A 72,089-nucleotide genomic window follows, 5' to 3' on the forward strand; every position below is an offset into this window, starting at 1 on the left:
ACTTCACAGTCAGTTGGAATGGAGAGAAGGTGCTGGAGATGTGGCTCCCTTGTTGAGGGATGCGTGGCCCCCACACAAGCTCTAACTTAGACCATGGGCATGAATGACCTCAGAGGTGTTACACTTTTAGAAGACAACATGGCTGAGCTGCATTCCAGCAGGCCAGTTCTGTTCCCAGTCTTGCCTACGCCCTGAAAGCAACGTGTCCCTCCTTCCCCTGACACTGTGGGTGAGAGCGAGCTGGCACAGGGAGCAGTGCAGCTACCTCTACCAACAGAGAGTTCCCCATGTCCTGGGGGACTTCTCCAGTGGCTGGTCCCTATTGGCTTAAAGCCACTTTGCACCGGAAAAACCTTACAGGCCTTTCCTACATTTTTGCTGTTTTTTGCAGGGTTTCTCCCCCCCCCCCCCCATTTCAATAAAAAATCGTTTTCATCATTTTCAATGTGGAAGACTCAAAACTGCTGTTAAAGTAATACTAGGAGGTCTTATTAAACTCACCAAATAAGAAAATTCAGGGTTAAGAACTTTCAACTTGAACTGAGATTAACTCCATTGTTTGCCTCCCATTTTCTGTATGTCTCTCTCTCTCTATGTGATGTAGAGTCTAACTGGAATTTAAGGGCTCAATTTTCAGCCTGGACTTAGCCAGATCTCCATTCTTGTGCCTGCAATTTTGTGAGCACAACATGGGTCATAAAGATGCCCAACTACCCAATTTGCAGGTGCACCATAACTGAGCACACAATTATTTGCATCCAAAAACTGCAGACACAAGATGGAAGGTGAGTTTTTAAACACTGTTGCAGAACATGGATCTAATTCGGATATTTAACAGGGTTTATTAATTTCATATGTATGATGCACACATAAATATTTCCATTGGGGTTGCTTTGGGAGGGGTACAGGTCATGATGCAGCACAACCTTTTCATTTAAATACACTTTATATGTTGGAAGGCGTTAATGGCTGCCACCAAGCAGATCTGATCTAGACACACACTGGCCTTGTTAAAGCCATAGGGGTGCTAACCACCCTTCCTTCAGGCAAAATGGAAGGAGCAACTAAATGCCTCTTTATGCAGTAATAGCTGGAAACAATAGAAATTCACTACCCAAGTCAGTGTACCACATGGCAAGGCCGACCAGAGGTTAAACTGTGTGGGTTGAGAGATTTCCCTGCGACTGATTGCAAACACAGCAGCTAATGGATGGTTTAGCAAGCCATTTGTGTGAGAGAGGCAGAAAGCAGAGAAAGCCAGCTGAAAGGGAGAAAGCAGATGTAAACAAACAGGAATGCACCAAAGAATACCTGACACGGGTCATCAATTTCTCCTTCTACTGGAAAAAAAACCTGTAAGGCACCAAATACTGTTTGGGCTAAGGGGCAACAATACATTACCACCACAATGAGGTGCTACTCACCTTTTTTAGACTTGTACAATTATTTTGCCTGAGAACAGTAGCTTTTTTCGATGCTGTCACCTTGGCATGGCCTGCCCCCTGGTCCTGGAGCAGGATTATTACACTGACGAGTTCGAGTGTGTTCTCCCTGCACGCAGTGGGACCAAGCAGTCCAACAGCTCCAGCCCCCATCAGTGACCTTTTTATCTGTATTGGGCCAAACCAGCATTAGTCCAGCAACCTGCTGCCTTGGGTGTAGTGGCACAGGTGCAACTATTTGAAATTCAGGAAGTAACTATTTTGAAGGAGCACAAGATGGAACAGAATTCAGCCCACACTCTCTCAACTATGGTGGCTCTAGAAACCCAAACCAGTAAAAACTCATTTTCATCACAAAGAACCCAACAGATTGGATGCCGAAAACACACAGGGCCACTGGCACTTCTGGGTGCTCAGCAGTTTTGGAAATCCAGCCATATATGTAAGTGTCTAAAAATCAAATGCAGAGCTTCACTTTGGGCACCTGTTTTATTAAACCTTGACCACAAGGAATAAATCTATTGCATAAGAAGGGGCCATTTCTACACAGTCACTTTTCATGGCAGAACTGCATTAAAAATAGCCATTTTTGCCTCAGGCCTTGTCTACAGCGGGGGCCAGATCCTCAGCGGGTGTAAACTGGCACAGCACCATTGAAGTCATGGAGTTATGAGGATTACACCAGCTGACAATTTTTAGTCACTATTGTACACACTGGTGCAGCTAACCAACCATGACATATAACTGGATAAGATACCCTGGTGCAAATTGTACCACATCAGTGCAAATTGTGTCTACACTAGGGGGTTGCACTGGTTCAGCTCCACCCAGTGGCTAAAAACCCAGTGTAGGTGATGTAGACAATGCCTTATATAAATAGCTACGATTACCTCAGTGTTTGTATTGTTCCTTACACTTACTACATTACAGCAAATACTGAGTAATGTTTTTTAGTTATCGAAAGCCTGGGGCAAATTGTGAAGGATGAGCACTACAGGGCAGAAGAGTGTTACAGGCCAGGAAGAATGTCAAAAGAAGATTGCTTTCCTCCATTGTCCTGTGTGTTAATAGGTATCAGGGAACAGTTGGTAGCAGGGCTGGAGCAGAAGAGAGACTTTGTGACGTGAGATGGCACTTGAAATATTAGGCTGCCTGCTTATTGGCACCTACTATATACTGGACCAATCTAGTTGTAAGCCTGCATTATGTGATCATGCAACATGAGGCATACATTTGTAAGCACTGGGCTTTTGCAGAGAACCTGAGGAAACCCAGCTAGGAAAATGGAAATGGTTTTCTTGCCTGAACTTGATTCTCTGCTTTGGTTCTATGGCATTGCCAATCCACATTCTTGCTCAGTTAATTTTCTTGTTCGTGAGAGGTTTTGGATGTCTTTACAAGGCACAGTAATGGTGGCACAGTGGACGGGGATAGAGAGAATCTCTAAGTGAATCTCTTCTCCACTTAACACTTCACAGACATACTGTACAGGCTAAAACTAACTTCCATCCCTCATGCCCAGCTGAATAGGTCAGCAGAGTGTGTAAAACTGTTCTATGATATAAGAACTTACAGATAGTGTTTAATTCTGTCTGGATAAAGACCATATTTTCAAAGTATGCTCCAACATACATGCTGACAACATGTTAATTTACGTCTGCATGAATATCTACTAACCTTCATCTGCTCTTGATTTGGGGATTTGGCAGGCATCTCCCTTAAAATAGCTGGAGCATAGGCACATGCACTCTCCATCCACCAGCAACAAGGTACCACCATTTTTGCAGGGTTCGCATTTGCACACACTGTACTCTGTAATGTAGTCCTCAATGGCTCTTTCCAAATTCTGTTTCTTTATATGTGCATCTTTCATTTTTACTGGAACAAGAGTATGTATTGGAGATGGCTGTAAAGGAAAAAAACCCATACATAATACACATTATTTTCCCTATAATCATGTCTAAATACTTTCCTTACACAAATCTTTAGAAAAAAGTTATTTTAAACAAATCCTTTCTTCTGATAACATGAAGTCTCCTTACTTATAGTTTGCACCATGTGTCTGGTATAACTGTTGGACATGGGTTATTTTAATCCTGCAGCAATGGCATGCGGACCAGATAGCTCAAGATTCAGATCCCCATAGTTGCACCCAAAATACATTACAGAGCCCACTGACTTAGTCTTCATCCAAAGAATGGGTTGGAAAATGATATTGACTATAACATTCTTATATAAATAAATCAACAGTGCACCCATCACCTGGAATGCTCTGTTCATTTCTGCTCAATGTATCTCAAACTTATTTTTCTAAGAGATACATTCTAGTTCAAACAAGAATTACTTCAGGGCAGTTCTATGGCCTGGGCTGACTAGATGATCACAGTGGTCCCTTCTGGCCTTGGAATCTATCAATCCATTAAAAAGGACCAAAGCTGCCAAGATGCACTAAGATGAAGAAACTATCTACCAGTTATGGTAAGCAAAGTCATTCTTGATATTTTTCCCACCATAGGAAAGGGAACTTTTACAGGTAATTATGATATATGAATTTGTAATATACTTGGCCTAGAAGAAACTCTCCTTACCTTCTGCTGTATCACCACTGGAGCATCAATCAGTGAGGTAGCCCACTGTATATAATCCTCTACATCAACCACTTTGGCATTCCGCAGTAGCATTTCTTTTATTTTAACAGAAAAATCAATCTTCCCTCCCTCAACCAAAGAAATGATGTCATCAATAACTGCGTCATCATCATGAGTGTCTGCAGAAAGAGAGAGAGAGAGAGAATGACTGGAAGTTCAATTGCACAGATTCTAGCACAAATCAGCTCACATCTCCCCAAAGTGACTAGAAGGAAGATTCCATCCTATGAGATTGTGGTGAAATCTCATCAAACTTTGCTTATTCTCCATCATTTGAGAGAAATCTCATTTTATGAATTTTGCAATCACACCAAAATGCCAAAAAACAAGAAAAAAAATGGTGACTTCTAAAGGGTTAGCATGGCATGGATGGACAGGTGGGTACACCAGATGTCACAGAACTGAGTGTAGTACACATTATTTAATGAGTGCCATAGTATCACCTGACCTGTACAAGGAAAGGTCAAAGGTTAGACTGGTCTGGGTAGCACAGCTAAGAATTGAGTTGCATGAACAGAGCAGTGCAGAGAAGCTTGCAACACCTGCCTGTCCTGTGCTTGGCATTGAATCCTTCTCCCTCAGCCTTTTGTGAATACTATATTAGTGTAGACATTTAATTGGTTTAAAAGAAGGGGAAGAAATCAACAGCCTCTCTCTTTAAGCAAAAGAGTTTGCAGTTTTGATCACACATAAACTAACGATATACTTACAATTTGATTTCACGTTGATGCTTTCACATTTACCACCTTTTACATGACCTTTGAAATCCAACTCTTTATTTACTAGACTGACATCTAAATGATAACCAAGACATTCCTTTACATCTTCTACCGTGACTTCTGCAAATGCAATTAATTTGGAGATCATTAGGGGAAAATGCATATTTGGTTTTAAAAACAGGAAAATAAGAAAAAATGAATATGATTTTATATTTCTTGGGAGCCAAGTTTCAGGACTGTTGAAAAAAATGTGTTGCCTTCATCCTTCCGCTATCTTTCGCCCCCACTGTCTCTACCAGGTTATGAATTCAATGCAGTTTGCCTCTGGAGTTTTGACCTATTGGTGGGCTGCCCAGTGACTAGGAAAACTCTAGGTACACTCCCTCTACTTGCAACTCCTTAAAAAGTAACATTCTCCTCTTCTCCAGAGCTGCCTTTCTTTGAGGGATGATTCTTCCCCTCTTTCCTCTGGAGATTGTGTCTTTCTCTGTTGCTTCTCATTTCTTTTTTTATGTCTGTTGTATCATTGAATCCTCTCAATCTTTTCCTCCCCCCATCACCCAGTCTTACCCAAACAGTTTCCGGGATATTCCCCTTTTTACCATAAAGTTAATGTAACTTTATTAATCTGTTCCATGCACTCCCACCCCATCATGGTCACTCTTATTCTACCCTTTCTCGCCTACGCTACTCTTCTCTATTTATTGATCTTAAATAATTGAAGTCTAATCTTGTTCTACCACTGCAGTCAATGGGAGTTTTCCCTCAAGATCAGTGCCTTAGAGAGCACCTATCACCATAGTATCAAGCTGGTGAACATAAGAATATAAGTGTGTATAAAGGACTTCTCTGTCCCAACTCCTTGCTTATTGCCTCTATTCCCTGACAGGGAATTTTAATGCCATAAGTGGCATGTATTTATTTGTTTGGCTTCAGAATTCACATGAGAATTATTACTTTTTTCAGTTTATTTTAGAATGATCACTTCAATCTACCACAAAAGCCATACCTCCCAACACTGCATGTGAGGAAGGATTAAGTTTCTGCTTTCCTGTCTCAACCAGTGTGAGAAAAATTCCAATATCAACATTAAAGGCTGTAAAAACAGTTCCAACACAGCCAAATGCAGCATCTGCATTCAGTGAGGTTCTCCATTTTACTACCAATTTAGATGTACAAAGAGATCAAATGACAAGTTACCTATCATCACAAAGTGAATTTTGTGGCTCAGCTAGCATTAGGATTTGGGATCCTCTATGAACCAGACCACATGGTCACCAACCACTGTAGTTTTTAAATAAAAGGTTTTCACAGATGACAGACTTCCATTAAGATTGTTATAAAAAGATACCTTAAAGTGAATGAGCCAGATTCTGATCTTACTTATACTTGTAGAATTCTGGAGTGACAACATTGATGCCAATGAAGTGACTTTGGTGTAACTGAGGTTCATGTTTGGCTCAGGATTTTAATTCTGAAAACTAATGACCAAGGCTCCTTGTGACATTGTGCAGTCTACATGGTTTTATAAAAACATGATAATAAGTGAATATAATGTAACTGGGATAGTTTTATAAAAAATTTGATAATAAGTGACTATAATGCAAATGGGATATGCTTTGTGGAAAAGGTCTCTTATAAGGTATCATTACAAAGCTCATAATCTACTGAGTGTGATCAACCTATTTGTAGAAATGTACCACTCTTGTATCTAAAACTAGAAATATAAAATGTAACTCTGAGGGCCTATTGTAATTATGTAAAGTGTGGGCCATTAATGATGGTTTGGAATCTTGATGACTCCCATTGTCTGCAGATGGCTGTTTACCTGTGAGTCTCCCTGTATATGTGTGTGCTGGCAAGTGAGTAATGAAGTCTTGCAGTGACATGTGATCATGTCACCTGAACTGGAATCCATCTTTAACCTGGTGCTTTTCCAGTGAGGGGGGGGTGGAAACCCAGAGGGACAAAGGGTTCCCGCCTTATGCAAAAGATATATAAAGGGGTGGAAGAGAACAGAGAGAGAGAGGAGCCATCATGGAGAATCCCCTAGATAACACCTAAGCTGGAACAAAAGCTGTACCAGGGGAAAGAATTGTGCCCAGGCCTGGAAGGTGTCCAGTCTGAGAAAAACTTACTGAAGCATCTCTGAGGGTGAGATTATCTGTATTCAGTTTGATTAGGCATAGATTTGCGCATTTTATTTTATTTTGCTTGTGACTTACTTTGTTCTGTCTGTTACTACTTAGAACCACTTAAATCCTACTGTCTGTATTTAATAAAATCACTTTTTATTTAGTAACTTACTCAGAGTATGTATTAATACATGGGGGAGCAAACAACTGTGCATATCTCTCTATCAGTGTTATAGAGGGCGAACAATTTATGAGTTTACTCTGCATAAGCTTTATGCAGGGTAAAACGGATTTATCTGGGTTTAGACCCCATTGGGAGTTGGGCATCTGAGTGCTAAAGACAAGCACACTCCTGTGAGCTGGTTTCAGGTAAACTTGCAGCTTTGGGACAAGTGATTCAGACCCTGGGCCTGTGTTGGAGCCGGACAGGAGTGGCTGGCTCAGCAAGACAGGGTGCTGGAATCCTGAGCTGGCAGGGAAAACAGAAGCAGGGGTAGTCTTTGCACATCGGGTGGCAGCTCCAACCACTGTAGTTTTTAAATAAAAGGTTTTCACAGATGACAGACTTCCATTAAGATTGTTATAAAAAGATACCTTAAAGTGAATGAGCCAGATTCTGATCTTACTTATACTTGTAGAATTCTGGAGTGACTCCATTGATGCCAATGAAGTGACTTTGGTGTAACTGAGGTTCATGTTTGGCTCAGGATTTTAATTCTGAAAACTAATGACCAAGGCTCCTATCCTACAATGAGGTACACAACATGGTCATTCCCTTGCACCTGCATGGAGTCTCACTGACTTCAATCAGCCTCTGCACAAGGTTCTGTCTCCACATATCTCGTTGCAGGATTGGGGCCTATTTGTTGATCTATGAGCTATAGGCAGAGCAATAATATGCATACCTTTTAAACTCATGGCATAATTATCCAACACATACAGAAGTTCGTATTTTCCTCCCACAGTCCCAGAGACAGCATAATGTGTTCCATACATTTCTAGAAATCTAAAATATTCCCCCTTGTCATATTCAGTGGGCAGAAACTTCAAATCTTCAAGGAAAGCATCTGTTAGCCGGACATCACGACTTCGCATTTGGAATCTTCCCAGTTGTATTTTTCCTTTGACATGCATAAAGGTTTGTTTCTGTACAAAAGGCACAATCAGGCATGTTTTACTCAAAAGACAATGCAGAACTTTCAATTTCAGTACGGAATACTCTAGCATTTTGGGACATGGACAAACTTGTTTAGACAGAATAAGAAGTTCCCTAAAATGTCACCTAAAACTTAATCTGAAGAAGTAGCAAGAAGTTTGGATAATTTTAGTCCTCCCCCCCCATTTTTGCTCAACTCTCCACTTCCCAATTTCAGTAAATCAGACTCTTTGTGTTCTACTGGTGTTTTTTTTTTTTTTTAAACAGATTGTCTATAAAATACTTCCCTGACAATTTTGTAACATACTAAAATAATTCAAGCCAGTTTGCCAGATAATGGGCCCTGTTCCTCCACCCACAGAAGTCAATGGGAGATTTGCCATTGCCTACAATGAGAAAAGGATTAGGATCTTCCTTTTTTGGAAGTGCCCTGCTACTCTTAAACTGTCAGAATGAAGGAGGTAGCTCCATTTTCAAAAACACACATAATGAAATCAAATCCAGCAGATTTCCTACTATGCAAAACAGTGTAAGTCATATGAGTGCCACACTCCACTCTAACTAGATGTAATACTACATACAAATCATCATCATGACTCATACATGGCTGATGTTAGTGCGAACAGGAAAGTTCATATCACAGCCCCGATTAAGGTTGGGGTATTGTATATTTCATATGCCTAAAGATAGGAGCATAAAACATGAAACAGTCTCACTTAATGGTGAAAACAAAAGTATAAATCCAAAGCCTCATGTCAACATTAAGTGAAACAAATCCACACAAAGGCCAAGACTTTCTAAAATAGAAGCCTAAAGTTAGGCTTCCCACTTATGGGGAATATTTTCAAATGCAGGCATCAGGCTCCGAAGACCCATGTCTATCTAACTATGGTACTTATATGGCCCTCATTAAAGTAGAGCCTAAATATCTCAGAATCTTCAATGTTTTTATCCTCTCAGTGCCCCTGTGAAATAAGCCAAAACCATTACCCATATTTTACAGAAGACCACAGGAAACAGAGAGGCTAAATGATGCAGGAAGTCTGTAGCAGAGAAGGGAATGGAACCCAGGTCTCTGGATAGTTCTCTATCTACTAGACAATCTATTCTCTGATATATAAACTAACTTCTATGCCACTAAATAGCAGCTTCATTTTCAAACATTTAGCTGCCAGGAAGTTGTCAATTGTCCTATTGTTGTCAATGGGAATTTGCTGGTTGCTTAGCACTTTTGAAAAGCCAGCTACTTATTTACGAACCCAAATATGAAGTTGGGTGCTGAATTTTAGGCTCCGATTTTTAGAAATCTTGGCCAAGCTCCACTTTACCAAAGTGTATGACTGACTATGGTGCTACTTCCACCGTTGCACTAGAATGTAGATCTGACTGCCAACATGTGATATTGGGAGTAGAACTCAGAAGTTTCTGCTCGTGAAGCACTTGGAATAAGAAGATTCTTTTCAGTAGCATTCAGTAGTGTTAAGGCTTAAATATACTCAGTGAGCCAACCATTAGTGACAAATGTAAATCATGGACATTTGCAGACCTCATCCAAGGGAGGGCAGTGGTACACAAACACATCAACCAATAGATTACAGTGAAGTACTAAGAAACTTAGCCCACTAATAGCTGCACTTACTGTCAAAAACAATGCTTAAATAGCCAAATACTTTGCACCTTTAGAGATCTTTAATCAGCTGTTCTTATTCCAGTCACCACCCAGTTTTCCTATCTGTATCCCATTGCCAACCCCTTTTAAAGAGTCAGGCTCTCTTTCCCCATTGACCTATTACTGCTTTTTCTCAGTGGTATATCATTATTTTTACATTATTCACTTATTCCTGGGTAAGTGAAGAAAGCAAATAAAGGTTAATTTATAAAAAGAATTTACACTAAGTGATAGGACAGTCTCATCCACTTGTCCCCCATCATAACACAGTGAGGCTTGTTATGCCCCCTCTCATTCCTAGATCACCTAAAGAGGTTGATAAGTCTGCTACTGTCTGTCAGTTAGGGGTGGTGTTCATGCTTTTAGATCTTGAGCTCCTGGGTTCAATCCCTACCGACAACCTGACTGAGGCATCATTACACAATGGCTTCTCTTAATGGAACACCTTGCCTTTTAGTATTATTTTCATGGTGGGTCTAACCTTTTGCAAAATGTGTACTAGCCCTGCGTTTTCCATTACCTTCTTGTAACTAACTGGTTAGAAAGGGTATTTTAGGCTGAAACTTCATCCAGATTAGAATGGGTCTTACATTTATTTCTTGATATGAAATTCAAGCAGAAACAAACCCTCAGACAGGGCCAAATCTTGCGACCAGATCCTCAGCCCATTGACTCCACTTTGTAGCACTTTGGCAGTGCAAAGCTGACTTAAAGCAAGTGTAAGAGGCCATGTGCTATAGACAGAGCAATAAAATGCATAAAGGCAATCAAGCCTTTGGTGGCTTGTGTAATCCTCTGGTGGCATAAAGCTGATGTACCTGCCACCAATCCCCATCACAGGCCTTGGCATAGTGTATAGCAGGGGTAGGCAACCTATGGCACACGTGCCGAAGGCGGCACGTGAGCTGATTTTCAGCGGCACTCAGACTGCCCGGGTCCTGGCCACTGGTCTGGGGGGCTCTGCATTTTAATTTAATTTTAAATGAAGCTTCTTAAACATTTTAAAAACCTTATTTACTTTACATACAACAATAGTTTAGTTATATAATATAGACTTATAGAAAGAGACCTTCTAAAAATGTTAAAATGTATTACTGGCATACGAAACCTTTAAATTAGAGTGAAAAAATGAAGACTCGGCACACCACTTCTGAAAGGTTGCCGACCCCTGGTGTATAGCCAAGGAAAAGGGTGGCTTGCTGGATTGCTCTTGGACTCTGCTAATCCTCAACTGCTGGAATGGACTCTTAGGAGCTGTGGCAACTGGTACAACTTAGAGCAGTCCTTTGCAACCTGTTTCCATCTGAGATGTGCTGTGCAACAAATGGCTGGTCCTGAAGATCTGACCCTTGGGATATTAATCAACATGCTCCATTAAGAGCACCCAAGCTTTGCCTGCCTGGGTCTTCATTGCAATTTGTTACTTAAAGGCGGTTTCTAATTTGCACACAGTGGACTAGATCACAACTGTTCGCTGATAAAGATGGATCATTGCATGCTGATATCTTTGGTTTCTGGCAACATCAATCCATATTGAAGGCCAAGGTGGTGAAATAGGCTGCATTTGACCCATATTTCGGCTACTCCTGAAGTAAACTTTAATCTTTACATTGTCAACATTTTGCCAGTCCCCTCTGTGAGGAAAGCAACAGGCATCCTGAACAGTTTGGAAGATTAATACTTGTATAGCCCAACAGTATGCTAATTTCAGGTCCTATGAAATTACTACATCAAATGTTTTATGCCATTAAGCTTACCCTTTCTTTGGAGTACCGCAAGATATAATTTAGACTTTCATTCCTTGAATACTGGTAGCCAAGAGAGGCATTTACAGATGTGCCCTGACTGTTTTCAGTAGGTGTGTGTTTTATTGACATGGAAACCGAGAAATGTTCTTGTTTTTCGTGGAAAATCTCTTTTATCATGGTCACACGATCATAGAAGAACTCAGTTGTGAATCTTTTGTCTGCTTTTGTCTTAGGAAAAAAGAGCATAACAGATAAAAACATGTATAATCTATTTAACAAAAACACAATAGCTTGAAACTTATGTAATGAGCAGATACTAAAACTGCATGTTTTATTCTCATGTCATCACTAATGGTATGATAAAACAATCTATATAAAACAGGTGCTGAGGGGCACATAGTAGATGAGGGTCTAGAGACTGACAGGTATAATACTGAGTCAGTTTGTATAGGATTTGGACCCAGCCTTCAAGAAATAGAACAACATTAAATCAATGGGAAACAGAAAAGTTGGTTTATATGGTTGCATTGTCATTTCAAAAAAGTAAAATATTAATGAGGGCTGGTCAAAAAAAGATATCCATTGCAACTGTTTTGAGATGGGAAATTGGGTTTTTGACAAAATGAAGTTTGGTTTGTTTGTTTGGTTTGTTTTGCAAAAAGTCTCTTTTCCATGGAAACTTTCAGTTTTTTGTTGAAAAAATAAATGTCTGAAACCCAAAATATTTGGGTTTGGTTGTCGTGCTATGGTGCCTCATGGAAGCTGTAGTTTGGTTCTCCTCTATGGGCTAGGCTCCCTAGCCTGGCCACATCTCCTATTATTAGAGTTGGTAGAATTTGATTTTTTTTTTTAAATAATTTTGATGGATAATATCAATGTTTATTTTTAAGCATTTTTGTTATTTTTATCCACTTAAATTTCACAGTTACACAAAATTATGGGTTTTCATCAATTTTTATCCATTTAAATTTTCAGATTTGTGGGAAATTATGGGGAGGGTCATATCATTAGTTGATGATAACAGACATGGATTTCAAAAAGCTAATGCTTTATAACAAATGACAAATTGTCAACATCACGTCAAAATACCCAAAGTAAATAGCTTTAAATCAAACTCTAAGATTTCAAGCAGCATTTTTCTTATTTTGCCTATTCGTAAATTTGGATGATCATAAATGGAAATAATTTTTAGTCGGTTTTGTATGTACAGTGAAATGGACATTTACCAACTTTTATTGATAAAAAATCAAATCCTTCCAAGTCTACCTATGATGCACCATGGCCAGAGACCCCCATGATGAAACAGCCTCCCCTCATCATGAGGGGAGACTGTGGTGCATCATGGGAGTTGTAGTCTAATCAGGTAGTCTGCCTATATAGGAAAATGGGAGCATGAGGCATGTGAACCAGCTCACATGGGGCACCATGCCAGCATATCCAAATGGAAACATTTTGGTTTTCAGCTGAAAAATACGTCAAAACAAAATTTTCTGTCTCATAAAAGCCCATTTTCTGATCAGCTTTAATCGGTATGTGAAACAACTATTGCTGCACTTTGGTCTTGATTTCTCTATAGAACAAGAAAACTGGAAATTAAATGCTTTCAAAATATAAAGGTGAATATTTTCAAAAGTGACTAGTGATTTTGGGTGTCAGTATCAGGTGCTCAATTAAAGCTCAATACAATTTGAACCACTTTAAAGCAGCCTGTCTTTTAGAAAATGCTATATACCTCACCTATGAAAATCAGACTCCTTTAAGAGGTGTCAAGTTGGCACCCAAAAAAGTAGTCACTTGAAACCCTCCATACAGCAGTCTTTGGGCAAGTTATCATTTAGATTTTACTTTGACAACACAAGAATCTCACAGAGCTTTCATGGAGAAATCATTTGCAGAAATGTCATGACAAATTTCACACAGTTGCTTCAGAATTTACCATTGTGTTACATGGTTGGCACTGCATTTATGATATTTATTTTTTTTATCTCTGCTCGCAGTCACTGAAAATGATTTTATATGTGACAAATGCTTGTCAAACTGTGACCATTTTGTTAGATTCAACTATGATATGCATAATTTCATTTCATTTGGCTCTTTTAATGATTTTTGCCTTTTCAGGGTATGTGTAAAAGGCAAAATTATCCAGTTTCACATGTGGCATGAATGTATCATAAAACTCTAAAAAATCAAAACATATGGAACCCCGTCTCCTCCCCCAACATCTGGATCAGCTCAGCTGTTCACAAGTAAGCAAAGTTGCAGTGACTCCCCCCCCCTTTTTTTTCTTTCTGCTTCAGTGGGTGTAAAGTCTTTGCTATGTAAAACTGGGAAAGTGCCGTTACATTTAAGGGATTATAATCTTCAATTTCCTATTAGAATGCAGATAGGAATCTTTATGGAGTCTCAACCTCAGAAATGAAGCAGCATTGCCATTTCACCCTCTTCCATCTTCGGTACCCTTAGTCTATGGCTAATTCCAAATACTTGCTTTTAATGTTAAATAAAAATACTAACAGTATCATATTTTTTTGTATTAGTAGAATATACAGGTTTGGTAACAAAGAAATGTTACCACCACCAAAAATAAATATACATGCTGCATGGCAATGCTTTATGGGTCAGATTTAGCTAGCCTTACTTGTATTGACACAGAACCTTAGCGGCTGTGAAGTCAATTGGATACATAAGTTAAAATTGCTTAGGTACAGAAATTTTTCTCTAGGAAAAGTTTAATTATTAAGTAGCTTTTAATATTTTTCAGGAATTTCCTCTTGAAGCACCCTTAGATTGCCACCATGTTATTTCTTGCTTATGTAGATGCAGAAAACTAGGTAGCTATAGAATAGTAATTATTTTTAGCTATAAACTGAACTGAGGCTGAGCCACCAAAAGGATTTTAATATTAATGTGAATTAGCATCCAAATCTCCTAGAAGGCTTTGAAAATCTTCGTCTGAATCTGCAAAGGAAAGGTGATCTGGTGGTTATGGGACTCAACTGGGGCTCAGGAGAGCTAGGCTCTTTGAGAAAGTTACTTAATCTCTGTGTGCCTCAACTCCCCATCTGTAAAATAGAGATAATAATGCTCCCTTCTTCCCACCTGTCATCTCTGTCTTGACTATTTAGAGTGTAAACTCTTTGGGGGAAAGGACTGTCTCTTACTATGGACTGAGTGAATAGAGCACACTAAACTCAATGGGTATATAGGCTACATCTACACTTGGAGCTGGAGGTGTGATTCTCAGCTCGCGTACACACACTCACTCTAGCTCTCATTGAGGTAGTGCACTAAAATAGAAGAGTAACTGTGGTAGCATGGGTAGTGGTGAGTAGAAGCACGGGGTAGCCGCCCCAAGTACAAACCCACTCAGGCCCGTGGTACGTAGTCAGGAGGCTAGCCCATTCTGCTGCTCGCTACCGCCCATGCTGCTCCAGCTACACTACTTTTTTAGTGCACTACCTCAATGAGCGCTAGAGCGAGTGTGTGCTCGGGAGCTGGGAATCACAGCTCCAAGTGCAGAACCCACCTTAGTCGGGCCTCTAGGAACTACCATTAATACAAATAAGATCTTCTCTTCTGGATTCTGCCAAAATCATACTATGGAAGAATTATTAATGCCTGAATTAAGAGAGAGTTTTCACATCCTGTTGGAAAACTGAATCTCAGTCAACCACCTCCTAATTTTTACATAGAGGCTTACATCATAGTTGAGAAAAGCAACATTCCATGGCTTGCGGTAATAGGTCCTGGTATTCCCATCACGCACTCGTTCACAAAGACCATTAAAATACTCATTTTCAAATGGGCTTGCCATTGGCTGCATTCCTAGAATGTTGATTCTACAAGGAAAATAAAGACACGTTAAACTTCAAAAAGATGGTGTTAGCACCTTTAGCCTGTAGACAGCAGTATTATGACCTAGAAAAGCCAAACTACATAAAAATTACATATGACAACTGACAAAAAACTGAATCTGGAGTTCCTGTTGTTCAGCATTGATATTAAAGATCCCATAAGACTTTTCACAAGAGTGAGGGTTTGCAATATTGCCCTGAGCCAATGTACTGCCATAGTTCATCTCAGAAGTTACTGGATTCAGTGGCGCTACAAGTGTACCATGGGTTTTGTATGTTACATTTGTTTATAAAGATTGTTAAGGGTGCCCAGGAGCTTGGGATGGAAACTCTGATAATAGAAATCAAAAGACTAAATAGGCAGCAGAATGTCCTAATGGATAGGGCACCACATTAGGACTTGGGAGAGCAGCATTCTAGTCTCAGTTCTGCCACTGGGATGCTCAGTGACACTAGGCAAGTCACGTCTTGGGGCCTTAGTTTTCCCATCTGTAAAATGGGGATAATGATATGTCCTTTGTAAAGCACTTTCAAGTCTGTGGATGAAAAGTGCAAGAATGAAAAAGTGATTGGTATTATTAATAAAAATGAAACATGATGGGATCCTTTGGAATGAAAGGAACCCTATAATAAAGACCTATTTCTTCTCAAATAGCTATTCATAGCTAGCAATCTTTATGGGATCAAAATAAGGATATATTTTTCCAAATACACTTTTATCAGATTGTTTCTAATTCTCAATATTATATTGTATATTACTATATTTTGCAATATCAAGTGTGTACAGAAGCCACCCAGCCTTCAGAAGGAATATACAGCTAATGTTATCCTAAACACTGCTCAGGAAGAAATAGAGCTAGGGCACTACAGTGGCCTAGATCGGAGGAAAGGCAATTAAAATAATAGCAAACACAGGAAAGTTAACAGATTCATCTTCCAGTTTCATAGATCTGGTGAGAATGTGAGATAACAACAAGTGTACAAAGAAGATATACCTAAAATCACTCCTTCCTGTGGGATCTCATACTGGGATTTGCCTTTTCTTGTCTGTCTCCTAGATTGTAAGCTCTCTGGGGCAGAGGCTGTCACAATATTTGTGTCCTGTACAGCACTATGCACACTGTTGACCTTATCAAATAGCTATCATTCAACAGAACAATGAACACTGCTATTATACATCTAAACAATATTTTCCTTATAGAAGAGCTAACTAATTGTAATAACACTAAAAGACTTTAAGTGCCTAGCACATTTCTGGGAACTTCAAAAATAATGTTTGCTTGTTTTTCGGTTATAAAGGTCTTCATTTATCAATTTTAGACTATTTCTGAGATAGAGGTGATATGGGAGGGCTATAATTTTCAGTTGAACACTAGGTGGAGCTGCAACATGCTGATATTTTTGTCTGTTCCAGTTTATGCTGCTGATTTCCAATTCAATTTGTAGATAAATTACAGGCCCTTCCCCCCCGTCCCAAACCCCAAAACAAGAGAGAGCAACTCCCCAAACCAATAACCAAACCTAACAAGCCAACAAACCTCCGACTACCTAGAGGATGGGAAAGGAAAGGTAAATATATGCAAAGAAAAGAAGATGAAAAATGCTGCTGTAACCAATGAAGCTCTGGGGATTCGGTAGTCCATAGGATGTTAAAACAAACAAACAAACATTTTTCTTATATTCCCTGTCTGCGAGGTAGTAACGGTAGTAATGGAGGGTATAATTGCTATAGATGCAGACTTTTGATGAAAAAATATCTGGATATATTTTCTCATTTTTCTGATATTACTCTAGTATGATGATGGTGGGGAAAGATTGTTTGAGAAGCTGCTCTAAGAACAATAGTGAACTAACCCACCCTCCCCCAAACCCAGCTACCTAATATATAAAGGTTTGAGAAATTTGATGATGGATGCCTTGCTAAACCCCAGCCATTTCTAGATTGGGCAAGGGGGGAGGGCTGGAGAGGCAGAATCTCAACATGGTATCCATCCCCCTCATGCAACCTCCTGGGCACTACTTCTACAGATCTAGTTACAGAACCCAGCACCAGTGGCATGGCCATTTTGTAAGGCCCACAATGAGCAAACCTTACGTGCTCTGGAACACACTGCACGATATAGAGCAGGGGTAGTCAATTACTTTTTTGTCAAGATCCAAATTTCTTGGTCAAGGTATAGTCAAGGCTCAGACTCCAGAGAAAACAATAAAAAAAAAAGATAATAAATACATTGGTGGTGTGTGCATCCCCTGTGTGGGGAGGCTAGCCCCCTGCCCCGCCTCTTCCACCCAAGGCCCCGCCCCACCCTTTCCAGTTCCACTACTCTTGCTGGCCGGCGCACAGATGCAGGCCTGAACCCTGGCCTACCAGCGTCTGGAGGAGCCCTGGCCGGCCCACTGGTGCCTGGAGGAGCCCAGCGGAGCCCTGGCCGGCCCGCTGGAGCTGAGCCAGGACTGTGGGCCGCCCAGAGGTGCTCTGAACACTGCCCAGAGGCTGCTGCAGGAACCATTAGCAGAGGTCTGGGGAGGCTTAGCCTCCCCCAGCCTCCATTACCCACCGCCCAGGAATAAATAAATAAAAAGATTTTGGGGTCCATTCAAAAGCATCTGGTGGTCCGGATTTGGCCCGCGGTCTGCCTATTGACTACCCCGGTATAGAGCTTGTGCTTGGAGGAATATGAATATAGCCACAGCAGTGGGGCTTAGTCAAGAGGTTGCTGGAAGGTGATGGCCACCTGCTGGAGTGGGGATGGGAAGGAGGAGATTCTCTGGTCATTCTCCAGGAAGAACTGCCCAAATCTGATGATGTTGGTGCCTCCGTTTGTAAAACTTATTTAAAATACCTTCAGCTGCCTTCCCTGAAGCAAAGGTGGGTTAATATAATAGCAGCAACACGTGGCACTTACAGTGCTTTTTGCCTGATCTCAGGGCATTATTAAGCATTATTAACCCCAGATGAGTAAAAGGAAACAGAGGTTAAGAATTTTGCCCAAGGTCACAGAAGAGGCTAGTAGATCATGAATAGAATCTTGGGGCCTGATCATCTGGCCCATGTCTCCTAACTTTGTCTGGTGCCAACCAGGGTGTCTCCCTTTAGCTATGGCTTTTCATTGAATACCCTTGTCCAGCAGTCCTTCCAATCTCTGACACTTCAATGTCCGGGTCACGACATGGTGATTTTGGATCTCTCTCACAGTCACTTTCATCAGAAAAGTCTCCACAGTCATTGTCCACATTACACACAAGCCTCTTCTTTATACATCGACCTAAGCAAAGAATGAAGAACTGAACATTTCTAATCCTTTTTTAACATGGGGTTTACATCAGAAAAACAAATATTCCTTACTGGAATCTTCCTCTTAGAAGGTGTATTTTCATTTCAGCCAGAAAGAGGTAAAAACCTAATCTCTTGTTCCTCTAAGTGAGAAAAAAAGCCTTTAAATTTACCAATTATTTTTAATGGGATGGCACAGAAAATTAAATGGCAGAAGAATTTCTGACATTCATAGAGATTATCGTGATTTGATTTATTTTTAGATTATTGTTTAATGTCAAGATTTGGGGTATTTTTCTTTGAAGTATAAGAGTGTGGGAAAACATTAGTTCTTATAGGTTAGCGTCAGCAAAGTCATATTTTTGAGTTGCTTGGGAGGATGTAGCATATACTCAAAATAATTTATGTTTTTATTGTGACGTACAAACAAGGGGAGAAATTCTGACCCCATTAAAGTCATTGGGAGTTTTGCCATTAACTTCAATGAAGGGAGGATTTCACCTCAGTGGTTTTGTGCAGATTAATTGTCTCTACATGATTTAAAGATTTTAAATCAGCCCTGACATAAGAAGATGCAGTCTATTGATGTCAATTAGCTGGCCTGTAAAGTGCTAACTAATGTCTATGTAGTATTACTAAAATATGCCTTGGGAGGGTTGATTTGTCAAATCCCCCCTATGCAAAATAAAGTCATAGAGTTTTGTAATTTTACCTGTATTCTAAGAGGGTTTGAACCTAGATCTCCAGAGATAGACTGAACTGCTGAAGTCACCTGGACTTCGCCACTTAAATGTCTCTTTTCCCCACTGATTTTTCATAAAGCGTAAACAAAAAAGATTCACTCAGCTCCATTTGGAATGGATACAACATAAGAAAGGAAACTTGTGGAACTGGCAACTTTTCAGATGGAACAGAAAGAATAGTTAAGGAATTTAAACCTAAATATATAGGCCCTGATTTAGCAAACTATCCATATTCAGCAAAGTATTTAAGCATGTGTTTAACTTTAAGCACGTATTTAAATCTATTGACTTTAAATGTGATTTGAACATGTGCTTAAAATTAAGTAGATGCTTCCATGCTTTGCTGAACTAATTAGCCTGGTGTGAAAGCAACACCTACCAGAATCACATCTAAAGTCAGCTCCACAAGCGATTTCTTGCTCTTCTGGACAGGCTATGCTGGTTTTACAGCTTTGTGTGTCTCCCAATGATTCCAGGCACCGTTTCCCACGAAACTGTCCAAATTTCTGAACACTTCTAGAGCGAAACTACAAAGATATATAATAATAATTAGATCTGCTTAAAGAAAAACAAGACAAAAATTCAAATATAACTAGAAATTTTCCCCCTCAAAATTTCATCCAAGTTAGAAATTTCTTCATGAGCTGATTGGTTGAAAACCAGGAAAAATATTTTGTGGAAATGTCATCAATACGTTTCCCTTTTTGTCCCTTAATCTCAAAGTTGGAAATTTTGTCAACATTTAGAAATTGAAAACATTTTGACTCGCTCTAATAATAATAAAATAAAAAATATTTTGCACTTATGCAGCATTTTTACAGCATCTCAAAACAGGTTACAAATCACATCTTTGAAGTACTCTCCTTTTTTTCTTAAAGCACAGTGGACATTGAGGAACAGGTAGGTTAAATGACTTTCCTAATGTCACACAGCAAGTTGTTCACAGAGGCACAACAGAACTCAGATCTCATTAGAGATGGATGAAATTTTTCAGACTAAACTTTTTTTTAAACAAAAAATGCAGATTTGGGTTTGTGACGTTATAAGTGTAATATAATATCTCATTGAAAAATGACAGGTCCAGAAAGAGTTAATTAACTCAGACTGACCTGACCCATGGCTGAACTTTAGAAACTGGTTAGGAAGATATGTAAATAAATAGAGCTTTGAAATGCAAGTCTGCATTGTTAGAGGTAGAAGGGTAGGTGTTTGCTCAGGTCTTGTGATGTAAGCAAACAAGTCTTGTCTATTGCTATAGCTTTGATTCAAAGATCAAGAAAGGAATATTAACATTTAGGAAGATACTTGAGTGAAATAGTATTATTGTCTATATGTCTCTTTGAAGGTTGTGGTAACCTGTATCTGAACTGTTTAATGGATAAATTACCCTGTGCTAATTGCCAGGATGTTTGGAAGAAGGAGAGTTAAGCCTATTGTTTTCTCAGGCCAAAAGGCTGCTGGAAATGTTTAAGAACCCTGGGACACGATCCTGCTTCATCTCAGATCTGCTTTGGGTTTCAAGAGGGGGAAACCTTAAGCCATAAGGATTGAGATCCCCAGGCATTGACTGGAGTCACCCTGAACATGGACATTGGACTATAACCTATGGACTATTTCTAAAAGGACTTTTGGCAACTACAAGCTCATCTCTGCTATGTATCTAAACCTCAAGAATTGAATTCAAGTCTGTATGTATATTGATCTTTTAACCAACACTCACTCTCTTTTCTTTTTTAATAAATTTTAGCTTAATTAATAAGAATTGACTATAAGCTTGTATTTTGGGCAAGATCTAAGTTATAATTGGACCTGGGTATGTGGCTGATCCTTTGGGATTGGAAGAACCTTTTCTTTATATGATGAGATAAGATTTTCAGTAATTATCATCATATGTTTGACATGTGTGTCTGGATGGAGGCCTGAGGCTGGGCACTTTAAGGGAACTGCATTGCTTGGACTTCTGAGTAACCTGTATGGTAATATAGAAGTTGTTTTGTGCTGGCTTGGTAAATCTAAGTATTGGAATATCCACCAGCTTTTGGGGCTTGTCTGCCCCGTTCTGTTTGCAGTTCACCTTAATTGAGTGACCTCAGCTGGCTCCCACGGGCAGCACTGTCACAGGGTTGACTGAAACATTTTGCTAATTTGTGTTAATTTTAAAAAGAGAAACAAAAATGGAATTTTCTTTTGACAAACCAAACTAGTTTGTCCAAAAAAATAAATAAATCAATTTGGGTCGACCCGAACTGTAATTTTTTGTTTTAGCCAGAAAACTGAAAAATATATTATTCATATAGATCTACTCTTGAGTCTCATTCTTCTGTTTCTCCACTAAATAATGCTTTCTCTCATTTATATTAGTAGGTTACACTGAGAAAAATCTAAGTAGTACATTTTATTAAAAATAATATTTCAAATTATGGCCAGATTCTCAGCTAATGTCCATCAGCATAACTTCATTAACTTCAGTGAAGCTACGTTGATTTACATTACTGAGGATTGGGAAGACTGCAGATACTTTTGTGGGAATCTTTCATTAATAACCAAATTCTGAGGAACATCTTTGTGTAGCTTGAAATCTTGTAGCTTCCATCAACAGAAATTCGTCCAATAAAAGATATTACCTCCCCTATTTTGTCTCTCTTAAATTCTTATGGAACAAGTACAAATTTCATATTTTATTTACATTTTAGTCTTCATACTGAACTGGCCTCATCCTTAGTATTTTATTTACTTGGAACCAAGTTTTTTTCTACAAAAGAAGTCCCCAAATTATACACAAACACAAGTCGAGGTTTAGGAGAACTTACTTTTTGTTCATTAATTCCAGACTTACAGCCCTCACATATTATGACTGCAAATAAATTAGCAAAGATGCTATGTCTGAAGGTCTTTGTTAAGATCTGGATGCAGGAAGTCACTTGCCATGCATAAGAAAAATACCTTTATGGAACCTACTGCTTATGCACAATATCACATATTCCTATGTGCCAGTAGGTGGCACTCGTAACTAATTCTTCACATGCACATATAAACAGCTATATAGCTGTGGCACTAGTCACAAAAGGCTTATGTGGTGTTTTTTGTTACCATGAAAAATGACAAAAAACTAAAAAGTTTTCATAAACAAAATCTTCATTTTTTAAAAATGTTCTTCAAAAAATGAAAACAGAAAAGCCTGGCTGTCAGTAATTGTTTTTTGTTTTTTGAGTTTTTGATGAAAACCTAAAAAAAAGTCAATCAAACTTTGATGTTTCCTGCAAAAATTTCTGTTTTGCCAACAAAGCCCTTTTACATATCAGTCTGCTCTTAGGTATAAAACAGTTGAGGGTACCCTTGAATCATAACATCAGAATGTTGAGGAGGAGTTTAGCACTTCATTATAATGGAGGACTTCTAAGGGTGAATGTCAGTCAGTAACTCCTGTGTCATTTTAAAATAAAACAATACACTTAGTGCTTACCCTTAGATTTGAGCATGGGTCACATGGTCCCCATTCACTCCAACGGCTCAGTTTACAGTCTATTGGAGATTGAGCATTAGGTTCTCTTGTCCTCCTATGCAAAACGTTCCTTGAAGAGCTATCAAACAAAACATTTCAAACAATCTCAGTTGGCTAAAATCAAGCACAAGTTTTAAAACATTGGTTAATGGTTTAAAAACAAACGTCCTTTTGCTACATCCTGGTTCACTAGCACAGCAGTCGTTGGCATTTGGATATACAAACAACCTCATTCTCAAACTCTTCACCAGGCTAAAAGGGGAAAGTAGAGGACATTTTACTTTTTACAAATATTTGAAGTCAAAGAACAGTTAATGAACCAACATTTTTTCTTCTTTCCTGGATGGATCAGGATCTAGTCTTTGTGTAGGTCATGTTAAGCTGCATGTCAGGGAAGGTAGTGAAATAACAGCTCACGATCAGCCCAAGGATCGCACATAAACTCCAAGATTTGGTAAAATCAGAATTAAAGGCCTACATGTTCAAACGTGACTGGTGATTTTGGTGCCCAGCTTGAAATACCATAAAAGGACCTAGTGTTCAGGGAGTGGGTGCTCAACAATTTCTGAAAAATCAGGCTCCTTCAAGGTGTCTCAAGTTGGACACCAAAAATGGATGCACCCAGAATCACTAGTCACTTTCCAAAATTTGGACCAATATTTTTAAGATTACCTTACCTGGCTTCCTATCAACTCTTAGTTCATCTTTCTAGTTCTCATCCATTGTATGATCAGTCTACAGACACAGAAAGTGACCATTATTTTACAAATACTTTGGGGCTTAAATTGACCGGACAGCAACTCTTCAATCCTAAACAGCTCAGGGATGCAGTGTAACCCTTTAGAGTTTAGAGGGCCAACTCACGTTGGCTGGCTCTGAAGCTGCTTCCAGTTCCCTGCCATCAAACCAGTGTAGTGCTCTTCTCCTGGGTGTGAGACCCCACAGGTCTAGACCCCAGGCCTGCAGAACTACCAAACAGCTGACATCTCCAGGCTACCATCCAGTAGCAGCTGTAACCAGCTAGTATGCCACTTACTGTGACCTGCTGTGGACAGAGACCATAGGAAGTTCCATCTCAAGGGTTTGACAGACAGCAGCCTGAAGGCTCCTGACTGGCTCCCTGCCCTATATAAACTCACAGGGTATTCTAGGAAGCATCCAGGCAACAGTGTGGATCTTCTGTAGTTGCCACAACCATTTCTGCTTTCTTGTTTCTGACATTCTGGCTTTGACCTCAGCTTGATTTGGACTTTGCCTCTTGACCCTTGGTATTGATCCTGGCCTGGAACTTGACTACAAGTTCCTCTGCTACTCCCAACCTCAGGTTTGCCCCTGCTCTGACCTTTGGCCCTGACTGCCCTTGTTGGGATCCTGACACTGGGTCAGCCAGCACAGCTTCAACTTCTAAATGTATGCCAGCCAGCCAGCTGCTCCCCTGCCTCCCTCTTCAAAATGGTTCTCACCCCAAAACCTCTGGGCCCCAAACTTGGGTCTATTGGTAAATAGGTCCTTGGCTGAGGAGGAGAATACTTTAAATAGGTGAGACTCTAGAATAATTTGAAAGCTGAAAGCAGCTATGTGCACACAGATGTATTACACTAAAGTTTTCTCTACATCAAGCTCTGCTTGGGGCTGTGGAGTTGGTGACAGGGAGACAGTTACACCACCCTGATTCTGCACCCCAGTTCCAGCATGCACTATCATGTGCTGCAGGCATAGAGTCCTTAAAGGGGCACATTCCTGTGTAGTATTGGTGTAGAGACATAGAGCACCACCACATCCTCTATGCTGGGTGTTGGGGACAGCTAACAGCAGATGACTTTGAGTCAGTGAGGAGTTCACCTCTTCCAGGAAAGTTCTGTACTGGTGAGTTACAGCCAGAATCTGTCCCTGTTGCGATTTGTATTTCTACAGTTCTTTTCATCCCAAAGTACTCTACAAACTGACATACAAAGTATGTGTATATCTCTCACTGACGGATGGGATTGGACAGTGGATATGGCTTCAGGCTAAGGATATATTTATTTTTAAAGTTGCTGAACAATCTCAAGAGGTGTTCCTGTCATGCATATGTTGTGTTACAGCTACTATCCTTCCCAATGTTCCTGATGCCCAGTTACCTATTGTCAGGGCCGTCCTTAGGATTTATGGGGCCCTATTCAGTATTATTAAACTGGTGCCCCTATGCCCGACGGCAGCCCGGGCTCGCATGTGTATTTTAGATAAGGGTGGTCTTTTGAAGGATTTATTTAAAAAACTATATGTCTGAAGATCCAAGCATTTAAGGCTAAGATGAATACTCGGATTGTGCATCTAAAAATCTATGCAAGGATTTTTTAGAGATGTGATATTATAATCTTCAGCAGCACACTAACGAAATATTTTTAAATCAAATTTTAAACTAAGGTCCTCTAGACTAACATGTTCTGAGTAAATATTACAGTAATGCACAACTGTTTTTGTCAGTAAATTCAGAAACTGACAGTATATACCTGGGGGATGGCAAATGCCTGTTAAATGTCTTCATTACCACTTGAATGGCTCTTTAACAGTTTCAATGTTGTGCTGATAGGTCTGGCAGGCTGGAGGCTTTTTCACTTTTAAGTATTAGATCCCCTCCAGAGGAAGACTCACCAGGCTGCAGCAGACAGGTGTGGTGGGAGCCTGCTGGAAGGGTCAGATTAGAACAGGGATAGGAAGAGGTGGAAGGGTGGACACTAAGATCCAGGGGTGCCCCAAATTTATGCTGTGTATGCCTAAGGACGGCCCTGCCTATTGTAAACACTATAGGAAAGCCCAGTCCACTAGAGCATCGTAATAAGCAATAAACAGAGTAAGCAATGGATTTTTTTCTCTTCCCTCACATTCATCATTTTTGCAGGTGACTGGTTGGCCTGCTTACTCCTTCCTGGACCTCCAGAGGTAACTGCTTGGCCTGCTTCTCCTGCCTGACACACTTATGGAGATCTCTATTTCCTAGCGTGTAGGGATCATTGTACTTATTTGGCACTGGGCATGATTTGGAGAAGGAGATTCCCTAAAGAGAGGGGAGTGGGCCAGTTGTCCTCGGACATACTAGTAGCGGGCACTAAGGGCTAGATTTCCAAAAGTGGTTTAGGCACCTACAGATGCACATAGGTGCCTAATAAGATTTTTCAAGGGCATCTAGATGCCTAACTCCTATTGATTTCAAATTCTACTAAGTGACTGGCTGCTTCTTTAGTCTTATAAATACCTTTGGGAATCTGGCCCCAAAGATACTGAAAAAGGTACCCATTGCTACAAAGATCAACACCCCCCGTCCACAACACCTTTCAAGATCCATGGGCTCTACACATGCCTAGCACAACATGTGATGTACCTCATCCAGTGCATCAAATGCCCCAACAACAACATGGGTAAAACTAGACCATCACTATGCTCTTGAATGAACTCACACACAAAAATGATAAGACAAAGACACCCTATTACCCGTGGACAAACTCTGTTCACAAAGTGATTACTCCATAGCTGACCTCTTAGTCCTCATACTCAAAGGAAACCTGCAAAACACTTCAAAAGACAAACCTGGGAGCTTAAATTTATAAACCTGCTAGACACCAAAAATAGACTAGTCTAGAAACACTGGTTTTATTTCTCAATCTGTAACCCAAATCTACTTTCTCCTATGAGTGCAGAGGTGTTAATTGCCCACTTCATTTTGAATGGTTTCTTGAAACTTCTTGTGCATAACCGTCTATTCCACCTTGTATTTAGCTGTACTTACCTTTCCCAGACCTGAAGAAGAGCTCCAAGTCTTCTCTCATTCACCAACAGAAGTTGGCCCAATAAAATGCACTACTTCACCCACCTTGTCTCTCTTTTATTGTCTTTCTGAGTTAGGTACCCTACCCCATCATCATGTAGCATAGAGTTCCCATGGTTTGCTAGAAACCTGTTCTGACAAATGTAGGAATTTTGGTAAATTTAAAATTAATGGAGATATCCTATCTCCTAGAACTGGAAGGGACCTTGAAAGGTCATCAAGTCCAGCCCCCTGCCTTCACTAGCAGGACCAAGTACTGATTTTGCCCCAGATCCCTAAGTGGCTCCCTCAAGGATTGAACTCACAACCCTGGGTTTAGCAGGCCAATGCTCAAACCACTGAGCTATCCCTCCCCCCAGTAATAATTTTATAATTCATGTGCATACATCAGTTTTCCTCTGTGCTTTGCGTTCCTACATACTGAGAGTGTAAACAGTAGGGATGAGGTATTTGATTCATATAACAGCCTGGTTAGAAACCAGAGTCATTAACAAGCTGACTAGAGTCTACACATGTGAGTGGAAGATCCAGATTAGACAATGGAAACCCCAATGGCCAGGACATTCATACCTAGTAACTAACAGCCAAGAGATTCCCCCACCTGTCTGCAGGGAAACAGAGCAAAGGCCCAAAACTGGAGAACAAAGGAAAAAGGTGTCAGGTGGCTGTGTTAAGAACTGAGCTCATAAAGACACGGGGCTGTCACTGAGAGACAAAAGGGAGAGAGACAGAGAAAGGAAGCAAAGAGATTCTATAGCAGTTGCTTCTCTATGCCAACCTAAGGACTTCCAGATGCTGCATGCCAGGTGACTAATAAATTGCTGCCTTGTTTTGAAAAGGCTGCCTGGTGTCACTGCAAATACTTACAGAGACTATTGCATGCTGAAGAGATACCATACAAGCCTCTCACAGGAGTCTGGCTTAGCTGGAGTCAGTGCAGGAAGTCACAGAGAGCGACAGGGATTGTTGGTGCCCAAAGGCCCAGTTTCAGAAATAGGCAGGCCACGTCCTTCCCTCTGAGGAACGATGTGGTTTCTCAGGATCCAGTACACTAAAGGAGTCACTCCAAAGGGACTAGTTACAGGCCGGGACATAGACCAGACACCTGTGCCTTGAGTTGTCAGGTATGTGTCAACTTAAATATAAAGAATATGTTGCAAATAATCTCATGACCTCTAAAGCGCCAGTGCTTGGTCTGCAGCCATTGTCTCTATATACAGGAGAGTTATTAGCTTTTGCTTTGCTACATCCTAAAGAATGATGGCTTCAGAAGAAGACTGACCCACATTCCATGTCCCTCTGATAGGCCTGAGTGACAGCTGTGTGAAAAGTGTTTTAAATTAAGTCATTTAAAATGGAGGAGATTGTGAAAAATGTCATGCTTGTCATCTCACTATTAAACTCGGGGAAATAGTTCTACTCACTGACACAAACAGAGCTGAGTCAGGAGATTTAATGCACCTAGTTTGAACAGGAAGGAGTTGAAAGCAGCTCAGCCATCAAGAATGCTGCAGAGTATGACAGCAGGGAGCAAGGACTTCAAAGACAAATGCTGAATTCAATATGCCCTATAATTTCTGCTCAGAAGGGAGCACCCAGCTGTCTGCTTCATTCTCCAAAGTGAGTTTTGTACTTTGAAAAAGTGGCTCACATGGATGTACCTAACCCCCTGAAACCGAGAACATCCCTGAACCCTGGAGGAGTTGGGCTCCACATCAAAGCATTGCCTCTGAGGCCCATGAACTGATATACCCAAGATCAGTGTATCTGTTCATCAAGGATCTGAGCTGTCCCTGAATGAAGAAATAAAAAAACAGGGAGCCTTGGCTAGCTGACAGTAAAATATTGACATTTCAGCAGTTGGGGGGGGGGGGGAGGGGAGAGGAGAGTGCTCTTGGGAGGGCTGGGAGAATTTCCCAATCTACACAGAAACTTGATTGCACTTTTCCTGTGGTCTTAGGTTGCATAACACTGGCCGAACTCACATTGATGTGCCAGAAACACACCCGGTTGTGTTAGGGATTTGTTATTGGCCAACACTGTAATTTGTTAAATCATAAGATGATGGTCCTTGGGCCATCTTAATAAATAGTTATCAATGATGAATTTAAGCAAGGGAATTGGATTGATGGTTGAGTTAAGAGCAAGCTGCAGGCACCAAGAGGTTTTGAGTTCAAGGCTCAAGAAGGCTTCTCATCTGTGTACAATACTAGTAATCTCACCTCTGAATGGATAATGTCAGAACTTCCAGAGAAGAGCAACAAAAATGGTGAAGGGCCTCAAAAACTTATAGGAAAAGAGAGAAGATTAGGATTCTTCATGATATGAAGAAGACAAATAAAATGGGACATGATAAAAGTTTAGACAAGGTAGATCAGAAGGGGACTGGAATTGAAAAGATGGGAAATTCAAAGCCAATAAGAGGAAATACATTTTCATACAACACATAACTAAATCATAGAACTCATGAGTCCAACCCCCCTCCCACCTGATCTGTGTCTTTCATCCCTTTGAAGCTTAAGAATATCCAGTTATTGTTAATAAACTTTTTAGGAGGGATGTTAACTCTCATACTTCAGGATTTAAGCCTCTTTTAGGAAGTCAGGATGAAAGCTACTGTGGGACAAATTATCCCTAGAGCTGAGCAAATGACAACTTCTTCACTTTGGGGCCAACACCAAAAAAAAAAAAAAAAAAATCCAGTTACATTTGAACCAAGACAATTTTCAAACATTTTTTCTGATGACTAAAAACACCCGCCAAACCCTAAAAATAGTTTGCTTCAAGTTCACCAAAATGTTTGTCTACTCTAAATTAGAGTTTTTCCATTTCAGTTCAGCCATTTCAGGAGTTACACCCTGGGTGTGTGTTTTATTTTTTAATTGGCCAAATTTGAAATCAAAACATTGAGTCAATGTTTTATTTAGACTTTTCAAGTCAAAACAATTTTTTTCCCTTCAACTGAAACTATTCAGGTCACCTCTGTTTCTGACTCCCACCCCCCAAAAAGCCTTTTTTGTGTGTGTGTGGACAAAACCACTTCATTTCCCCCCCCCCCCCAAAAAAAAGTTCTCCCAGCTTTAGTTATCCCATTTCTGCCTACTTCAGGGTTCTTATACCTTCCCCCAAAGCATCTGGTATTCACCACTGTCAAAGACAAGGTATTGGACTAGATCTGGCTCTTGGATCTGATCCAGTTTGGTAATTCCTACAATCTCACTTTAGGAGCACTGAGCTGGCAGCACTCTGCTGCTGAAGGTGAAATGTGTCTTTTTGCATATCTTTATGGAGATACCATATAAGTAGCGCAACTCTTAAGAGCTGGTCACTATTACATGGTACTGATGCACTATTAATAAGGTCTGGCTTGAGAAAATGGAGTATAGACTAGGAGCTTTGAAATGTCAGTAATCTGTAGCCCCATCAGTAGAAAAGTAAATGAATCTCTCAGGGAGAAATGTGTCAGGCAAAACAAGCAACAGTCCAGATTATACTTTAGTACTGTGTTTATTATAAACAACAGAGCTAAAATAACGGTCTCCATACAAGTATATAACTACCGCTGCCTTTAGCCATATATGCTTATTATGCCATACAGATGCGATATAAAATCTAAAGAACAGGAGTACTTGTGGCACCTTAGAGACTAACAAATTTATTTGAGCATGAGCTTTTGTGGGCTACAGCCCACTTCTTTGGATGCAACATAAGCCCACGAAAGCTTATACTCAAATAAATTTGTTAGTCTCTAAGGTGCCACAAGTACTCCTGTTCTTTTTGCGGATACAAACTAACACGGCTGCTACTCTGAAATCTATAAAATCTAAGGAGTCTGAAATTGATACTACCAGGTAGCATTTTAAAAAAAGGTAACAAGAATCTTTCTTGGTTACAATAAGATGACAGCCCTGTCGATTAATGCGCACATTTTACTGTCTGTTCTGGGTAAAACAAAATCCAGTACAAAGCTGTTGATACAAAGAAAAAATGAAAGGAATTACCTTCTCTCTCCTGAAACCAAGGTGGTGGCTTCTAAAATGCATAGCGCACATGTAAGTTGCAGGATAGCATGCATGCTTCTAGCTTTTTTAGCTAGATGGAAGAAACTGCTGGGACTGAATTTGGAGTCTTTATTTGTTCCCTGCGTCATTTATTACCAGAAGCACAAAGGCAACACCCACAGAGCATGCCAATGATAGGCCATAGCTAATGTTGACTTATGGTACGTGCTCTAGAGTTCACTGAAAGCATGGTGGGAAAGTAAGTCTGTATGAATATTCAGGTTGTCTTTTGTTGCAGTATTTCCCCAGCAAAGAGTGCTGTATTCTTTTTTCTGTATTCTCCAACCAGGTAGGGAGTAGAGCTTTTCTACTGAGCTAGAAGACACTTGAATACATATAACTTTCCATTGGAGAATACTGCAAAAGGAATATAAACAGTTCAGAAATTGTCTATATTCCAAGGAATCCTAATGTGGAAGCTTGGGACAGGGGGAGATTTTTTTGCAAGCCCAAAGGACTTGCACTTACTCAGACTTTAAGATTGTGATCATCTACCCTGAACTCCTGCACATCACAGGGCAGAGAACCTTACCCACCCACTCCTGTAATAGACTCCTAAACTCTGGCTGAGTTACTGAAGTCTTCAAATCATGGTTTAAAGACTTGAAGTTACAGAAAATTCACCATTTACACTAGTTTAAACCTTATTGTGCTACTGAATTACTAGTCAGCTGTTCTGGCCTTCAGTCATGAAGAACCAGTTGTTTGTCTAAAGGGTATAGGGACTCAAAACAGATGAGTCCCTAGGACACTGCCATCAGACCCCACAATTTCATAGAGATGGCACCAGGTGCTGGATTCTGCAAGAGTCATGTTACTCTGTGCCACTTATGGTGCATCAGTGGCTATTTCCAAGACCACTATCTCTGTCAAAGTTTCATTGTCAAAACTCATTCTGGAGAAGTCACCTGCCTATAGTATTGCAGGTATTATGGGCTATTATACATGCTGAGTGCTTTGAGCCCAGGAACAATATATTACATTGAATCTACTGCCCTATTTTCCAGGGATGAATGGAGCATGTAACCTTTTGCTGTTTCCTTTATGGATTTCCCTGTAGTTAGGAATCTCTTCATTTTGGGATTGGCCCATTACCTAGGAGAGGGGCCCACTTGCTCATTTAAGTGCCCAAAAATCAGGGTTAAGTTTCCCTAGTAGGAAAGATTTCAGGGTATGGACATTCTGTACCAGGAACATTTTAGTGCTGAATAGTTGAGATACCTGTACCGTTAAGTGGGCCATGCCCATTTGCTCATCCAGATCAGTTCTTTTAATAACCAAATGACTCCTGCTACTCTAACAGCATTTACCATTTCAGAAGTGTGAAGCAATAACTACATATCAGGAAGATAAAACCTTATACAGCAGAGTAGCTATAAGTTTGCACTTGATGTAGCAAACTTGCAATTGTCCAATGTTAGTTTGCTCCATGGGACACGTGTGTGTGGTTATTTTGGTTATAGGCTAAAGGCTTTTCCTCTGCCTTTACACTTCGATCAGGGTCTGTCATCTTTGACTGTCAAAGCCAAATCAACTTCATTCCACTTTACTAAGATTAAGTGGACAGGTTTCCACTCTTAACGGCATTGGAGACTAGTAGATGGGTTGAATGAGTTTTCCCTTTCAAACCATCTCACTGTAGTCTTGGCAAAGTCTCTACAAAAAACACAGGGCATGTCTACACATAAAGTGCTACATTGGTGTACCAATGCAGCTGTGCCACTGTAGTACTTAAGCTAAGATGCTCCTAGACCAAGGGGAGAGCATCTCCCATCCGTGTAGTTAATCCACCTTTCAGAGGTGGTAGCTGTGTTGATGTGAGCAGCTCTCCCATCAACATAGTGTTCTCTCTGTCAGTGGTTTTCAAACTGTGGGTTGCGACCCAGTATTGGGTCATCGAATGCAAGGCACTGGTTGTGGTGGCTCTGGTCTGCACCGTGGACTGGGCTGTTAAGAGTCCCATTGGCAGTGCTGTGTGGTTAAGGCAGGCTAGTTCCTACCTGTTCTGACACTGCACTGTGCCCTGGAAGCAGCCAGCAGTAGGTCCAGCTCCTAGGTGGGGGGCTATGGGGCACCATGCCAATGGGAGCTGGGGGTTGGCACCTGTGGGCAAGAGCTGCTTATGTGCCTCTGCCTAGGAGCTGGATCTGCTGCTTGCCACTTCTGGAGCACAGCGCAGCCTGTGGTGCCAGGACAGGCAGGAAGCCTGGCTTAGCAGCCCTGCTGTGCTGCTGACCAGGAGCTGCCTGAGGTAAGCCCAGGCCCCATCCCACACCCCACTCACCTGCCCCAGCCCTGACCCTTCCCCCCAAACTGAGGGCTTTCCTTTACCCTAAACCCCTCATCCCAGCTCCACCCCAGAGCCTTCACCCCCAGCCCAGAGCCCCAATCCCCTCCTGCACCTCAAGCACCTGCCCAGAGCCCACTCCCCCAACCTAAGCCCCTCATGACCTGTTGTGTAATGAACATTAACAATTACTTCAACTGGGTTTTCAAACTTTTTTCTGGTGACCACTGCTCTACATGAGGGGTTAGGTTGTTAGAACTATGTTGCTCAGAGGTGTGGATTTTTCATGCCCCTGAGTGGTGTTATACCACTACAGGTTTGTAATATAGACCTGGCCTCAGACCATTCCTTTAGGCTAGAGAGTCTCACTCTAACCTTTAATGCTGTGCAGTAATGGGTGGAGGGCTATTTGTTTCCACAATAGGTTTAAAGGAGGAGTTGCCAGATTTGTTCTGAAATGCTGCTCAAAGCACACTGACTGTCCCTCAACTCACAAGCCATTACCCACAGAACAAGGATAGTGCTATGTACTGGGACTAAACAGGGAAGGCTTGAGTAACAACTGTTCGTGGTGCACTGTTTAAACAAAACTAGGAGTGTTTAACTGGATTTCATCTTTGTTTCTAATCGGTATACTGTAGTGCAGGATGTACTGTTTCAGGAGGCAAGTTATTCCCAGCAGAAAACATGGACATTGACTCTTTAGCAATCCAAGTCCCATAGTCAGTTTAAATATTTACCAACATTTTCACTTTCAGCATTTGTCTAACAGAACTTGGACTGTTGACCAGCTGTATATTTGTTACTTTAAATACTAGCAGTCCAATGGCTTGTATTCAGGCTATTGCCATAAATCAGCATTTTTCCTGTTAGACACAGGAGTGGAGTGTTCACTATTTAGAGTGGTTTCACATCCAAGTATTTTACTGTGTTTGTCACGTGTCAGAGAAGCTAGAGTTTGGCCCCAGTTTAAGAGCAGATAGAGGGACATTGGTTATGTCTTTTCTATTACTTACCCTTCATCAGCTCATTCCACCATGGATGAAAATAAAAGGTTGCTTGAAATACCGTTCCATCTTCTATGTAGTTGAATCATCCCATTAGGAAGGCTATCCTAACTTTTCCTACAAAAGCTGAAGTGCCAGGGAAGTATCATTGCTATGCCTGAAGCATCTTTAGGTTAAAGGTAGTGGCAGGGATCATTCTAAAAAAAAATATTCAAGCAACTGCTGTGTTACAGGGCTGATCTGTCAATGCTTATTCTCTCCAATACCATTTGGCTCTTACTGAAGTGCTCTAGCTATGGAGGAGAAAGTGGTCCTAAAAAAATAGCTACTTGAAATTCTGAAGTATATAAAATAGAAGAAAATGGCTCTCAAATTAAACTTATCTGAAAAGCCACTAAGCAAAGTATTCTAACTAGAAAGCATAGCGAATGCTACGATTCCTTTGAGGAAGTCTATCAGTTTGGCCAGAAATGGCCATAAAATTGGAAGTTCTAAATAGTGATCAACTCATAGGATGTTCAGTTCTTGCTCCAGAAGAAACAAATATGCTGTGTGGCATGTTCGTATGCATTGTTGTACTGCTCCTTCAGGAAAGAGACAACCCTTACTCATTTGATATAAAGAGCTGCATCTTTTTAATGTCATTAGAAAACTTTACTAGTTGTGCGACTACAGTTTATATAATAGTAGCATCCATAAGTTTCTACATTTCCAGTTTGAGACAAGTACTTATAAATTCATAACTTTTAATTGCATTGTAGGAAAGTGCACAAGAGAAAAAGGTTATATACAGAACAAGTTGCCTTCAAATTGAATTTCCAGAAGTAATTCTCTGTTTAGGTATCCAATTCAACATTAAAGACATGATAGTATTTCAAGTTTACACTTATAAATGGTTGAGTAAGAAACTAACCACCAACGGAACGGTAAGAGCTGATTAGACCTTTGTCCAAAAAGCAAAGTAACCTAACAGTTTAGTTTATAAGTGACTCATTTAGATACAAGTCAGTTAGTACAGAGGCTCAAAAGAAGGCACTACCTCGTTTGAGAGGCGGAGAGCTACCTCAAACATTGAACGAGGTGCATCAAAATTCACAAAATACTAAGGCATCAGGTGAAGTCAAGATCAATACAAGATTGCCATTTGCCCTTCCAACACATACTGGAACCAACCTACACCATGTCTGTGACTGAAGTTTAGCTGATTCAATAAACCCATCTGCCAAGCTTTCTTGCTTGAAAGAAAAATCAAGCACCCTATTTGATTCTGAAAAACCCTTAGAGGATTTTAAAAAACACAGGACATTGGACAAGTTGAAGTTTGGATGAGGTGTTTCAGCTTTAGGTCCAAGGTCAGATTCCAGAACTTTAGCTTAGACAATGTCAGTTAGAAACAGTGTTTGAGTTTGTTCTCTACAGCCACTGCTTTTCCAGATTCTGCAACTATGTTGTAGTTAAGGGACTAATTACAATCAGATGGAGAGTATTTTGCCATTTTCAATATGAATTAGCAAGCACTGGATTTTTCTTGTCTACTTTGGTTTTCCACTATTTAGAAATCAGAAGGAAAGCCATAAGTTATCACCAGTTGCAGTGTCACCATAAATACAAGAAAAACAATTGTACATTGAAGAGTGGAGGTTTAAGAAAACCTTTAAATGGCTGCCATTTTGTAGTGAGAGCCATCAGTGGAATCCAGATGTGTGTGAAAAAAGCCTGCTTGAAGTGACTCTGCTGCAGAATTTGCGAGATTCTAAATCCACAATTCCCTTTCCCTATGTGGAGGAGAATACATTGTTTCTTCCTCAAAATGGGTGCTCAACTCCTTACTACAACCATTACAGTAAGTGCTGCAAGGATTTTAAGTGTAGGTGACCATGTTTAAAAAAAAAAAAACACAGTAAGACTGGAAGTCAGTGTTTCCACAAGACTTACATATGCAGTTCTTAATCAGAAAAAAAGGAAGAGGCTACAGAAAAAAATTCACATCCACCAACTTGAATCTGGGCCTCCAGTCTGGGTATTTTCCTTGGCTTCATCTTGAATTATGTTAACAGCAGGTTCTCTTTGAGGGCTCATGTTTCAGTCCACACAGACAGGTTTTAGATCACAGCAGACAGACAATAACAATCAGAATAGGCATCAAGGATGAAGGCAGACAATGCAAAATAAGAAGAGTAGAAAATGGTGACAAGGAGGGGTGTCTTGTTATTCCATTTGTCCTTTGCCGGTTATACCTGGTTTCTGGCAAAGAGAGAAAGTGATTAGGAATAGTGATAATACTTCACCCACTCACCACATAAAACTGCTAGTAGAGATGTTGCCAAAAAACAAACCACACACACGCACGCAAAAAGGCCGAGAGAGAGAGAGAGAGAGAGAGAGAGAGTGTATTCTCAACACCCTCTATTATTCTAAAGGCTTACCAGATAAAAGTATTGTAGCGGTTCTAGTCTACATTTAATGTTAAAACTTCAGCAAGAAGCTGGTAACTATTAGGACCTCCAGTAAAATGTGGAAATATTAGTTATGGTAATACTGTCAGCTCATTATAAGGTTGAGACAATTGAGCAGGGGGAAGAGGGGAAACTAAGATTTGTTTAACTTGTAGGATCTCCTACATAAGTGCAGCCTTTTATGCAGAGTTCTGCAGAGTGCATTTGTTGTATTTTTACATTAGAAATGGTTATCCACTCAAAGTCTGGAAGAGCTGGCCAGTTTCTAAATAATCCTGCCTATTGTAGTTTAAGTGCAAAGTCTTTCCTAAAGTAGAAGTCAATTTTCAACTTGGTGCACCTTGCAGAAGGGACTAAATCAAATTTATGACAAGTGGAAAGTTTATTGGTTGTAATGAAAGCATTCCTTTTCCAATGTATGAAGGAATATTTTAAGCTTTACTATAGGAAACAGTGAAATCAAATCAAGTTAATAGAACAAAACAGTTGTTTTAGTTAGCAAAGTATAAATGCTGCTGAAGTATTAGCATTTCTCAGTCTGCAGTGACACAGGGAGAGTCCATACATTTCATATGAGTCAGTTATGTTTCACCATGGTTCAGGCTGCCCTTATCTGCATTAAGTCCTGCTTCCATATTTGACCCAGATGTATACATGCCAACTATCATTCTGCTACAAAGAAACAACTGTAAACAGAGGGATTATACTAGAGAGCATAGCTAAACTGATCTCAGGAGAAGGGTATTCTCAGTTTAAAAAAAGTAGTAACTGGTTCTAAGTCACCTGACTTCTGATCCTTGGAAACAAAATTAAAAGCAGACCACATGGAGTGAATCCCTGTTCTATAATTTGGTACTGAAAGCTACCCTGCAGCAATTATGGGCCATGGACATTAATTAATGTGGGTGGGTAATCTTGAACTCCATAAGATTCTATAAGTTTTAGGAAAAGAGGTAGCTCTTCCACTGCATCCCATTAGTAAATTCAGACTGAGGCCACCTATTTCTTCTTAGTTTAGAAATTAGGGTCAGTGATTTGCATTGCTCCAAGTTCAAATATACTCTTTTAAAAAGAGACATTAACAGTCTTGTTCTCCTCCCTTCCCCAACCACTGAGAAAGCTAATAACTTTGCTAGTCAGTTGTATTAGCCACAAGGCCAGACTCTTCTGCACATCAGATCACCTTCCCATGCCAGTCACATGGGGAAAAGTGGTCAGTAGACTAGCTTTCCAATCCTTCAGTGGTCTCCCCATAAACTCACTGAGAAACGTGAATTACAGAGCCACTTACCAAAGTTATGCAAATGGATTTCCAAAAGGATCACCAAAGAGGTCAGAAGATGGCGATGGCTGAGACACAGTCTAAAACAGAAGATTGTTTGGTTATAAGCAATGGACTACTAAACTAGTAAACTCAGCACACCTTGAAAGGTGGAGAGAGTCAGATGTTGGGCAAGTGGTTTTAAACAACCCACATTCCAGGCATTCTGGAAAGATATTTACAATAGAAGTATTAGCCAACTGTTTAAATGAACAATAGGCTTAAATTTTTAGGGCTGGTTTAGAATTAAAGTCTTAACTTTGATTCATACTTATCTATAGGAAGCCCATGTATATTTAATATTCATATGGGATTCCTCCAATAAATTTAATTTTAGACTAAATTGAAACAAAAAATCCAGCATTGGAGAAGTTCCAGAGTTTCCATAAAGGGCTTCAAGTCTCATGTTCCAAATGCATAATGTGGTTAGGCTACTTCCTTCCACTTAGGATACCAAGGATGGAGGCTAAAACAGAAGCTACACATTTCATGCTCCTTACCCCATACCCTGCAAAGAGGTGACAGGGCCTAAGATAGTTGGAAAAAGTTGTTCTGTCAGACCAATATGGCTGCAAAAGCACAACTGCCTCATGCCACAAAACTAAAGGCACCTTCACCCTGGGAGTTAGTAACTTTAGCCAGAGTTTGGCTTAGGTTCACAAGTGGTAGTTTCCCCTTACCTGTTACAAAGGTTTGCCAGTCCCCCTGCAGGTGAGTGTTTGAAATCAAACATGGGAACACAAATGGAATTCGCTGACCCTGCTAGGAAGTTGTGTCACCAAATGGTAAGTGCCCCACCAGTGGTCAAACCCCACAGATTTGTACAGCATTGACAGGAGACTTCAGAGAACTACAGGGTAAGTAAACAGCTTCCTAGTACTTACAGAGGGTTGTGAGGAGGTGCTGAAAGGATCGGTTTGAAAGGGGTTTTCAAACAGGGCATCAGGCTTGGAAGCTGGCAGAGTGCTTTGTCTGGGAGCAGGCTTTGGTGGTTCTATGCAAAAAGTATAAACAAGTTACTTTTCTTGTGGAAAGTGCTCAGATTTAGACAGGCCTTGATTTCTGAATGAATACACAGTAAGTTTCTCTCTAGAACCTGAAAATTAGTTGAGTGATTTTCAAGAATGTGGATTTGAAGCTAAAAATCAAACTTTGTTCAGAGCTTCTACTTATGAGGAGTCACCTTAGCTATTTCTAAAAAGATGCCAATTAGCTTAAATAATTCATACTGGAAAGCAACTCAGCAGTTTAAGTTTCCAGTTTTGAAAGTGCTAGGGACATAGTTAAGTGAGTGGTTTAGAGACTGTATATGAATACTAGAGGGCAGTATTGGGCAGCAATAAACTAAGGATAACCCTCATGACTATAATATAGTAGAGAGAGACTTCCTGTTGCTAGTCAAGAGAAGGTGCTAGCCTAGCCATTAAAGGCCACTTAATATTTAAAATTAGCTTCCTTGAAAGGGAAGGTCTTGGGGTTATTCTTCCCCAATGGCTTGATGAAGCATTAAGAAAAAGGGAATTTACCACTGATTTTAGTAGACAATTGGTTAGCTGCCAAGTCATCATGATCAGCGTTGTCTTGAAGAATGCCCACTTTGCTATTAAAGTAACTAGTGAAAGCTCCAGAAGCACCAAGCAGACTTTGCTGCTGTTCTCCCTTCCTTGCTGGTACTGCAGGTGGCTTGGTCAGCTGGAAGTCTTTAAACATTTCTTTTACATCCTTTTTCTCTTTATCTCCAAGTGGGTCTAATGCAGTGAAGGCATCGCTTTCCTTCTTAGATGGCTCCTTCTGAGGTGCAGTTCTGGGTGGTGGCTGAGGAGGGCTCGTCGCGGAGACAGAAGACAACATAGCAGGGGGCTGTGTAGTAGATGGAAACATGCTGGTCTGGAAAGGATTTCCAATGGTGGATGGTTGTGCCCAAGCAGTAGGAGAGACATGTGCTGGCTGACCCCAGAGACCAGGAGATTGAGATGGGGCTCCAAATGATGCAGGCTGACTCCACCCTGAGACTGCTTGAGGGGCACTGAAGGCAAGTGGTTGAGTAAAGCCTGTAGGTTGAGCACCCATAATGGATCCAGGAAATACAGATGTGGCAGGATTGAAAACTGAGGACTGTTGACTCCATGGTGTTGGAGCTGTTGCTGGCAAGCCACCTAAGAAAGATTATATGCAAGACTTGTAAATATGGTAGTGAGGCATATCTGAATGAATACTTGTGCTCCTTGCATAGATTTGTACTGTGAAAAAACTCAAGTATCACCAAGATGTTACACAGGCATTGAAGAGTAAGTTTCCCTCACAAGAGCTCAAAAACTGGTCTTTCACCACTGGAAGCTGGTCCAATAAGAGATTGCCTCACCCTATTAAAGTGGATAAAGTACTTAGACAAGCCACTTTAATATGGGACTCTAAAAACCTTGTTTAGATATATTTGATTTTAATTCAGTCAGCAAGTGTTGGGTGTCTGCTCCAGACACCATTGATATACTGCATGTTAAACCAAGGTAATTCAAAAATGCCCTTTGATGTCTGTTAACCTTGACTAGCTCCATGTCTATGCTGCCAAGAATAAGTCTTGACAGCAAGTAGGAATCTATCATACAGATGTATTCAGTATTATGCGCCTATACAGCACAATGTCAGAGAGTTCAGAGAAAAGACAAAAAACTAAACAAGTTTCCTTGATTGTGTCATGCTGACCTGAACCTGGCTGAGTGCAGAGTGTTTAGGCTACAGTGTGATAAGAATAGTTTGCCTACCTCAAGGGAGACCCAAAGGGGACTAATGTGCTACTAGTCCCATTTTCAAAAAGTGGGATTCCTAAACTCAGCTTTAAGGATAGCTTAAGTGGTTTAGTGAGACAGGTTGTGTTAGTGACCCAATGTCTTACTCTAGCACATTGTTAGAAGGCAGATTTCAGTGCAAGATTGAGGCCATTGCCTCTTGCAGGGAAAAGAGCCTAGAACTCTAAATTCTCAGCAGTGTGTCATTTACCCATGCATTCCATTACTACTTGCTCTTAAAATGACCACTGCAGTCCTTCCTCTGCATCCCACTAATGTACAGAAGCAGCTTGCCTCACCACCATGATATTTAACTCCCCTGGCTCCCTCTGCCCCAAGAGAGACAGTTTAAGCATTATTGGGTAGTAAGCCCAATGGATCTTCCAGATACTCTATGCAGAGTATTCGGCTCCTGCCCTTACCTTAAGCTGCATGTTTCCCATAGTTGTCTGACCCCAACCCAGTCTGGATTTTATGGTCTTCCTCCCTTAAGTCATTTTGGAGACCAGCCCTCAAAGTTGAGGACATTGTTCTGCTGACTAAGCTGTAACGAGGTTACATGTTGCTTTTGTATACAATACTTTAAGATACTGCATATTATCAAGAGTTAATGGCACTGCATGGACTCTGTTCAGCTAGCTACAACATTATAGTCCTAGGGCCTTGTGATACTGTTGCTTGAAAATATTAGCTAGGCAAAATTGGCATGAGAGTCTCATGAGAGGCTGAAAAAAAAAAAAAAAAAAAAAAGCAAGTCTTTTTAAAAAAACAGGTCCCTCCTGCACCCAAGCCTTACATCCCTTGTGATCCATCTGAGCTGGTCAGTGATGGAATACAAGTGGACTATTCATGTATTAGTAATTCAAACTAAGATTTAGTAGCAATGGATTCTAAGGTGCCAGAGTGACACTAACTGAATTTAGCTAGTTGCATATTAGCCTTGTTACTTCCTTTAACTCCATCTTGTATGGACAGGTGGGAGCCACACACACTTACTTCTAACTGTGGAAAATGCACAGTGTTAGATTTGATTCCCCAATGCGAGTAGGATATTAAGGATGACATTTTGCTCCCCTGAATCTGGATTAGAATCCAGTGTTCAGAATTAAAGAACTTGGCTTTCCACTCCTACAAATACTCTCTGCAGGAGACAATAGCTTGCCTGGGTGCATAACTCAGATCCATAGCCTCTTAGTTTGATTGTGCATCACTGGTCATGGACAGAAGCCAAAACTGTAAAGTTCAGTTTGTAGCCATCCCCCTGCGAAGATTCTGTATTCAATTGTTCACATGGAGGCCGTCACAGGGCATTGAGCCAAGATACCTGACATATGATCAAAGTCAGAGGGTCCAACTGTATTCAGTCTACTTGACTATATTTAGGGTATTGAGTTATAGCTGTCCCAATTATCTATACAGCAAGGACAACTAGGAAAATTTGGGCTAGTTCTCAGCACTTCTGGATTTTGCTAGAGTTATTGAAAAACTTAAAGTAGTGCTGACAGCACAATTCTGAGTTAGTGTATTAGAAATCTAAAGGAACATATGCACTGGTAGTGGAATAAAGTTAGTCAGCTGTGGACAAAGTCTGCCAGCAGGTGCTTTGGCTGTCAGATAACTATTGACTTATCTAGCTCCCCAATCCAACATATGTACAGTTTAACACAAGAAACACTCCATGTTTAGAAGTGGTGTAGTCAACTGGTTAGGGCACCAGACCTGGGTCTATCCTTGATTTGACAATGACCTATTGAGACCTTGGGCAAGTCACTTCAACTCTGCCTTGCTCACCCTCTCCATAGGCATTTAATTTTGAATGCCTTGCACAGAGTCCCCAGTCCCTGCTGGGTCATTACAATTTGTATTGCAACAACATGTATTTTTTTGGGGTATGTCCACACTAGAGGTGGGAATGTGCTTCCCAGTGATGGTAGACATAAGCTTGAGCTAATCCATGGAGGCATGCTCCCAACTGCTGTGTAGATTGGTCAGTGGTAATTTCTCTAGCTGTGATCAGAAAAGCAACTTTTGCCAATACTCTGGACTGGAGACTGACACTGAATCTCCAGACTTCTCTTCCTGTACTATTTTAACATTTGGTATCTTGTGGTATATGTGAAGAGTCTATTTAGTAAAAAACAAAATCTGGTTGCCTATCATGCAATAGTCGGTTCACACTGCAAGCTTAAAGAGCAAGCACTCAGTTAAGTCTCCCAGAGGATGGAGTCTATGAAAGTGTCAGTGAAATGTGTTCTAATGAGATGCTGTCAGATTGAGGAAGAGAGGACAGAAGGAAAAGGTGAACTCCAGCACATACTTGCTAAGAGGACATTTAAATCAAAGTCTGACTTATTAAAAATAAAAAACCATCAGTTGAAGTGGCCAATAAGGTTGATTCTGTCACCTTAAAGTAATGAACTAACCTAGACCAGCCATGGGTGCTATGGTAGGACTGGTTCGGAAGAGGTCCAGCGGGCTGGTTTGCACCAGTGCAGGTTGTGCTGCAGGAGAAGTCAGGCCTGGGGCCTCCGTAGCAGTAGATGCAAAAAGGTCTGAGCCAAACAAATCGTTTGCTGCAGTCTGCAAACAAGGGGGGAGTGGGTGGGGAAAGAAGAGAAGACAGCTTTACTGGGATACAGTAACAGAATGACACCAATTCCAGTTTCTGGGCCTTGTTTTCAGGAAAGTTCTGATACTACCAAGACAGGCAGAGTCCTGTATTTGCTACTAAGCAAGATTGAGCTCTCAGATAAAAACTATTTTGGTTCTGGAACCAGGAGACATGGGATCCAGGTTTTACACTAAAAACTGTTAGAACTCAAATTTTGCAGCCTAATCTTAGAGGCAGCATCTAGTCTAAAGCCAGCTGTGGAGGTATTTAAATGGGTATGCATATAATGAAGTTAGTCATTTACTTAGGTTAAGAATATAAGAGTATCCTGGCTTTAACACTATTTAACATTGTCCATTGGTTGTGCGCTTCAGGTACATTTTTCTTGAAGCTAAGCACTGGCAAGATGGACTAAGTCCAGTATCACTTAATTTAACTCCATTGGTCAAATATGCTGCAACAGAATTAAGGGTGTGTGTTGTATCTAAGCTACAATTTAACTACTTCAAATATTGCAGTATTTGAGATTTCAGGGTTCTAAAGGCTTTCACATCATATAGCCAAGAGTTACGTGAAATGACTTCACAACTGAAGTAACCTTATGGCAGTTTTAGTCCTCTACAAATAGAGGGAGAGCTTCTTATATAGCCCAGTCAGAAGGCACTAGGAAAGATTGCTTTGAGCTTGCTACAGAGTGCAGTCTTTCCTGAAGTCTGCTAGAATAAATATGTACTGTATGGACTTAAGAATTACTGAAGTTTTCATGAGCAACTTAAAAAGACATTCTTTTGACTGTCTGCTGGAGGGTGAGCTATTTACTGCTGAGTTTCAGAATTCTACATTAGCATTTTAATCTAACAGGCACCTTTATGCCAGTTGCTTTATTTAACTCATAAATACATTTATAAGTACTACATACATTTCAGATCAAAATACTTACCGGAGTTAGTGAAGTATGGCAGCATTGAAAAGAAAAAGTGTATATTTAGTGATAACCATTATGAATGTACACATGAAATCAGAAAACATGGACTGCAGAGGGAACATGGTGGGTGGAACAGAATTGAAAAAAAAGTTGTTGTAGAGTAGCAGGAATAGTTTAGCCAGTATCACCATATTTTGGTAAGAAAAAGGAAAGCTTCCTTCACCCAGCCCATCTAACAGAGCATGCATGTCACCATTAAATATTTGAAGATGGTTCACCTGAACAGTCCTCCTTCCTCTTCCTGGCTTGGTACTTTGTGGAGGTGGGCTAATTGTTATGGAGTCATGTGACATGAGCTGGACATTGCTTTCAGAGTCCAGCTTTACTCCATTTTGCAGAGATAATCCTTTGGAAGGGCTTTCCGCAAATAGGTTTGATGAGGATTTGGTCAGAAAACCATTCTGTTCTCTTTCTGGTACCCCATTTTGGGTCCTTGCTGCTAGCTGCATTGGCTTACTCTCAAGAGGCCACTGGCTTGTCTGTATTTCCTGTTTGCCAGTTCTATTAGAAATCTGGTCAAATGCTTTACCAAAGTAGTCAATATCACCATTTACAGCACCATTACCCAAGAAGCTCAGGCTTTCCTTCTTCTGAAGTGGAGATTTTAAAGAATCAAATGAAGGTTGTGCAGATTGGTCTGGTTGTGTGAAAGGATCATCACTGAAAGGATCTGGATTGGGAATGGGAAAGAAGCTGAGATTGGTAGTGAGAGAACTTTCAGGCAAGAAAGGTGTCTGTGACTTTGGTCGTGGAAGAGAGGAAGTGATGCCATTCAAGAAGGGACTCTCTTTTACACAAGTCTGATTGTTCTTGATTTCAGAGTTTAGATCCACTAACAGGATATCTTTACTCTCCTATTAGTTTGGAAAGAAAAAAGTAAAGTTAGTTGAAGACTGAAAGATGCAAGCCATGTAATGTGTTCAATCTTTACTGTGCAGAAAACAACCAGCATCTAACACTTCATGTTCATTACCAGGAAGTCTGGCAATCTCAACTTAGTTTTACAATTAGCAAAAAGCTTGACAGGGTTAGGAGCAAGGCATATACACCTGACTTCACACTTTCACTACAGCTTCATTACAATAGCACTCGGATGCTATTAGAATAAGAGGGCTCCCATCCGGATAGCTGCTTTCATAGCACCTACAGGGCAGTGCCTAGTCTGTCATGAAGACATAAGCTAGGCTTGGCTCAAACACTTAATAACCAAGTTCAAACCCTGAAAAAAGTCCTCTCCACAGGTCAGTAAGTTATAGCCATTTACAGTTTACTCTATATTGTGACTCATAGCAGTGACTTAATATTTTAAGTTTATGTTAAGGCAGTGTATTGCCTCTGGAAGATCATGACACTCAAGTGTCATATGTATGCAGCTCTGTAGCAGTCTGCTTACACAGTGCCATTTTTCTGTTACAGACTATGCTTGCATGAGTGATGTAGGAGGGCACCTTAAGGGAAGCACCAGCCACTCTGAATGAATAGGATACTATCAATGTAAGTTACATTGCAGTATTATTGCTGCAATATGCCATTAACACTGTAGGTGGTGCTTGAGTAAGCTTAGCAGAGTTTATTTTGGCACAGCGTTCTTTAGTCTCACGTCAGTAATAAGTGAGGCCTGTGGATTATGAAGTCATTGTGGGCGAGGGGGGCAGTACAGCAACTTTGAAGAGCCTCGTCTCTCCTGTAGAGGAGCTGCATCTGACAGTCAAGAGGCCACAGCCAGCCTATTCTGGGCAAGGGACCTGAGATTGGTTCAACTCTTTTGCCAGCATCTTAAGTGTAGCACTTTAAAGTCATTGCATGGATAAAAAGTTATAAAATGCCAAGTTTAGTGTGAATACCATAACAAAAGTGTTGAAAATTGTGTGGTACTGCAAGTCTGCCTGCCACTTCTAGCTACTGAACTTAAGTATTTGATAGCACTAGAGGCAAACAGACATGGATGAAGATGGTTATGCAGTGATATGGGAACAAACTTGAGCCACTATGGAGATTTTATAATAGGAACAAGCTTCCTATGAGAGATCTAGCATAAGAGGATGAATTTTGACTTTTTACTCCTTCCTGTTAGTGGCAAAGCTGCTTTTGCACCAGTTGTCTTTATTTCTAGTGGTTAGGTTAACTGCAACATCAGGTCAAGCTGAAGTCTCACCTTGCTTGAGTAATTTGTGTGACAAAACGGAATAGCAAGTTATTATACCGCAAGAGAGGTCTTTACTTACTGTAGGACTGTTCAGGTCAGGCGGCGTGGACATATCGCCAAACAAATCCATCTGGTCAACACCCTTAAAAAAAGTTACATATTTGGAAGAGGTTCAGATTCTGTGTAAGGCAATGATTTCACCACACTGATGTAAGTGTTTAAGACCAGCAGAGTACAAACATATTCAGTCAAAGTCTAAGATATTCCACTTTTAACCAAGGAAGTAGTTTACTATAGTAAGACAACTTGTTTCATACATGTGCACCTTTAGAAACTGCTAAGAGATCTGCTATGTAGTTTAAGGACGCTACAATCAGTACTCAAGCATTATGTCAACATACCAGTTTTATTTTGTCAACTTGATCAGTCAATGCATCGCTACCATTCTGGAAGTGAAAATAAAAGCAATGTTAGTGCTAAGACAAGTCTGAAACAAGCAGCTTATTCCAGTGATCATTCAGGTTGACTGATTTATGAATTGCCACAGAGGGAGATGAGGACTATGTCTAGGCGGTTAGTGCTGTGAAGCAGTAAGACCCTTTGTATTGCTCTATAGTACTAGTTGCATGTTCTGAGGTTGTTGCTTCCAACTTTACTTGCTAGGTAGAAAGTATATGAAGGGGAATGTAAGAGTTAGAATCTCACTTGTTAGGAGTGCATGTATTACTCAGATTGAAAGAGTAAAGTTTTACCTCAACTGTCTTATTGGCTTCTTCATTCTAAGATGGAAAAATAGATAGTATACATTAGCATCTGGCCATTACTTGATTGGCAGAAGATCAGATTCCTTCCTGTAAAGAACTCTACAGCTTTTGAAACTGTTAGAGGAGGAATTTGAACATTCTCAGCTAGACTGCTCTGGTAGTAAAGCAAATGTTGCCAAAAGCCAAGGACAATTATAAATGTTGATACGAACCAGCTTTTATTTCAGATAACACTGAAGCGCTAGCCTCTCTCTCCAACCTAGTTTGGACACTTACTGATCTAGTCAAATAGAAGAGAATCTTAGATCACTATGCATCCTAACTACTTGTAGGTTTATTTACATTTAATCTTTTTCCATGTATGCAATAGTCATATGCACAAAGCTGGTAGAGCAAAGATTCAGTCCTACTACAAGTAGTATAGCAGTCAGTTTAGCTACTGGGCAATATAGAGTTGAAATATGGTATGCTGAACACAAAGGTAGTTATTTTGATAAGCAGCTAGTCACCAACAGAGTCCTCCTACCCAAAGGATCTCCTACTAACAAAAAAAAGTTACTTGCCTTTTTCTTATCCTCTTCCTCCTTTTTCTTGATGTTATAAATTACTTGGAAGAGGTCCTTGAGATCAACTACTAGAGGTTCAGCCTGAAAGGGAAAGTTTTATACTTTAGGTTTCTGCAGAGAAGGTTTTCTAATTGGTGGCTTGCTGTTAAATATGAACTGTACTTGCTGAGTTAGTATTCTGCTATAGGAATGGTATCAATTTCCAGGCTAACTGCTTTATCATGAAGCAGTACTGAAAGGTGTTTGAATACAATGAAACCAAGTCCCACTTGCTGTCACCTCCCCTTTGGTCAAACCCTTTTATTAAATGCAATTACTTTAATAGTAAGGGAAGCCAAGAGATGGAGAACAGTAAGAAACTATGTACTGAAGAGGACTTTACCCTTAGTGTAGAGCAGGAAGCAGCATTTCTGTGCATAGTCCAAAGGCAATGGTGCATGACCTGTATCCCTTGCAAACAGTCCAGGGTAAGAACTGTGCCTTCCTTGGTACATTGCTAGACATGTTCTGGGAATAGGTACACCTTATTTTCAGCAAAAGGATAATGTAGGCTTTTTTTTTTTTAAGCTGCTGATAATCATGGGTGAAGCCTGCAGGTGGGAAAAGGTACCCCATTCTCAGACACTTAAAAGCTGGGTGGAGCAGTGCCAGCTGATCCATTTTGTGGTCCATTTTCTACCAGAGGCTAAATTACAGCTGGCTGGTCCATGCTCAGTTTTAGGATTTGAGTGGTTTTCCCCTCTACATCCTCCTCCCTTCTGGAGGACTTTCCAATTTTATTTGCTGGCTGCATAAGTCTATCTTGAACAGATGATACCCATGAATTGAGGGCAAATGGGCAAGACTAAAGGAGCAGGCTGCTATGTTTTGCTTTGTTCATTTTAGCAAAAATGAAAAAAATATATACAACCTCCTCTTAAAGGTGCTGCAGGAAAGGCTATTCTAAAGTTATTTGTTCCCCATCCCCAACTCCCCCCTCCCCCACTAAAATCAAGACTTCAGATAGTGTTCAGGAGATGAAGTGTTGCATTTAAAGCTAAACTACATTGTTCAGATAATTATCAAAAACCCTGTAGAAAGCCCTTTAAGGCCCAATCTCCACCTATAAGTTAAATTGACCTAGCTAAATCTCAGTTGTGAATTTGTGCTATAAACATGTAGTTTGGTCAGCCTAACCCCCACTGCAGATGCAGCTAGATGGAAGCAAGTTCTTCAGTAAGCCAATGTACTGCCTCCCACATAGATAATCTACCTCTGAAAGGGGTTTTTCCATTGGTTTAGGACATGTCTGTGCTATACCAGCACAGCTGCAGAACCATAGTTGTGCCACTATAGTGTGGACATAGCTTCAGGTACCAAGTCAAACCCTCAAAGTTAGGAAATGCCACACCTGACCCTGGGAAGGTCTGGCTCTTGTTCCTTCTACATGTAGGTTAGGAAGCTTTCTGCACATTGCCTGGGGTATAAGGGTGGGTAGGGGATGAAGAGCACAGAGATACAGGCATCTGAACTGAGATCAGGGAGCCTGGACTCAGCTTATAGTAGCCCAGAACTACAGTTGCAGAAAAGTCCTAGAGAATGGCCAGTGTGCACAGAATCTTTGATGAATACTTGCACATGCTGATTTTTGAAGAGCTTATCAGAGTTCAATGTGGCCAATTTTGTTCAGATTTTCAGAGACAGCAAAAGGCTACTCCCTGCCAAAATTTCAAGTCCTTGCTCTAAAGGTCACCAGCATTTAACAAGGACAAAATATATTTCTTCCCATTCATTCCTCTCCTCCCCTGCCCTGTTCTTGGCAACTGAGGAACAGCATGGGCTGCTGTTTTCTAAAACTCAACCTTAGACACCCAGTATGTACAATTTCAGTTCAAGTGGTTAAATTTGCAAAGTTATAAGGCCATTTTCAGTTCCTGATAATGGGTAGTGCTAGGAAACAGACAGTGTTACCAGCTGCACCTATAGAACAGTGATTAAGCCAACATTTAAAGCAGGCATTAGCAAACCAGCTTGCCCCAAGACAGTAGGTGGAGAGCCCAGACAAGCCATCATTCTTGACGATTGCATAATCCTTCCAAGAGGAAATCTGTTTCTGGGAAAGGTCACACCAGGTCCTATCACCTGTTTGTTCCAGCTTTTGGGGGGGGGGGGGGGGGAAGGGGAGGAGCACAGTTCTAATCAGTGCCCCCATGAACCAGACATGAAACTTTGAGAAGCTAGAGATGTGGCTTGTCATTAGTAGCAGATGTGTTAGACAGGAACAGCAAAGTCAGAACTAGTCAAACTTGCAGGATTAACACATCCACAAGTCAGCACTTGAACTCAGACACTGCCATTTGTGCTGGCCTTTTAACAATTTTTTATTCCCACTTTTAAGAGTGCAGACTAGAGCTCCTGGCCATGAGTACAAAATTTATTGGTGTGCACATGTTTATTAAGTTGCTCTCCATTAAGAGAAGGGCTCCTTTGGCCAGCAGTAGAACTCTGCATGCTAAAATGCAAGAAACCACCCAATCTTCCTAGTGCCTAAAGCAAGCTCAGGCCACTTCAGTAACTTGCATCTCAGTGCTGGGTTGAACACCAGGTCATGCTGCAGTAAGAAATTCTTAATCAGCAAGATATACCGTATAGGTTATTCCTCAACTGATGCTCCTTGCAATGGAGAGTTACTCAATTTCTATTTTGGAAGACAGCCTGCTGAATAGGCTTCTTGTATTTCTTCAAGTTGGTCTTCAAAAGCTGACTCAGCTCTGAGTTGTCTATGGGCTCCATAAGAGTCCATTTTGGCTAGGATTGATTTATTGAGAGAGGTAGAAAAGCATAAACAATATGCCCAAAAGTTGTCCTGCAAGTCCCACGGGATGACCTTAATGCCCAACAGATCCTTTAATTCATACCTGTTGTGCTGTTTTTATGGCAAAAAACTGATGTTGTCCTTCTCCTCCGCAAACATATCCAAATGCACGGTTGTCAGTCACATCCCGAGCAATAAAGGAGATTTTGTTTACTGGATGCTCATGTTCTATGACCTAGAATTGAAAGCAATTAGTCAGTCTTTTGAAAGTTACTAAAGTTAGTTCTGTTCTGCTGCACCAAACATGAGTACACAGAAAACTATGGGATGGCAGTGGCCTTCTTTGAGTGCCTATGTACAATAAAAACTTAAGTGAGCTCAGCTTATCAAATCTGTAAAAATGGACAGGGCAATATCCAAGTGGTTTGCCAGTCAGCATTAAGGTTTGACATGCTCTGTATCCTAGAAACATGACAGAATAGTGCCAGGCTATTAGTGCCTACAGAGGTCAGGTAGGATCTAACTCCCTCCCCTTCCCTCCAAAGTACCAAAAAAGTCTGAGTAGATACAGATTAGCTCCTACTCTCCCCCCTGACTCCCCACAGAGGAGAGTCCTTAGAGGTGTTGTACATGCTAGAAAGCTTTCCTAGGTCTTTAAATTTTAGGTGAAGAGGCTGCTAAGTTAGTTTCTTCTCCAGTGACCACAGCTGCACTGTCTTAATGGTCATGCACATAGCCAGTTCTGAATTCTTACCCCAGTTTTCTCATCAATTATCTTGATACCGGAAAGGGAGATGTTCACCCAGATCTTCTGTTTGTGCTGTCCCTGGGAGCGGGCAGCTACTGCCATTCCCTAAATGAACAGGTGTTATTAGTAAGATTTATGCAATTCAAACTTGCTGAGTACCAATGTGTTCAGCTGGAGTCAAATTTGTTTGTGCCTAGATACTTATGCTTTGAGTAAGTTGTGCCTCAGGTTAGATCTGTGCAACCCATAGACCTCAATGAAGCTGCAAGTCAGCAGAATTTGACCATCTGTCTACATCAGAGATGAAGTTTTATTATGCACCCATGTTAGTATAGACAACACTGGAGTTTTAGGTTCTCAAGATGTTCCCCCACCTGCACTAGTTTAAGCTTGTAAGAGCTTTAAAGCAGACCTCATTTTCATAAGCACCTCTGTCAAAAGGAGCTATGGGGCAATATCTTTACTAGGTCAAGTCTCGGTCCTGGTTTAAACCAAACAGATGACGGAGATCAGTTACCTATCCATACTGCCCAACAAAAATGATTAAGTTATTAGTACTGAAGAGGCTGATATGACCACTGAGGCATGTAATTCTGAACATGCTTAATGTTGCTGACTGTAGCTTTGTAGTTCACTCTGCTTTGCCTGCATTATGACCTATAGCAAAGCAGTCTAGAGAAGAAGACTTAAGGTTTTATTGAGCATTCTTGAATTGCTAGAAGAGCATGCATTTATTTTAGTTACAGTAGTAGTGGATGCATGTTCTTTGACTAATCCAATTTGGAGTCTTCACAACTGCTATGGAAATTCTCCCTGCCACCTTCACTCCCTTCCAGGGAGTTTAAATTCCCCAAGTTTGGGATTTGATTTTGGCTCAACCTGCATCTTCCAGTTCAGATGCTAAGAACTATATGGATTATGAAACATTTGCAGAGCAATTTTCAGATTAAACAGTTGCTCATTGTAGTTTTGGGCTGCTTCCTTCCCTTCATTAGTTCTGCTAATTGTTTGATTGGAGTGGCACCTTTCCTCCAGTTAGGATCTGTGCACCTGTATCACACTGAAGTGTGGTAATTGCTTGATATTACTTTGGTACACAGTGGGAGTTGTGGCATGGTTTGCCTACTGAATAGTATGCATGTCTGGTTAAAAGGCCAAGTTCAGACCTTTACCTTCAGCTTCATCATTGAATCTTGGCTCATTTGGTCTCCTCTTGCTTCTGGAACATCATCAATGCCAATCAGCTTGGCTTTGTATCTTACACCATCCCCTTTGAATCTGGCCAAAAGAAATTCATCTGTTTTTTCTGAACCTGAAAGATAGATAAGCTTTTAAATGGTGTTCGGAGCTTAAGTGTCTCGTCTCTCTGAAGAGAGTGCTTTGTCATTCATTTTGCAATCCATTCTAGTCTGCTGCTAACAAAGTTACATGAGCCATGTGTTTTCGTATTGCTTTTAGGGTATCAGCTAAATGGGAGTATCCAGTACTCTTGTACCATTGGATCCCCATTGTTTATTAGATGGGGATTTAGAATTGTGGGGAAGCAATACGAGGCATCAGTTTAAAGCTTAGTTTAGAGAATCAATATAACAAGTTGCTTCTTCCCATCAATTGGGGTTTTAGTCTTTTGAAGGTTAACAAGGTTATACTACAGGCTTTCTAGATCTTGAAATAGGCATATTACCTTAGGTCAGGGGTGAAAGTGAGCTGTATGAGCCCATACTTTAACATCCCTGCCCCTTTTGCCTCCCCTGGCGGTGGCCCTGCTGGTACAGACCCTATCAGTCCTTCCAGCCCTATGCGAAGGATTGGGGCCCTCGATGGAGCAGGGGACTGGTCTGTTTGCTGGGACAGGAAGAAGGCCCTGAGGCAGTTTAAAAATCAGGTTGTTTATTCAAAAAGCCCCTAATCTAGGGTTGCTAACTGTCTAAACACAAACAGCTACAGACCCTACCAGCAGGGCCACTGATGGGGGTGGGGAAGGAGGGCAGCAATGTTAGAGTGCTGTTGTGGCAAAGGACCCTCCTTAAAGTGCTGCCACAGCAGCACTTTAATGTCAGTGGCCCTGCTGGTACAGCTCCTACTGGCAGGGCTGCCTATGGGGGAGGCAAACAGGGCAATGATGTCAAGGTGCTGCCGCAGCGCTTTAACATAGTTGCCCCTTTTTGCCCCCCCTGGGCTGCTGACAGGGAGGGTGGGGGCAAAAGGGCAGCTGCCCTGGTGCTTGCAGTTTAAAAGGGCCCAGGGCTCCCAGCTGCTGCTACTGTGGCAGAGGCTGGGAGCCCCAGGCCCTTTTAAATCACTGACGGAGCCCTGGGTGGCAAGGGCCAAGTAGCGTGGATGGGCTGGCTGGGGAGGCTGACCTCCAGCCCTGCCCCTTCTGCCCTGAGGCCTGGCCCCTGTACTGGTAAGAATTCATTACTTTCACCCCTGCCTTAGGTCTTGGCAAAGTGACAAACAAAAGATAGTTTGTGATGATATTGTAACCTGTTTGATACCAAGCTCTGACACTGCATAAAAATCTCTTGGTCTATAACCAATTAGATTACTCTTCCATTCTGCAGTGAGCATGTTCATACATTAACTTTTGGTGACAAGAAATTTTGTCTACAAGGTTTATGGGTCATACGTCAAGTGATTAATAAGGTCTACAGAAGCAGACTTCAGTCCTGTTAGAGTTCATACACCACAACTTTGTTGTGCTACAGACTATGAAAGTTAAGTATTTGGACACTACTACAAACCAAGGCTAATGTTTGATTCTGGCTGCTTAAAGGTAATCTACCAGCAGGTATTAGAACCTCTGAAATTCAGAGGTGAGTTATGCACAAAAAAAACCCAAAACAGGTTTGACCACTCTATGTGGAATGGTGTCTGTAGAATAATGTGCAGACAACATGCATTTGATTCCACCATCCAGATTACCAGAATCTGAACTAGAGGAGGTTTCCAGTTCTAAGTTAGTACTTTGATTTTTAAACACTGTTCCAGAATAGTGAGCTATTCCTTTGAAAATAGCTGCAGGTTTATGAGAGTAACTGATACACATCTAAGATCTTGCAGTTGGTCCAGTTGCTTCCTCCCTACCATCTTAGAATTATTTTAGGTTTTATGGACTCTAGAAAGTTAGGGGAGAGAGTGTCAGTTCAGTATTGAAGGTTTGCTAGAATCTCTTGCACTGCCATGAAAGTTGTTCATACTCTACTCAAGTTCAACTCTGATGGGTCCTTTTATAGGCTCCAGTAGAGATCATTTGGGTTATATACACATAGCAATAGCTTGACCAATCTCCTAGTCTACCCTACCCATGCATGCTAGAATATAGATTTGGCATTTGTCAAGCATAATGAAACTATACTGCTCTATCAGCAGCATTTGATGCTTGAGTCATATCTGCAGCTATATTCTGGACTTGAAGTTACTTCTGCAAGTTAGCCATCTCCAGAAATGCTGTTTTATTCCATTGTGCTACCTTGTGTTTACTCCTTCACCTAGGGAAAGATCACATGACTCATACAGGTAGTTGGTTAGATAAGGGACAAGACCAAACAGCTTTCAGTTTTCTAGCTTCCATACTTACCTGATTAAGATAGTTACCCATGAGAAAGTGGAAGCTGTTTAAGCCAATATTTTGGAGGAACAAGTGGTATGAGCAGTCAAGAGGTTCACTAGCACCTGGGTGTGACAGAATAGTGAAGGAGGGCCTTAGATCTAGGCTAGGCTAATATAAGGGAGTGGTTAGAGCATTGGCTTATTACCATGTCATAATTTGAGGAAGCGTAAGCATCCATCTACAGGGCCCCAGACCATGGACTCTCATGCAGATTGAGTCAGTGCTGTAGACCAAATTACTGACAGACCCCTAAAGTAACTGCCAGTGGACTTAAGGCAAAATTGGTCCTGTGGCTTGGGTGTACTCTTGTTTAATGCAAGACCTTTCCCTGTCCCCATAATACAGATGCTCTCCACTGTTACCCAGAGGAGGTGATGCACATGACCAGTGATTCTATTCAGAACTAGCAAGAGTTAGTAATAAATTTCTGAGCCAGTCAATTCTAGGGATCAGTTTTCAGATATGTTAGTCTTGCAACTCCTATCAAAAAAGAATACCACTTTGGTCATTCAGAGTTCTTGTAGTTGGGAGCACACTATTTTAAAACCTTACAGGTGAAAGTGCAGAGGATTTAAATCTGTTGCTGGAGTCCTTGCTTCCTAGACCTGAGGCCATCTAGTTGATGACTTAAGCTTCTGGGATTTGGCAGAAGTTTTTTAGGCAATGGGTTTTAAGTCTGGTATTAAATGCAGTAGTCTTTTCAGAAGGAAAGGTTCATGGGCAAGTGTCAATAGCTTCCTGGAGATTAAAGCTATCAGTGGCAACTGTTAGATGCTCAGCACTATGGAAGTGAACCATGTAACAGCATTAAGGATTCAGACATCTTTTTGAACATCTTGGCTAGTATTCATTACCTACTCCTTGCCTCCAGTCTAAGCCAGTCCCTTGAGGGGTTATGCTAAAGTTCTGGACATGCATTCAGAGCAGTTGCTATTTTAAAGAGTGCCCTCAAGTGATATTTTGAAGAAATATTAGAGGGATAAGAAAGTCACAGCCTGCATATGAGGTAACTTCGTATTGAAGAGCGATGAATTGCTTACCCTTCTTTTTTTCCTTCTTTGAGGCAGGTGCTTTTGGTACTGCCTGCTGCTCAGGCTGGTTGTTGATATTAGTCGTTTCTACTTCATTAGACATTTTGAGATGGAGGCCAGCCTCAACTGCAGAAGCATTAAAGAATGCGATACTCGCTGTGTTGTTGGATGTCCAAACAGTGATCAACAGGCAGGCATAATAATCTCCTTCCTGAAGGTGAAGTAAGTACTTTAGTTAAACTGCCAATATTCTATTTGGCTATTTAAAAATGTCACCATATTAAGACTATTAAAAAAGTACATGCCATAGGCCCACTAGATACAGACCAGTGAAGAAGTTAGTTTTCACATGAGTTGTAGTTACAGCTGTAGACCTTTCATGAAAGACATTTTAAGGCATCCCATCAAGGGACACATTCACATATGTTAATAGCCAAAGTGCTTAGTTACAGGACATGATCAAGATCTAGCCACTATTTGCTTGGTGTGCCAAGGAGGTCAAGGTGTCAATTTCATACAATTGCTCCCCTGAGAGGTTTCTGCTTTATTTGCCATATAGAAGTTTGTTTCTAGTCTAGCTAAACTGCCATTTTGATCAATTTCACTTAGCCTCCTATAAACAAAGGACTAACTATTGCTAAATAAGTGAGCATTTTGCAATTGCGCAATAGGGAGGGGAAGAGGAAAGCTACTGGTAAGTGCTTCAAATTCCACATAGGTGAATAAGTACAGCACTTGCAGTTTTGGGAAAAAGTTATTTGTGGCCTGAAGTAGATTGTATTCTCCCCTTGCTGAGATTTAAGCTTACCCACTGTTTCTCTCCTCTGCCCCCCCAAGATTGATGCTCTAAATACCCATTTTTCTTCACAGATTTGTCCTTCTGGATAAGAACTCCTATCTGACAATCAATAATGCAATAGACTCCAGACAGTCAGATCTGTCAAGACTTTAGGTATAACATGTAGGGACTTATTTTGTGCAGATATGCTCTCCATTTCAGAGCCTCTCATGCCATGTGATGGCTGTTCACTAATCCAGATAAGTATAGTTCTCAAGTGGATTATACAAGCAGGCCCATAATTTGTGGTCCTGTGCTGGTTGGGCCAACAAGAATGTTATGTAGTGGGCAGAGGCATCATTTTGCCAGAGTGTAAAGGTATGGGCCCTTCATGTAGATCTCAGAAGATCCCTTGTCCTTGGATGGCATTTTGCCCACCCACCCAGCAAAAGTTCAGTAGGAGAGTCCTGTGCAGCATTATTTTGTCCAGTTTAATTATTCTTAAGGGTAGTCTGCTTTATAAATATGAGCAAGCTGAAAGGAACTACTACAATACAGTCTACTAAACCTCATGTGTTTACAGACAAAGTTATCCAAATTACCTAGGCAATCATTTGTGCACCATTAGAAGGTGAAGAGTATTCAGAAATAATTATGTTCCCTACATTTTGTTGTCTTACAGCCTAAAAATCCCTGGTAATTGGGTTGTTTTGAGTAAAGCCAGTATGTTTTACAGTAGCAGCCCCTTCAAATGGTCTCCAAGAGTGCCAGAACAATTTTGATAGTGGAAGTGCTGAGTCATTGAACCAAACTAAACCCTGTATATGATGGAAACCACTTCAAGCCAGGGGATGTGGCAGCACCCCCAGTTCTATCACCTGACTGTCTCATTTGATTGACTAAGAAGCCATGAAGTAATTACAGAGGATCTTCAAACTCTGCAGTCCTGATCAAGCTCTTAGTGGTTTCCTAATTTAGTTTGAAAGACATAGAAAGTAACTGTTTAGTAACAATGTATTTTAGCATCTAAGTTCAGGGATAGTCAATAGGTGAACTGCAGGCCAAATCTGCATCACCAGATGCTTTTGAACAGACAAAAAAAAAATCTTAATCATTGTTATTTTAATTTTCTCTGGAGTCTGGACCTTGACTATACCTTGCTCAAGAAATTTGGACAAAAAAATTGACTACCCTGATCTAGTATTTCCAGCTCTAGCACAGGCAAAGCATCAGATAAATGCAACTTTACCTGGCAAAACTGGATTTCAAAATATGCAAGACATCCACAGTGAAAGTTTCAGAAAAATCTACCACTCATTAGTTTAAACCCACAAGTCAACTGTGCCTCATGCTGCAGAGGAAAGTGAAAAACCAAAAGTCTCTGCCAATCTGATCCAGGGGGAACCCCAAGTAGAGTCTATACCAAAAAGTTGATTCCAGATGAAGTCTAGGGTCAATTACAACAAACTTAATGCATATCGGTCACCAAGAGTTAATCTCATCCCACAGAGAGATTTACTCTTCTGTTCAATTTAAAGCAGATGCCTCTAGTGTAACATTGTATGCATGGATATGTAATAAGCATATTATGATCTGAGAAACCTACAAACAGGTATTCTGTTTTAGCTACACAATCTCTTCCATCACTAATTTTGACTAACCCAGATTCACAAGTTGCATTAAATTGCGCCTATAGTTTACAGACTAGAGCAAAAAGCTAGTTTATAACCTCCCTAAACTTTGAGCACTAGCAGCTATATTTTAGTCATAGCCAGTAGATCAACCAGGCCTATGATAAAGGCCTAGTCTGTTGCAAAGATTTCTGGAAGTCTTGATTCACATGTACAGCTATGTGAAACTTCAAGTTTAATTTCCTTTTTCTAATGCTAAGGTTTCAGCTCTTCGTAGATTCCTTAAAAGAAGATTCATTATGACTATTGGTGTCACCACTACAAGCAGTGGAGTTTAAGTGGTCTTTCAGCCCAGAGCATCTTTGCAGGCTCAGGGAGAAGTACAATGTCACCATTCCTCCATTAGCACAGCATAATTTTCCTGAATATGGTGTCCCATCATCTAATCACAGGTCTGCCTCTAGATCAACCTGACTTTGGTTGTTCTTGCATTATTTTCTTTGGCATCTTATCCATTTGTTTTCTACAGAGTCCCACCAATGGCTACAACTGGAAAAATTACAATCCTATACCCTGATTTAATGCCTTACTCTAAATTCATTGGTCTTTATTTATTCTACTTTGTCTCTGCCATCTTTCAAAGAACTCATTTCATTTAGCCTTCTAATATAACTACTTGCAGACCTCTGTCTAATACTGTTGGTACATTGCGTTGATAAGTTTTGTAACGTATCATTTTGTCAATGTCATGAAGCACTTGCAGCTAAGTCACATCTCCCTTTAACCTCCTTCTTGGTGGAACCATCAGATGAAGCGGTCTAGAAACAAAATTCTACTTGTTTTAGGACTTCACTGCTGCATTTGAACACTATTGTCCCTTTCCTCAAGATAAATGCCAAGATGACAAAGTGGTTACAAGTCCCAGTTGACCATGCTGGTTTTCCTAAGGTAGCAAGGAGTATCATCATGAATTCAAGTGTGCATACCCATTGCACTAGGTTATCTGCATAATCCCCTTATCTTAATTCTAGAGCTAGTGTCAAACTCTAACAAGTGCTCAGTCATTTGGAGCTTTTTTGCACCTATTTTCTCTCTAGTCCTTAGAAAAAAGTAGTAGGTATTGTAGTACTGAATCACCTCCACAGTCCTAGTTAATGCTCACCTGTTCATACAACCAAGATCATGACAGGTTTCAGAGTAGCAGCCGTGTTAGTCTGTATCCACAAAAAGCACAGGAGTACTTGTGGCACCTTAGAGACTAATAAATTTATTAGAGCATAAGCTTTCTGAAGTGGGCTGTAGCCCATGAAAGCTTATGCTCTAATAAATTTGTTAGTCTCTAAGGTGCCACAAGTACTCCTGTGCTTTTTATCCAAGATCATGTTACCCCTGTCTCCCCCCCTCCCAAATTGCTACACTGGGAGCTCATGTTGAGTTGTTTGTCCTTTTATTACCCCCTTTCCCACCCTTAGGGAAAGGAGTTCTTCTGAAAGTCCCCATCCAGTAGGTATGAGGACCATTCCTTGATGTATGACTTTGCATTTTAATACAAACAAATGCATTGCTTTCATGGTAAAGCCATGTTACCAGGTGATCCAGATTGGTTCAGAATGCCCTGGCATTCTGACCACCTTTGTTTTCTGCAAATTTACTTCTAGATCACTGATCTAAAGATTGATCATTAAACCCAGTAGTGATCCCTGTGGATCCCCACTAGATCACACCCATCTGATTATTAGGATTACCTACTGACAACTGCTTTGAGAGGTCAGTTAACCAGTTCTTATTGAGAACAGTTAATATAAGCTCAACTTAAATGAACAGTTCTCAATAAGTAGGTTGAGTCAGGGAGGCAGCAACCAAAGGGGATGAAGTACTATTTTGAGGAGCAAAGGGACAACTGCCCTCCTTAGAAAGCCAAGATATGTCAGAGTGAGGCCCCACTGAAAAATGGTCCACCAAAGACAAGTGATTACTTTCTGGAGATCTGTTCCTACACAGCTTATATACCCAAGGATTGAAGCTGCCTTCTTTTACTCAGACTTTTCTTGCCATTGCAGGTATGTGCTCCCCCACTGATAGAAGTGTACATTTCTGCATTAATTACCCTATTTCCCCACCCCTTTTGGAAGCTTATGCACCAGTTTAGGTTCCAAAGAGTCTCTTTAGAGTATTCCTAAGGCTTAGATGGGAAAGATTGGACCCATTTTCACTGTGGAAGTCTGATTGTGTTTTTGCCTACAGAGGGGATGTCCAGTTTCTAACTAGATTGTCCAAAGCCAATAGCAAATGCACACTGTATAAAGCTTCCACTGAAGACTATTATGAATCTGGGAATGAGCCAGGTTTGCAGGTTGCACTTTGAGCCAGGTTTGAAATAAGCCAACACAGAGGGCTGTTGTATCCCTGGCCTGGAACAGATGTTTGAAAACTATGGTGTGCCAGTATTTTACTCCAGAACATGGTCCTTCAGATTTTATTGCAAAAAGCAATACATTTGATGCACAGTTAAACAGTTTGGAAGTCATTTACCATGCCATGGGACGCACTCTCACTCAGCTAGCTGGGAGACTCAGTCATTTTTCCTGCTGAGCCAGATGTTCAGGAATGTGCAAAGGTTAGACTATTGCAAAGTTAATGTTTTAGTGAGTTGGGCTTCTTTACTCTTTAAGATGAGCCTCAAGAGTAGCTCAAAAAAGCACCATATTTAGTTTAAAGAATTTCATTAACTATAACCGTTTAGTGGTCTGAGAAGACCTTGTGCTGTATGAGTACTCCCAGACTATTGCTTTGCGTAACCACTTTAGAGATAAAATACCCCTTGTTCATTGCCTTAAGTAGGGTGACCACCTTTTCAGACGTGGGATACATGCTGGATCCCCTTCTTCCCCCCCTACCCCCCAATGGCCCTGCCGAGGCCAGAAGCCAGAGCTGGGCCATGGTAAGAGTTGCTCAGGGAGCCCAGGCTGCTGTGGGGAAGCCATGGACCCTCCACCTGCCCAGGGCAGGGTGCCAGAGAGCAGTCCCACCACCCAGGAAGAGGCTGGCCCCACCTGAGCCTCAGGAAGGTGCCAAGCAGAGCTGTGGAGAATCCAGGACAAATGCTGTCCTGAGTTCTTCAGCCCAAGACTTGAACTCTGCATTTTGGGACTCCCCTGCCTAATTTGGGACAGGTGGTCACCCTCATTTTAACTTAGGGTTTCTAGGATCTAGGAGGTGCTTCAGGTTAAGCTATAACTACCCAAGTAAAATGTGCCCTAACTGAGCCAAGGGGCCTTGCCATTTTCAGAAGCAGCTAGTTCAGAAGCTATACATGCCTAGCCAGAAATAGGGAGGAGATGTAGATAGAGGAACTTTGTCTTGAAGTTGTGCACCACACTACCTTTCCCCTCTCCACATTCCTCTTGAGGGGAGGGTCTGATGTTCCCAAGTAGTCCCTGCACTCTTAACAGAAGCTGAAGACTTATTGGGTAATCCAGCCAGGTGTGATCAGTTGGGCCAGCTAGTGCTTCTAGTGTTCAAGGTATTCTCTAGCCCAGGGAGAACAATGTTGATCATTAAGATCAGCAGGTGAGCTGCACTGTTTTATTACTGTTGTACAGGACACTTATTCTCAATCTAATTCTCTTGAAAGTCCTACTCCAGTTTGAAGCCAAGTCAGAGACCAGCGAGAACCTAGACAGACCAAGGCTAAGTTGAAGTCAACATATTGCCAAGTTAGAAAGTCAAATAGCAACCGCTGTTTTAGTTTGTGTTGGCAACCACTTCGTATACAACTGAGCAAGTCTTTGGTTGCTGCACTGTTATGCAGTGCCACAAGAGCAGTATTCACAGGTGAGTACTTATCCAAAAGCTCTTTGCAACAGGATAGATGAGATGCCATTAGTTCAATGATGAAGTAAAGGCATCCACTAGTGACTGCTCTGAATAAGTCAGCAACCAGGGCACTACAAGCCATTTAACCCAAGAAGGAGAAAGTATGCCCACAAGAGCCATAACTTAACCACCAATTGGTTACATATGGGGCAAATAACTTGTCAGATGGGTCTGAAGCTTTCAGATAAAGTCAGTCTTTGGAAGAAGCAAGTGCTTAAGACTCAGGGGATAAAGTGATGCACAATTAATCCCATTTAACTGGCTGTTGATTGCCTGCCAAGACCACCCTACTATACATACAACATGAAGTCCACCTTGCTTTGAAAGCTGCACACACAAAAAAGTGGCTTTATGTGTTAGGTGCATGCAGTATTGTATTCCACTGTGGATGCTAGAGTCTTCCACAAAGCAAGTAGAACACCTGGAAACATGGTTTTTACTGATAGTGGAAACAAGGCCACTCTGCATTTTGGCCTTAGACTGCACAGCAGCTAACACTTTGAAAGCAGAGACCAGATCACCTTTTGAGATCTGCTCTTGCTTTATCACCACTCAAATAGGTTAGGTGCACACAACCAGACATGGCAACTTCATATACTGTACTGTGCATGTCATCTAATCCAGGAGTATGATTGATCTGGGAAGAAACTCAAAATCTGCACCTTCAGCATATGTATACAGAATACATTGCATGGACTATTAGTTGCCAGCCCTTTATGTAGCCTTGTCTACAATAGCACTGGAAAGAGGGCCACATTTGTATACATTTCCTCTTCTGCCCCCATTCCTTTAGCTATTGGAATCTAAAGCCCTTCAAATGTGACTTCTAGTCCTTTAATTTTACACTTCTTGAATTTAAAGAAGGATTATTTCAGGGAAATGTTTGTATTATTCATTGTGCCAGTTTCTCATGCTTCTTTCAGTTAAAAGCTTAAAAATACTAATTGAAAGAGGAAGCAGCAAGTAATTCAGCTGAGTTATTGGAGAGTTAGAAAAAAGTTGGAATATGCTAGCCCTCAGACACTTGAGAAATTTGGCCCTCATACTCCTGAGTTTTACACTAGTGTAAGTGAGGTAGAGTTTGGCCCTCAGCAGCTATGGTCAGAAATTGTTCCACTTAGTGGAACATCCAGACTCATAAGGTATGGTCTACAGGGGACAGACTATTGCATTAAAAACTACATCCACTATTAGTCTTAGGATTCTCCTTAATTTGAGGTTCCTATCTTGATGCTTCTACTTCTGGTGTAATACTGAGATCAGTCTCAGAAACAGAACTTGCCTAGCACTCCTGTCAGGATCCTGTGGGGTGAAATGTATTTAGTGCTGGACCATGCATAAAGAGTGAGAGCATTCAGCATGCACATATGGCATGGGGGAGGAGGGGAGAGAGGGGTAGCACAGCACCTCACATAGCAGGCATGTTTGTTGATAAGAAACCTCATAGTAAGACATGTCCCATGCAGCCATCTACCTCAAGGCAGGAAATCCTGGTATTTCAGACTATTAATTACAACCCCATGCCCAAACTAGTATGCATCTTATATGCCTGTGGGAGGCTGTGTCTTAACTCAAGCATTTTAGTGGAGCTCATCCACCTGATAGTTAAGATTAGTTTTACCATGCACTTCATAGAAGTTAGACCTGTAGCAAGGCAGGCTGACTTCTTGAAAGGCTAAGATATTCCAAGAATCATTGAATAAGAAATACACAGATGGTTAAAAACCATTTCAAAGGCTTTGTTTCCTCAGAAGTTTCTAGGCTCTGTGGATAGCAGCTTCAATAGTTTATTTTAGGATTGTGGCCAATAAGCTACAGTACTTCCATTACTCTAGGATGGCATTTTGTTTCAAATAGTTGTGCAATTAGATTTTGAAAGCCTCTATTATGAACATAGCATCCCTCTTCATAGCTTGTGCTGCTAGTTGTCTCTCGTTACCTCCGTTTCCAAATATGTTAAGCAGAAAATTCACCTGCCATTTATAGAAACTGAAATAATTGCATTTCTGGCCCTGCATCAAGGACCATGAGAGTTAAATTGTGAGGAGAGAAGAAAAAAATTGGGGAAACATGGAGAGGCCAGAGGAAAAACTGACAGTAAAGTAAACGTCTCTGCTAGACTGCCTAGTACTTTGTCCTCCTCACAGCATGTGCTTCTTCATTGTCCCTTGGTACTGCAAGTGCTTGCTATAGCTGAAAGAGTTATTGCATGTAAATATTAACCTTGAATTAGAACCCAGGAGGCTAAGAGGACAGGAAAGCAAGGCTTTATTGCAGACTCCAACATATCCTGTTGGGAATAAGGGAAGTTGCCAGAACTGCTGCAATAATTTAAGTACTAGGAACATAGATTTGTAAGGCAGTGTTTTCTCCCAAACTGTTAGTCATTTGAATTCCTAGTAGTTTAGAAAGCTTGTATTTTTGTACTCTGCTTCAGCTCTTACTAAATGAGTCTGGAGAAGACAGGCACTACAACCCAATAGTCAGGAACACTATTAACAGCAGCTGCATAAAGATACCATTAATTTTTTGTGAAAAGGACATCTTTAGTCTATTACACAGCTATTGGATGATATTGTCAGTTTCCAGTGGCACATGTGAAGAAATCTATTTTTAAGAGATGCTGCAGTTTGCCTGGCAGCTCTTCAGATTTTTTTTATTATTATTATTATTTTAATAGGAGCACTCTCCCCACAAGTGGGTTAATTTACTAAATAAAGTTAGTGGAATAAGCGGAAACAGGGTAGAGAGAAACATGCTGCTCTCATGAGATTCTGAAATAATCATTGATGCTATCAGGACATTAATACTTGGGGCAGCTTCTGCTATACAATAGCACATTCATGTATGTCCCTGTGTGGCTTGACCAACAATGACAATTATGCACATAAATCTCTAGACTGGATGCTAATGTTGCACATTTTTCTGTTTAAACACAGTTTCATTGGTAATGCACTGAATAACCTTGAAAGGCATTGTGCAAGCATTAGTGAATTAGAAAAAATGAATGCACTATTCAGATACATCTGTCTTTTGAACAGTGTCTTTTGTGCACATCTGGAAAGTTGAAGTGCTATATTGGAAGTGTTTTGCTTCATTATTAAAGCACCCAAAATGCTAGAGCACTGTATGCTTTGAGTGGACAAGGGCATCAAGTTTACACTTTAAATTGAATGAACCTACTGTAGTGCAACAGCTTAGATTGTGACATGACCTGCTGAGTAAGAACTGAACTTTCCCCCCTTATGATCAAAGTCATACCAGTCAGCCAGCAAGCAGTCTAACAGACATGGGGGTAGAGCCTAATCTGAGATCCTAGTGGGGTTAGCCTCCTCGGGGGCCTCACTACAGATCATAGTTCATTCCCCTGAAGTAAATTGGTAATCCCCCCAACTTCACCTTTCTGGCTCTCATTTCTGAGAAATTTAAATGAATTCTCATTTCTTAGTGTCCCAATGACATTATGGGGGTATCAGTGCAAATACAGCAGGCTTCAGAAGAAGCCTGCTTATGTAGCATTTCCCTTTTATTAAGGGGAATACTTTACACCACACTGCATTTTTGGCAATATATGTTTGTCTCTTGCCTACATCTAGGAATGTAGAGGCAGTTTGCATGAGACTGATCCAGAGCTTTGTCATCTCCACCAGCTGTAATTTGGTGAACTGTTTTTTCTATATGTTCCACTAGAACCAGATGTGAAGACTCAAGCAACCAAAATCCAGATGCAAACTGAGTCTTGATGGTGGCCAATGGACACCTTGCCTTTTAAAGCAAATTAATTTTATTAAAGCTAATGTTTAAATTATATACTACACAGGTTGAGAAAAGTGTCTTTACATCTGGGTAGAGTTGCTTAGATTATCCACTAATACAAAGTTTGTTTAAAAACTCATAAGATACATACTGCAGTTTATTCAGTTCACTTGTCTTATCTCTAACCATGGATGACTATCACAAACTGTTGAATCACTCACACTAGAATCATTTTTGGTATGCCATTTACTACTAGTCACTCTTTTCACACCAGGCATAAATGCTTGGCTCCCCTCCCCACCAGCCACTAAGAGTCCTTCCTCTTTCCCCCTTTCCAAAGGACTGGAGGTTTTTTAAAAAAGGGGCCATAATCCAAGTTAATGTTGATGGCAAGCTCATCTCAAAGTTGCTACAATCAGTTTTAGTCTAGCTACTGTCAGACATTTGGTGACCTTTCATGAATATCAGCTTTTGCCTTGAGGTCTAAGCAATCACAACACTGCTGGTCAAAGCTAGTTTACAAAAGTCAAGTTCACAACACTTAAGATAGTCATTTGAGACAATAGTGCTTTTCTAGTACCAGTTTTGTCTCACTGTCATTTAAATGAGCTACTTTAGTCAGTCCTGTTCAGGGTTTAGGCTTATCTCACAAAAGGTGTATCCTTATGACAAGGGTCACAGGCCTGCCTCTGTAGGCTATTCTTTGTCAACATTTATTGTGGGATGTGTTTTAGAAGATACTGTGTAGTTCCCTCCTGTGCCACTGTGCTGACTCTAGTACTGCTGACACTGGAAGCAATATTTAATTGCTATGAAGAGGTAGTGATGGGGAGCCTGTTCCCTGGTTTAGTTTTTGGTTGCTCAACTTCAAAAAAGGGCTGTGAAGCCAGTGACCAAACCATGGTGGCCAAACCATGGTGGCCACAGGGGTTAATTTGTGAGAGATTGATGTACTCCAAGGTCTTAGTACAGGCAACAAGAAGTCATTCCAGTGACCCACTATCCAAATGCCTTTCCCATATCAGCCTAGTTTACTAGCTGTTGCTCCATCAACTGATCAGGACAGTCTGTTCTCATGGTATCATCCCACCAGTTTTCTGGTCTTTACTTAGCATTTGATTTTAAGAATCCAGGAAGTACAAGAACATGGCTTAGTCAGCATTTACATAATTTTTCAGGTTGTTTTTAAACTAAAGCCAGGCATCTGTTGCCTACTCATCTAACAGTTCTCCAAATGAACTTGCTGTTCAGCAGTTTAAAGGATTTTGACATATTACAAATCTGTTCTCAAACATGTGACATTCTAAGGAATTTGTACATGTTTAGGAGAACTGGTTGGAAGAGATTCAATAGCCAGCTTTCTATGGGAACAGGTTTTGGCCAGTTTCTAATATTGGTTTATAACTCCAGGAATATAAGCACACCCAAATCTTTGTACTAGTTTCTAACTAACTGGTCACCAAGCTCCAGAAAAAATACAGCAGCTATAAGTTGGAACAGCATTCTGCTTACTGGTGGTTTACTTAGTTCTTAGCAGCACCCAGGATTTTACTGTAAGTCATACCAATGACTTATTCAGATATGAATAATTGGAAGCAATTTGCCAGATTCTGCCCCAGGCTTATCTGCACAATGCCCTTATCCCATCTGAAGCTAATTGAATAAAGGGCAAAATGGCTTTGTGGCTAAATATAGGTGACAAAGGTAGATATTTTCAGTTTGTACTAAGAAGCTTTAGACAAGAGTTTGTCAAGATCCAGAAGTTGGAAGCTAGAGTTTCTCCTTGGTATGGATCTCTTCAATCCTATAAGCAGCTTTTAATATGTAGCTTCAATGGTCCTAAATAGTCTCATGAGACTATGTAGTTTCTGAAGTGTAGAGATATGTTTGTTGCTTTAAGCCTTGACTGTCAGTCCTTATAGTTCTATTTCACTATTTGTTGTGGATCTTCACTACTTTAGTGTTGCTTAGTTATTAAGTCAATTTAACTCAGACTAAGTGCATTATAACTCATGTAAACAAAGAATTTTAGCATGGGAATAGCTCAGAGCCATTTCACCTCCACCTGGAATTGTAGCTCAAGAAGCATACCCTATAGATAGAATTTACTCTAAGTGGTGAGAAGAGGTTTCCTGTAAGAACTCTGCCATCCTAGGGTTCCCCCACTGTCCCAATAAAGTTGAGACTTCCCCCTACATTGAAGCAGTTAGTGTTAACTCACAACATGCAACTGAAATCTGCCACCATTGAGATATTCCTCTTTGCAGTTCAGGCATGTGACTATTTCATTAGAAAGGAGATCAGATTATTGCATATCTTCTGCACAGACGTACTAGGCAGATGCTCCAACTGTCCATGACAAAGTTGCAGTAAATCCTATTTTCTGCCATCACCCTTGTGGTGTTTAAGAGTAGTGTGATCTAAGTTAATAGTTACAAACTGTTGGGCTAGGATTTGATTGAGAATTTGCATTATGCTCAGGATCTGAGCACAGAATGGTTATTCAGCAAGTGCTTAGAATTTGGCCTACAGAAGAGTTTCTATAGAGAAGAAAAACAGTACTTCATGAAAAAAGTCATAATAGCTAAGAATGGTCAATCTGGAAAAGCAAATTGAATATCAAGTCTACTTCAATACGATCATGTCTACACAGGAATAAAATACATACAGCTGACCCAAGTCAGCTGACTCAGGCTTCAGCTCTGGGATGTGTGTGTGTGTGTGGGAGAAGCAGTGTACATTCAGGCTCAGGGCTACAGCCCAAGCTCTGGGACCCACCACCCTTTCAGGGTCCCAGAGCTTGGGCTGCAGCCCGAGTGTCTACATAGCAATTTCCCCTCCCCTGCTTCCAGCTCCAGAGCCCAAGTCAGCTGATCTAGGCCAGCCACAGCCATGCCATGGGCTTTTATCCTTCTGTAGATGTACCCTTGGTCAGTACAGATAAAAGTGAATCACACATGAAGCTGTGAGATGTTTGTCACATGCTTGTTAATGTACTGTGCTCCTCACTAATATCTGGACATCTTCCAGTGCTAGAGTATAGTCTATATAGACTAGTGTTCTAGGGAGATTTGCTAACTGAGTTTGAGAAGATGAACTGCTTGATCAGATACAAGGATAAGTCTCTAGGGGCCTGCAGAGTTGTATATCACTGATAGTCTAAGTGGGAATTTGTGGTGCCACTGTTGCCTTTGCCAAAACTGAATAACTGGAAGCACTTGTTTATACCTCCTTCTGCAACTACTATAGTCAAGACTAGTGTCTGATCTGTCTAAAAGCCATCTACAGGGGAGGTTCTCATCTGAAATATTCTCTGCCTCAACATTTTTATGTCTTCCAGTGGGCTTCCTTAGGTAGTTATTCAACATTTTACAACTGCATATGGATTCTCCCAGTAGACATTACTGGCAGACTGCAAGACCTTCCTTGACACAAGACAGTGTAACTTTCTAGAACACGTATTCCCTCGAAGGAAGACTTACAGTAAGACTGCCTGGGTTTAGCAGTCAAGAACTCCAAGTTCTAATTCTGACTGACAGGCTTCCTTTGTACTTTCACAAATCAGTCACCTCTAGGACCACCTTGTCCCCCATCACCCTTTGAAAATGAGAATTTTAGCTACCTCACAAGTGCCTGGAGATGGGGCTCATCTCCTACATGGGAGGATGATAGGTACCAGCTTTGAACCCTGCTCAGAAGCTCCATCTTGCAAATCAACTTCAGTCTAACAAGTGTTTGCAGTTTGAATACTTTATAATCTGCTGCTGCAGAAAACAGACTGCCTCCTCCAGTTTTTTGCATTTCAAGATAGGTTATTTGGCCTTGTGTATGATCCCTGTCTCTATTGGAGTTGTAAGAGTTGATCACAAGGAAGGGTTACTGTACTACCAGATCTGAGATTTAGTGAATTACTGGTCTCATTATAATCCCTTCAGTACTCTTATTCATCTTGTCTGCCTATCATAGGACAAGTCTTATTCTTATACTTTATATCATGTGACAAAACTCCACAGTAGTTGGAGATGTTATGATTCTATGAAGCAGAATGTTTGCAGTTACATGGCACTTTAGTCATCATGTATCAAGGTAAAAATTGCTAACTAGTATCTTGTACTGCTCTCTTGCAGGGCAGGGAACAAGTGTCCAGTCTGTCTTTTTTAAAGCCTCCTGAATTGTGTACAGTCACTGAACCTTATTTTTTAATATAATACTCCCCATCCTGTGAATCACTGTCTTATCCGATAAGGATCTAATATGAACTGGTAGAAAGGGAGGAAATTCAGTCAAGGCCAATGTGCGGTCCTTAATGGGTCCTGCTGGACTGAAAGTGTTATATTAAGAGGACATGTATTATCCTTCTGTTTGTTACTTTAGGAGACAATTAGAGGGAGTGAAGGCCTGTAGGGAGTTATCATCAAGTGTTTAACCCTAGAGCATTTTGCAGTGTTGGGGGGTGGGTTCCCTTCACTTATATCAGGTCATACACATCTTGTCAGCAATGATTCATTCTGAGGGGTTCTCTACTTCCAGGGCAAACCTGGGTCAGTGGGATTGGTGTGTAGAAAGTTAAGTATTGGAAGGAAGAGGCCAAGGTAAGTGTTGAACAAAGCTTGCCTACACAAGAAAGTAGAGCCAGTTTAGTTGCCTATACACAAGCTGTATCAGTGCAAGGCCTGTTGTAGATATTGCTAGTGCAGTGTATTAGATATTTCAGAACATCTGTATCCAGTGTGTTTTGAGTCCCAAGACCATGATGTTCTGGCAGTCAACTCAACTCATTTATAGCAGGCACTCCTTAGCCACCACCCTCCCACCTCACCTCCAGCTAGTGTTCCCTCTGATACTCTGGAGAGGCACCTTCCTCCCCAAGTCTGCTAAGGGAATTTTAGCTGTTTATATCAGCATTTGTACACTGTAAAAAAAAAAAAAAAGTGGTGTGACAAGATGGCCTCTACAGTAACCTGGCTAGCCTCAGCATACAGTCCTGCAAGAGACTTGAGTTCAAGGGCATCAAGTTGATTGGTATGTCAGTTAGCCATGATTACTTTCTATTACACCTGTTCCAAAAGACAGTCTAGGATTGCCAGCTCTGTTCATGTGTTATTCCCAGTGGGAGTAAGCTAAACATTGTCCAACCTCTGATCTTAAGATTCTTCCTATTAGAAAGCCACAGTTTCTTCCATTGAAACTCTCAGGATCCCTTATCTGAAGGATACTTAGGACATTAATCTAGCTATGCACTGAAGGCTGTAGTTAGTTAAATTGGGCAGTAGATCTGGATCTCTTACTGATAGGCACTAGTAAGGACAACATATTGCCCTCATCCCTCCCCAAGCCTGAGGGAGCTTACTTTCACTGACTGTGAGAACATCTCTAAAGTGGCCAATAAAGGAGTCTGTTACTTTGAGTGCTCTCATAACCGACAGTAATGAGATCCAAGTTGCTGGCACTGCTGAATGCAGTCCACATGCATCCCAGAGTGCTGGGTCAGCCCAAGAGACCACCCAAGTGTCCTAGAAGCATGCAGCTCATCAAAAAGATAGGAAACCTGTAGGCCTGGCAACAGTACTCAGATTACAGACTACCCCATTTCACCTTGGACATCCACAGCTTCTAGTTCCATCTCTCAGCAGCCTGCCCAGCTGGGAGACCACAATCCCCCTCCTTGAAACCAAGTATTATTGACTTAGAAGATTACTAGAGGTATATGGTTAGACAGCTCTCTCCACTGCCTGAAGTAGATCTTTACTGACAAAGCTCTGGCTCCTCCCTCCCCCACCTTAGAGTTCTCAACACTGAAGACAGCTGCAAGGACATTTATAAGAAATACTTGCTATGCTCCTGCTAGGTCTCCATGCCATCAATAATGGCTATTGGACATGCCTTTCTTCCCTCAAGAAAACTTCCTATGAAGTGTTAGGGAGACATTACCACTAAAAAAATTTACAGCAGTCACAACTGATTAAATTCTCTGGGGTTAGGACCACCACATCTTCCTGTTCATAGCATGCCAAACAGACAACTGGTGCTTAATTAATAGTTTGTTTTAACTGGCATTGCCTCTTATCTTTTGCAATGATGAGACTGATAGTAAGTCATGCTCTAGCAAACTCTAATAGCAGTTACCAAACAGGAGGAGTGAAGACAGTAAAAGGTATTAAGAGTCACCTGAAATGT

The 72,089-nt window shown here is 40.9% G+C and overlaps 2 protein-coding genes across 2 annotated transcripts; both read right to left on the bottom strand.

The window, feature by feature from the left end:
• Positions 1-1,443: 1,443 nt before the first annotated feature.
• Positions 1,444-30,845, bottom strand: C9 (complement C9). Its single transcript, XM_065406975.1, has 11 exons — positions 30,697-30,845; positions 22,852-22,969; positions 19,768-19,915; positions 18,490-18,637; positions 15,218-15,356; positions 11,527-11,745; positions 7,850-8,090; positions 4,801-4,929; positions 4,031-4,209; positions 3,120-3,348; positions 1,444-1,610 (listed from the first exon to the last, which is right to left on the bottom strand). Exons 1-11 carry the CDS (start codon positions 30,843-30,845, stop codon positions 1,444-1,446), a joined length of 1,866 nt encoding a protein of 621 aa, XP_065263047.1.
• Positions 30,846-37,802: 6,957 nt separating this feature from the next.
• DAB2 (DAB adaptor protein 2) lies at positions 37,803-55,974 on the bottom strand. Its single transcript, XM_065406790.1, has 13 exons — positions 55,881-55,974; positions 52,400-52,539; positions 51,234-51,332; positions 50,583-50,714; positions 47,683-47,766; positions 47,108-47,134; positions 46,757-46,801; positions 46,435-46,497; positions 44,428-45,063; positions 43,037-43,193; positions 39,354-39,983; positions 38,712-38,821; positions 37,803-37,868 (listed from the first exon to the last, which is right to left on the bottom strand). Exons 1-13 carry the CDS (start codon positions 55,972-55,974, stop codon positions 37,803-37,805), a joined length of 2,283 nt encoding a protein of 760 aa, XP_065262862.1.
• Positions 55,975-72,089: the final 16,115 nt, after the last annotated feature.

This window comes from Emys orbicularis, chromosome 6 (genome assembly GCF_028017835.1).
Source record: "Emys orbicularis isolate rEmyOrb1 chromosome 6, rEmyOrb1.hap1, whole genome shotgun sequence".
NCBI lineage: Eukaryota > Metazoa > Chordata > Testudines > Emydidae > Emys > Emys orbicularis.

What these genes read in the sequence shown, in the direction of transcription:
- C9 (XM_065406975.1), bottom strand. Translation starts at nt 30,845, where the DNA reads ATGACGCAGGGAACAAATAAAGACTCCAAATTCAGTCCCAGCAGTTTC. An exon ending in ACCCATGCTCAAATCTAAGG is followed by an intron (nt 19,916 to 22,851) that starts GTAAGCACTAAG and finishes ATATCTTTGTAG; the next exon opens with TTTCGCTCTAGAAGTGTTCA. An exon ending in TGCGGTACTCCAAAGAAAGG is followed by an intron (nt 8,091 to 11,526) that starts GTAAGCTTAATG and finishes CCTTTTGTACAG; the next exon opens with AAACAAACCTTTATGCATGT.
- DAB2 (XM_065406790.1), bottom strand. Translation starts at nt 55,974, where the DNA reads ATGTCTAATGAAGTAGAAACGACTAATATCAACAACCAGCCTGAGCAG. An exon ending in TAATTGATGAGAAAACTGGG is followed by an intron (nt 50,715 to 51,233) that starts GTAAGAATTCAG and finishes TTTCAATTCTAG; the next exon opens with GTCATAGAACATGAGCATCC. An exon ending in GCACCTCCTCACAACCCTCT is followed by an intron (nt 37,869 to 38,711) that starts GTAAGTACTAGG and finishes CTTCTGTTTTAG; the next exon opens with ACTGTGTCTCAGCCATCGCC.